The 71,299-nt window shown below is 44.9% G+C and overlaps 2 protein-coding genes across 2 annotated transcripts; one reads left to right on the top strand and one right to left on the bottom strand.

The window, feature by feature from the left end:
* The first annotated feature begins 1,347 nt into the window (after positions 1-1,347).
* Positions 1,348-37,002, top strand: GLP1R (glucagon like peptide 1 receptor). Its single transcript, XM_049765377.1, has 13 exons — positions 1,348-1,457; positions 8,599-8,695; positions 9,397-9,504; positions 16,887-17,005; positions 17,300-17,406; positions 24,928-25,081; positions 25,823-25,982; positions 30,032-30,092; positions 30,728-30,797; positions 30,895-30,983; positions 31,257-31,395; positions 32,274-32,315; positions 36,419-37,002. Exons 1-13 carry the CDS (start codon positions 1,380-1,382, stop codon positions 36,554-36,556), a joined length of 1,362 nt encoding a protein of 453 aa, XP_049621334.1. The 5' UTR covers positions 1,348-1,379; the 3' UTR covers positions 36,557-37,002.
* Positions 37,003-54,865: 17,863 nt separating this feature from the next.
* On the bottom strand, positions 54,866-60,530 carry SAYSD1 (SAYSVFN motif domain containing 1). The gene is made up of 2 exons (XM_049765437.1): positions 60,309-60,530; positions 54,866-55,485 (listed from the first exon to the last, which is right to left on the bottom strand). The coding sequence occupies exons 1-2, from the start codon at positions 60,513-60,515 to the stop codon at positions 55,141-55,143; spliced, it is 552 nt and encodes a 183-aa protein (XP_049621394.1). The 5' UTR covers positions 60,516-60,530; the 3' UTR covers positions 54,866-55,140.
* Between the last annotated feature and the right edge of the window lie 10,769 nt (positions 60,531-71,299).

Here is a 71,299-nt window from a genome sequence, read left to right on the forward strand (position 1 = left end):
AATTAATGATCAAGACCCAGTTTTGTTGGGGTACTCTCTCAAGTCCATCATCTTGCTCTTTTCCTACCCCAATTGTGGAACAGCAGAGCTTGCCAGTCATTGCCCAATATTGTCTATCTCTCGATCTGCATTCTAGAGTAATAAATGTTCCATTATGTAACCATGGCCCTGACTACTTAGAATATAAGTGCTTTTCTCAGTTTCCCTGGGAGCTGAGGCCCTGTGGCTCAGGTTAGACCAAGGAATATGCCATTGGTGTCTTGTTAGGATTACTGTCCTTACTAGAGAAAGCCCCTTATCTTCTCTTTCTCTAGGGGTGTTGCGATGTGGATAATGCAGCACCACCTGGGATCATTAGACTATAAGAGTGGGGAAAACTGGGCTGGAGAGATAGTCGAGCTTGCCTTGCGCACAGGATCAAACTAGGATTGATCTGGAGCATCCTCAAGAACAGTCAGGAGTGATCCCTGAGTGCAAAGCCAGGAGTAACCCTTGAACAGCACTGGGTGTGCCTCCAATAAAACAAAATAAACAAAAAACGAATGGGGAAACCTGGAAGAATCAGAAACTTTTGGTGGAGTGGGGCTGTGCTTCAGCCCTCAGCTGACCCTCCTTCCTTGCTTTATAAAACAGAATCCGAGCTGAAGCCACAGTTCTCCGGGGCTTTCGGGGGGGTGGGGTGGCCCTCCGCACCCCACTCTGTTTGGGGTGGATGTAAAGACAGATTAGATACGAATCCCCCACAACACGGCAAGATTTTTCTCAACCCTCAACACCCTGGAGACACGATATAGCCCCAACATCCTGCTCCAGAGCGAGGGGTGCGGGGGTTGTAGGAATATAGGGAAACAACGAGACTCTCCCTGCCTTTGGTGTTTCATGGACCCCGAAATATGGTCCCCCCACCCTTCCTTCCTCTACTCCCTCCAAAGAGGATTTAAGGAGGGAAGAAGTAGCCTCAGTTGTGGTGGGGTCTTTGTCATCTTAGCTGGGAGATGGGAGAGGGACTAGGCTTTCCATGGGTGTCTGTCTACACTGCGGTGTGACTTTGGGCACGTCCCATGCGCTCCTGGCATCTCTATCTTTTAGGGGCGCCTTATTTTTTGCTCTCCTGTGCCAGAGTCACCTGGAAGGGGGTTTTGGGGTGCGGGCACCGAGGGTGGGGGCGCGTGGCCCGGCTCCTGCGCTGCCCGAGCCGGCGGGCCTGGGTGCGGCGGGGCGGGCAGAAAGCGGGGTACCTCGCCCGGCCCCTCCCGCGGGCGGGGCGGCCCGGCCGGCTCCTCCCCCGGCTCTCGCCCCCCGCCGCCGCCTCCGGGGCTCAGTCGCGGCGCGCGCGGTTCCGCAGGTGGCAGCGATGGCTCGGAGCTGAGCGCCCCGCCATGGCCGGCGCCCCCGGCCCGCTGCGCCTGCTGCTGCTGCTGCTCGGGGCGCTGGGCAGGGCCGGCCCCCGCCCCCAGGTGAGAGTCGCGGGGGCTGCGGGGCGCGGGCGCGGGGTCCGGGCTGGGGCTGCCGCGACTTGAGCGAAACTCCGCGCCCCGCGCGGGCGGGGACTGGAAAGCTTCGGGGTCGGGGTCGGGGAGCAGGGTCGGAGCTCGGGGCGTCCCCGATCACTCCCCCGGCCCCCGACTCCGCGCCGCATCTCCCAGGCCACTTTCCCAACTCCTTCCCTGGCGCTGCCCTCGCCCGGCCCCACCGGCGCTCGCCCCCTTCCGTTCTCTTTGGACCCACTGAGCCCCCCATTCTTTCTCGTCGGTCCGGCCGGCTTCTCCAGAACTCCAAGAAGGTTCCGGTGGCCGGCGAGGAAAGCCCAGCTCCGATCCCTTTTGCCAACCCCACAGCTCAGCTTTAGGCTGCTTGTCCTTCCTCCTGACCTCCCAGATGGAACTTGAGGACCCCCCAAATCCCTCTGCAAGCAGACAGAAGCAGCCAACCCCCTCGACTTGGCCTGATCCCCCATTCGCATCCTCCTGATTGGCACCAGACACCAGGGCAGGATCTGCGAAGGGCCTTAGGGGATGGGCTCCCGGGCCCTCTCTGGCCCTGGTCCTGCTCCCTGCTTTTCTCTGTGAGAGTAGGGTTCAGGTCAATGGGGTTGGGGTTGTGCGAGAGCACCCGCCCCCCGCCAGGATATTTGAGCAGAGGTGCAGACTTGGGTGTGTGTCATCTGCCCTTTTCCACCTCTTCTCACTCCTCCCCCAGACCTCAGGACCATGGCCTCCATGGGCCCTGAGATGGGTCCCAGGACAGGAGCAAGATGAGCTAGTGGGGACCTTCTCCATCCCGGGCTGAACATCCAGATGTGGATGATGTGCCTTTTACACTCTCCCCCTTCCCCAGACTCATGCCCTCCACGTTTCTATGCCAGTCCCTGTCGTCCATGGACTGACTGACCCCAGCCTCTGGAGGTGCCTCTTCTGCTGGTACTACCCCACCTCCCAGCCAGACCTTGGCTTCCTGGTATGCCTGGGAACTTTCAAGTACTAAGACAGAGACCCATTACCTCTTCTCTCTCACCTCACCTCCTCTGGACCCAGCTAGGCTGGGGAGGGGAGGGGTGCATCCTGCACCAGCTTAAGTTTGCCAAAGCAGTTTGGAATAAGGGTAAAGAGGGCAGGGGAGAAGCTGCCTGTCTTCTGCCCAAACTTCCCTTTGCCAGAGACGGAGTCCTGGAACCTGTCCTATCTTTTTACCCCTCAACCCTGAGCCAGAATCAAAACCCAGATCCTTCAGGATCTCTGGGGGTTACCAGAGAGCCTGGGGTGCAAGAAGGAGGATGCAGGCGGTGAGCAGAGGGGGTGGAACGCCAGAGATGGCTGCGGAGGGGCATGAGCGCCCCCGGCTGCCGCAGGGATCCTGCATGCCTGCCTTGGGGTTCTGAGGTCAGACTGCAGGCCTCCGTGACATGGCCTCATGCTGCGCTGAGACCTGAACACCAGTGAATCTTCCTTCCTTCTCGCTCCTGAGGTCACGTACTCACTGATCTATCACTGAGCAGAGACCAAAGCTTGGTAAAGGAGAGTTCCTTGGGTGAGGTGACGCACTGTTTTAGAACACGAGAAAGGGGTGCAGAGCAGGGGCCTGATCCCTTCCTGTGTGGCAAGGGAAGCAGCTCTCACAGTCAGGGGCTCCCCACAGGAAGACCTCTTTTCAAGGTCATCTAGTACCTTGTTGCTGCAGGAACTGGCATTGCCCCATACTTTACCTTATGCCCCACGAGGAAACTGTTTCCTGAGGATATAGATGGGAATTTGACACCCCAAATTAGAATAAGACAAAGCAAATTCAACTAGGGGTTCTGCTGTTTGCTGGTGATCTGACACAGGACCCTTGACCATTCAAACCTCAGTTTTCACATATGTCATGGGGATTGCAAGTTCAACCACAAAGGTTATGGCGAGGCCGGAGACACAGGTCTGAAAGCAGCAGCTCTACTCACTTGGGGGGGGCTGTTGTTCTGTCCTGAGATTTTGGGAGCCAGTCCTTTGAAGGGGTGCAGAAATGCTACTGGATAGCTGAGTGGAGTCCAGGCCGCACAGTGATTGGCAGCGACTTTATTCTGAGCCAGGCTCCTTCTTTCTTGGGCACACACCCCTAACACCCAGAAACCACTTTTAGCCTTGCTCTGGGGTTGGAAGATGGAGGGAACAACCAGGTTCTTCTTCCTTAGGGGTATAACCTGCCCTGATCAGATCGCTGTGTGTGTGTGTGTGTGTGTGTGTGTGTGTGTGTGTGTGTGTGTGTGTGTGGTGTGGTGGTGTGTGTGTTTTGAAGATATCCAGAGACTAGGGACACAGAGACGCAGAGGCAGTCGGGTACAGACAGAAAAGCAGATTAGAAGAGGGAGTGTGGATCTTGGGCATTTTCTCTGAGCCTGAGTGTGACTGACTGTGTCAACAACTCAGCATGCCAGTGTATATCCAGCTGCGTCCATGAGTTTGGGGACAGTGTGAGATCTGTCCTGAGGGGGAGGTGGCAGTGGGGTGAGAGAACATTCTGGTGACTGGATGAAGGGCTGCTTGTCCATCTGTAGTGATAGGTGGGCCCTTATTGGTCACAGATGTGTTTGTTGCTTGGCGACAGTTTGGAGGCACTCTCTGTAGGCATGTACTTGTTTTGGGGGGTGTGATAGTGTATTTAGTGGGGCAGTTCTCCTTTCCTTGTGCATCCGTATGAAAACTTTTCAGAGAAATATGATGCAAGAATCAGGGGTTCAGCAGCCACAACATCCAAAGTATGAGGGCCAACAATGAGGGTTTGCTTGGGCCAAAGGGCAAGAATTTGGGGGTCTTGAGAGGAGCAGGGAAGCTGTGTGTGAAGCTAGACATTCCTCGGAGCTGCCCCTCTGTTCTTTCTCCCTGGTTCCCTCCTTGGAGACCCCGAGAGGACTTGTCTCACTTTTTGTTCCCCATTAGTTCTCAGGGATGGTCTGAGAAAACAGTTGAGGAGTGTTCAGGAGTTTTCAGTGGATTGTACTGGGAAGACAGATCTTTCCCAGGAGCTGGAGCCCTGGCTCCTTTAAAAGGGTTTCTTTAGCTTTCTCCAGCATCCCTGCTATTCCTCCTCTGCTCTGCCACCTGGGCAGGCCTTGCTTTTTAATAAAGGTGCTTATTGCTCTGGCAAGCTTTCATGGTGCTGGAGAATGATGTGCCCATTTTACAGATGAGAAAAACTGGAGCTCGTCCCTCATGAAGGGACAGCACTGGGACTAGTCCAGTGCTCTTTACTGCACACCATCCTCCGCTGTGACCTTTTTCTCTCCTTTATTTTCCAAAACTCTGAGTCTGAGACTCAACCCTCCCTCATTGTAACCCTGCCCTGGAGATTCCCAGGTGCTTCATCCCCCTCAGAGAGAATCCATGAAGGCTGCTAAACCTGATTATAAAAACTGCTAACTTGTCCCCTTTAGAATTCATCCCCCATTTCTGCTGTCTCCTGAGCCAGCTCTGCTACCCATGACTTACCAGGATGTCCACCATTGCAATCTCTCCACTGCCCAGCATTGCTAGTCCTAGTCCTAAAAATGAACTTGTTTAATAGGGAATGAAATGAAGCAGGGTGGAAGGGTAATAAGATCCAGCTCCTTCGTCTGCACCCTGGACACAGCATGCTTGGTCTCTCCATATTTGCTTTTTTGGTGGGGAGAATTTCCCTGTATTGATTGCTTAAAGGCTCAGGGTCCCTTCTGACCTTTTAGGCCAGTGGTTTAATGTGAGACCCCAGGATGATGGTAATGCTCAGCTCCCTTTTGGTTCCAGGATCAGTCTTTGCGATGCACAGACCCTGTACCTTAAGTCCCTGTACCCCTGTACTTCTCCCCACTCAAATTTTCTTTGATACCCACTGTGGTTACTTCTGGAAGAGGTCACAGTGTAAGTGGAATGTCTGTCCTTGGACATGTTTCTTTCCTCCTCCCAGGAGTTTGTGGAACCCAGATGTAAGGCCAAGACTCTCCCAGAAGCCGAGCTGCCTGGTCCCCTCTACTCTTTCCTGTCATCAGAAACTTTCCCACATGCTCGGGACTCTTTCTCTTCAGTTCCCCTTCGTTCTCACACTCTGTGGGAGCAAAGGCTAATGTCACCCCTACTGGGTACATGCATAAGCTCAGAGAGAAGTATAAACTCTGGCAGGGAGGGGGAAAGGGAGAGAGAGGGGGTGGGGGAGACTGAAGAGATAGCATGGAGGTAAAGTGTTTGCCTTTCATGCAGAAGGACGGTGATTCGAATGCCGGCATCCCATATGGTCCCCCAAGCCTGCCAGGAGCGATTTCTGAGCATAGAGCCAGGAGTAACCCCTGAGTGCTGCCAGGTGTGACTCCCCCCCAAAAAAAGAGAGAGAGAGAGAGAGAGAGAAGAAGGAGGAGGAGGAGGAGAGAGAGATCTGAACTGCAGAGAGAGTTCAGAAGAAGTTAAGGGATCACGGAGGGGAAGAGAGAGAGAGAGAGAGAGAGAGAGAGAGAGAGAGAGAGAGAGAGAGAGAGAGAGAGAGAGAGAGAGAGAGAGATTTTCTGCAAAGAGAGTTCAGAAGTTAAGGGACTTGTCTTGTACATAGCCAGCCATGGTTTGATCCCCAGCGCTGCATGTAGTCCTGAAAACACTGCCAATACTGATCCCTGAGCACAGAACCAAGAACAAGCCCCAAAACTGCTGTATGTGACCCAGAGCTCAAACCCTAACCTCTTCCAGCCCCCCAAAGTCACAATGCTTGCCCAGCATTGTATATTTCCTTAATGATGGAACCAGGATCATGCCTGTATCTGAGCCCAGGTCAACTCAGAGGTTTCTGGATGCTTGCATTGTCACATGTATTCATCTATATATTTACATAGCTGAGAAGCCCAGGTCTAGTTTATGCTCTCCCCTGGCTCAGAAAACCCACCCTCTTCCTCTTTAACAGAGCTCAGCATCCTCATCTTCCTTCCTTTGTCCCTTTGCACTCTCCTGTTGAAATGCCTACCCTCCCTTGCTAACCTGTCCTCTCTTCCAACCACGCCACCTCTTCCATCCCAGTGTCCCAACTCCACCTAGTCATTCCCTGAGAAATTTTACCCACTGCCTCTCTGCTGGCCCTGTGGAGCAGACATACCCCCACCTTCCAAATAATGTGGGATTCTCTCAGGCCAGGACTCAGCTTTGTCTTTGAGTGACCCTGTTCCCCTAATATTTCATCTGTCTCCCAGAGCTACATGATATGATGTCTGTAAAGGCCCTTTGAGGGGCAGGCCAAAGGTCCAGATACTTTGGGTTATATGAGGGAGGGAGATGAGCAATATTTGGGAACCCTGAATTGTTGAAGAGGAGAGAGAGAGGCAGTGGATCTCTGTTGTCATGAAGTCTCTCTGTCCACGGGGACACAGCCCCAGTCTGAGAGGACACAGTCTTGTCCTCGGAGAGCTCCAGTCTGAAGATTTGTGTCTAGGTCGCAGTGCTGCTAAAAGCAGGCAGTCCCGCTGTGCCTGCCTTAAAGCTCCTAGAGCTGATTGTGTCCAGAAAGATTGTGTTCTTGGCCTTTCACTCCACCCAGACCTTCTCCCTTAGACATACTTTTACTGAGCTTCTTGTCCCCAAACCCACTTCAGATACACATTCTGTCCCAGCCCCCCAACAGTGACCTTGCCCCCTGCCTGCTTTCCTCCTAGATTGATGGGGATGTCTCCAACTCCCTAAGGGACCCTGTATCAAGGTGCAGGAAGGAAAAGGAAAAGTTAGGGTGGTGGAAATTGATTATCAGAGACCAATCCTGAATAAAATTGTGTCACTCTCATCTGTGCGATAGTGTACGCTGCCTTTCTCATATGTGTTCCTTCTAAAAAAAGTTTTTTTCTTTAGAGGAATATTTAGAGAAATATTCTCAACCTTTGCTCTCAGAGGCTTTTAGTCCTTAGGGCCTGTGATCTCGGCCCACCTGCTCTGGTTCTTGGTAGGATACATGCAAACTTCGTTCCCTTCTGGATTCTGCAGCTGCAGGAAACAAGCACCTGCAACCTGTCTTGAGGATTGAAATCTTCTAGACCTTTCAAAGCAGGATTATCCAGACACTAGCTCTGGCACATACTTCATGCACCATTGGGCAAGGTGCAAACTTCCCAAAAGATGCAATTGCTGCTTTAATTCCAGTTCACGCGTATTTCAGAAAGTGAAATTTTTTGTTTTAAATTATGTATAGGTCCTAAATCTCATACAAAGGACTCCCTGGTCATTTTGGCATTTATAGTCTCTAAACGTGGAATATTTATCATCTGAAGCCTGTTTAGGAAAAAATTTTCATATAATAAACACAGTCCTAAGACATATTTAGAGGAAATGCTCAAAAAAATTCTGAAGGGACAATTTCTTCTGCAGTGGGTCGATGTGAGTCTTGGTGCTTTAAAGTAGTACTTTAACCTGTGAAAAATGAGGTTTGTATCCCCCTAATCACAGAAGTAGACAACCCCATTGTGAGTTTGACCCCAGATACTGGAATGTTTCTGTGTCCCATGTATCCAGAACTCTTTCTCCAGTGATAACAAACTGGACCATGCCTGGGTTCTTGTGTTTGGGGGAGTCCTGGAGACCCTGGTAACATGCTTGACATTGGCAGGAGAAATGCCCATAATTCAGTGAGGAATGCTCTCACCCTCCAGGTCCTTCAGGACCACTGAGCTGAAGAACTGGAGTCCTTGCCTTGGCTCTGAACCTAGGGGTGCTGTATGACCTTGACTGTGCCCCTCTCTCATTCTGGGTTTTTTATATAGAATGGGTGGAAAGACAGTGAGTGGGTCTTAGAACATTGCCTGTTCCCAGGGAAGTCTGATAAGTCTGATAGGAATATCTCTCTCTCTCTCTTTTTCTCTCTCTCTCTTTCTACCTCTCTTCCTCTCTCTCCTTCTCTTTCTCTCTCACACACACATACACATTCAGTAGAATCTGGTACCCTGGGAGAGAGGAAGGTGTAAGGACCCCCTGGAGCTCATTGCATGTCAGATGTGTCCTCCCCCTCATGGATGATCAGTTCCTGGCAGGGTTTGGGGGAGAGCAAGAAACTGAACATTTGTGTTTGAGAGTATGAGTGGCTGGATTTATTGGGCTGTGCCCCTCATTTCTCTTCCTCCCACCCACCCAGGGCACTACTGTGTCCCTCTCGGAGACTGTGCAGAAGTGGCGAGAATACCGTCGCCAGTGCCAACACTTCCTGGCTAACTCTCCGCCTCCGGCTACAGGTGAGTCCAGGTAGGATAGTTCTCTTCAGCACTGTCCTGCTCCCAGAAAATCTGAAGGTGCCCAGGTCCCTGACTGGGCCTCAGTCCCTCAAGGATGCTATTTCCTAGAGGAATGTGCCCCCAGGAGTTCCATGCTCTTTGGGCTCTGTAGTGACCTTGGGGTACTGCTTCACACTTGTGCTCAGCACTTTGGGCCCCTGTAGCACAGATGCCTCCAGCTCAGTACTTAGTTCCAACACCATGTTTATGGGAGTAACTGGGGAAGGTGTGGGGTGTTGAGAGCAGGAGAGTCTGCTCAGCTCTCCTCAAACCCTGGTAAATGTTGAGAGGCTGTTCAGCTTTGGGCACTCCCTCTGCCCTCAGCTGCTATATAGAGCTTCATTGGCCCAACACTGCAGGGCTGCTCAAAGTCCTATGGGCCCTGGATCATCCAATTTTATGAGGAGCAAATGGAAGTACATTGAGGCCAGTGTGTACCACTGGTGGCTCACATTTGGATGTGGTTGCATTAACCCAAATTGAAGTGCATGTCAAATGTGTTAAATAACTCACCAAGAATCCATTAGCTCTGTGCTCAACTTTGTTGACACAGTCTCCCATTAGAATATAGGAGACACTCTGCAGAGATATAGCTTTGGAGGGGAAGACAGTGGGAGGTGCCTTAACCAGGCCAGATTCATATACATTTCCCCTGCATCCAGGCGTGTTCTGCAACCGGACGTTTGATGACTACGCTTGCTGGCCAGATGGACTGCCCAACTCTTTGGTGAATGTCAGCTGCCCCTGGTACCTGCCCTGGGCCAGCAGTGGTGAGATTCCTTCACCCCCCACAGATCACTCTTCCCTGTCCAAGAGCCCCAGTGAAGGGTACAATAGATGGATGCTGTTTTTTTCCCTCTGAAACATAGCCCCACTCCCCAACATATCTCATAAGGTCCTTGGTCTCCTAATGGTGGTCTGCCTGCTTTCCTGGGGTGGGCATCAGGTGGGACCTGAGGTAAGATCTCTGCCAGAAATAAGGGGTGAGTAAAGAACGGGGTGTCTGAGTAAAGAGAGACTGTGAATCCAAGGAGATGGCTGTGGGACAGCACCCCAAGAAGTTGCGTCCCCTATTATTGCCATGTCATCTCCCAGCTTATGGGTAGCAGCCACATAATCAGTCCTGGCTTCTGGCTTAATTAAAGCCAGGATGTTCAGTGCTACTGTACCAGGTTCCTTAAGTGAGCTTGCTGAAATGTGTGTGTGTGTGTGTGTGTGTGTGAGAGAGAGAGAGAGAGAGAGAGAGAGAGAGAGAGAGAGAGAGAGAGAGTGTCCCCATGGCTCTGGACATGATGACAGGTGAGAGGCCACTCATTCCATGGGAGTAGCTCAGCACTGCCTGCCTTCCTACCCTTCCACTATACAGTATGGCTGAATGTTGAGATTTAAGTTCTGTCTGCCCATGTGCAGAGTACTGTGTGAGCCTGTGAGAGTTCCAGACTTCTCTAGGCCTCCACTAATTCATCTTAGGTACTGTGGGTTGGGAGGAAGCTCCTGAGAATGGGTAACTGTTGGCATTTCCCAGCATCTCCCCTATCTCCCTCTGTCCCCAATCTCCACATCTCCCTAAGGTTTGGATCCAGCTATTGGCTGCCTGGGCTGGTGCCTCTAGACCCCAGGGAGCCAAGTCTGGGACAGGCCCCATCACTCAGCACTAAGCTGCCCCCAGCTCTGCCTGCTGCTTGAGGCTCCATCCATCACCTTTAATTCCATTTGAGCAGGAAATAGGTCCTGGTGGTGTGCGTTTATGAGGGAACGTGCTTTTATTGCTTTTTCCACGGAGATAACAGCCACTACTCAGGCCCCCTGCCATCCTCCACCCCTGTGCACAGGGCTAATTTACTCCCCACCTTGACACTTGGAGTCCCCAGTCCTGTCTCCCTAAGTTGGGAGCCTCAGAGGCATCTACTTTGGTTCCAGCAGCATAATGGTTGTGTATGGCCTGGTCGGCTAGTCCCCTTGTCATCAGGCAGCACCAAGGACTTCTATGACCCCCTCTGTAAGAACAGTTATGAAACTTCTTTTTTTTTTGGTTTTTGGGCCACACCCGGCAGTGCTCAGGGGTTACTCCTGGCTGTCTGCTCAGAAATAGCTCCTGGCAGGCACGGGGGACCATATGGGACACCGGGATTAGAACCAACCACCTTTGGTCCTAGATCGGCTGCTTGCAAGGCAAACACCACTGTGCTATTTCTCTGGGCCCATGAAACTTCTTTAGACAACTCATGGGAGAAGCTTGTGGAGAAAATTCATATTTTGGGCTGGGGGTGGGGAGGAATCAGTTGAGTATCTTGAGCCAAGTACAAAATGCAACTGAGACTAAACTCCCCACTCAGGAAAGCCTGGTGGAGTTAAGATGCCAGTAAGAAGGTCAGAGACATAGTGCAGAGGTTAAGTTGTCTCACTCACCCTAGTTCAAATCCTCAGCATTACATATTGTCCCCTGAGTAGCTCCAGGAATCACTCCTGAGCACAGAGCCAGAAATAGACCCTGAGCACCACTGAGTGTGTCCCCTTTCTTACATAACATATGCCAGTAAGGGTGCGGCAGAGGGTAGGGGTTATGGGAGAGAGCTGAAAGATTTGCAGTGAATTCTGTGCATGCATGAGGCTCCAGGATTGTACCTCTAAACTGCACGCCCCCTACAGCATAGCATATACCCAGCACAACAGAGTATGACCCTGATGCCCCTAAGCACTGCAAGGTCTCATTAGCACCAGCACTGCTGGGTTCCAATAGCCCATTGTAGAGACTGCGCACTGATACCTACATGCCAGGCCAAGTACTGCTGGGAATGGCCCCAGGCCCTGCAGCTCTACTGTGTCCTTCAAACCTGTAGAGGTCAATAAGGGGGCAGTGAGATTGCTCAAAGGGCTGGAGCACATACTTGCATTTGCAAGGCCCTGAATTTATTTTCAGCACCATGTACCTCTCTACCCAGCACTTCTGGAGAGGCCAATAATGTAATCACAGTAACAAAGACTACAGTGGAAAGCTTTGCCAATTCTAGACCTCAGTGGGGGAGGAATGGAGCCCTACTACAGGATGTAGTGACATGAGGGACATGTGATATCAATGACATGGTGACAGAGGGGCCACTTGCAGAGATCAAAAATGGTAAAGTCACTGCCTGGTCCACAGATTCCAGGCCAGAAGAGAACAAATGTGGAGAAAGAATTCAGTTCAATTACTGGCACCCAGATAGGTTTAAAGAGTTTATGTGTCTTATCTGTATTTCTGTGCATGTGTATGTGCTAATGAGATTGTGTGTGTGTGTGTGTGTGTGTGTGTGCACATGCACATGTCTGAGTGAGTGTTGGGCTATAAGAGCCTGAGGACAGTCAGAGTCACCTTCTCAGCTTCGGTGACCTCAGGAAGGCTTGAGAGAGAGAGAGAGAGAGAGAGAGAGAGAGAGAGAGAGAGAGAGAGAGAGAGAGAGAGAGAGAGAGAGAGAGAGAGAGAGAGAGAGAGAACCTTAGCATAGGCCTGAAAGCACAGGATCTTGGAGAAGGGGGTTCTTCAAGGAGAGACCCCAGCCAGGGACCATGTTGGAGTTGGCTAGTCCTGAGGTCTCAGAAGATATCCAGGGAGAACCAGCAGGCCTTGAACTTGTACCTCTCTCATTGGAGAGCTTGGAAGGTGCAGGGATCAGAAAAGAAGCTGTTTGAGGAGAAGCCTGGCTCGGACAAGGCTTCTGGGTGAACCAGAGCTCTGGAGAGGCTCCAGAGCTTCTGTCGCTGCCTAAGGGCCCTTCAGCAGCAGAGTTTACCCACAAACAGCTGATGTGCTTATTACAAATCATTCCAGTCTCATTAGCTGCACCCCCTCCTGATACCTACCTGTTTGCTAGCTTAGTTCTAATTATACGAGAGCCATAAAACGCTTTTAAAATGGCCCATCACTCACAATTCTTGGAAACTCTGACAGGTGCCTCCCTTGACTCATGCTGAGCCCCACCCCACTCCCAGGGATAGGGGTTGCCAAGGGAAGCCAGACCACTTGCACCTGGCAGAGCTCTGGTTCAGATGAAGTCCTAAGCTCCCTCCCCAGGAAAGGACCCCCAAAGAGGGGAGGAAGTGACGAGATGCCATGTCTAGTGAAGGACTGATTGCAGGTGAGATTTGCACTTGAATCTGTGGGGTTTGGAGGTTGAGCAGCTTCTCTCAGACTGGCATGGAACCCGCTGCCCCTCAGCCCTTGCCAAGCTGCTGCCTTCCTCCCAGCCCCACCTCTGACCCCCATACCACCACTGGAACTCTGGGGGCAGACCCCTGAGCTTGGATCTCAGCTTCCCTGCCTGTAGGATGAGGCCCAGAGTCCTCCCGCCTGCCACCGTTGCCAGGGCACAGGAGCTAATGGATTCAGGCGCGTCTCTCCAGTGCCCTGAGCACCGCCTCCACGTGGAAGGGTGGCCGGGAGCTTGATTACCGTTGCCGCTGCCATTTCCGGGAGGGGAAGTGTTTAATTGGGGGTTTTATTTCCAGCACCAGGGTCTGACTTAATGAAATATTCCTGGGCCTCCTGGCATGTGGCCGCTGCCTCCTGGTGTTGACAAGACTGGAGCCAAGCCCCTGGCTGAGATTTACCCAATGCTGCTGGGCCAGAGAAAGCCAGGCTGATAAGCAGGGCAGTGTCTGGACCTACCCCACCTCCAGCCATGATATGGGCATCTGAGGGCCAGCCAGGAACCAGCCCTGGCTCTTAATATTTGCAGCTAATGAAGGAGAGTTGGCAGGCACTCTGATATGGTCCCTGAGTTCCCTGGGACACAGTGATTCTCAGTGACTGAGCCCATTTCTCTCTATATCAATGAACATACCACTACCTCACCATCCCAGCCATCACAGGAAGGTACAGGTGTTGGTGGTCCTTAGAGAAATGAGCATCTAGAAAAGGACGGGAGATGAAGTGGAATATATTAGCCCCTGGCCTTTTAGGCTAACAATCCTGACTCCACTGTGCTTGCTGTAGGGTCCTGGAAAATCCTCCTGACCTCCTTGAGCTCCATTTTGCTTCTTTGTAATGGTTGAGTGTGGCCCTCATGGAAGAGGGTGGTGATAGTCAAGGAGTCAAAGAGGGCAGTTCTGGGGGTACAGTGAGGCAGAGAGGGAACCGGCCATAGTGGAACACCTGTGTGCTAGTTCTGTGCCAGCTGTGGCAAGTGGGCATTGCCAACGTCACATTGTTAGGCCTGGATTACTTTGCAACTCGCTCCTAGTCTTTCTTTCCTGGTCTTCTTTCTCTCCCCACTCTCCTCCTCCCACTAAGATGGGTTGCAGCAGGAGGCTCTGAGTCAAGCTTGCTCCTTTGGTGCCAGCCCAGATGCCCTCACTGCTCCCGGATAGCTACTGTTGAAGATTGACTCAGCTTCGTAGCCAAAGACTGCAGCTTAGCTGAACAGTGCCTGGCTTCTGGCAGCTAGAGGAGCCTCTTGGGGCCTGAGCCCTTCTTTGTGCTAATCAGACCAAATAATCTCTCTTCTTTGTCCTTGACCCTGCCTCATTTTATTCATAAGTATGTAAGATAAGGAGCAAAGGACATTGAGATATAGTTCCTCCTGTGGCCAGAAGCCCTGTCAGTTTTGTCTTCGGGGTTTTGATTTTCTAAGTGAAGCCACTGTCTCTTTCTCTCTCCATGAGGGGTCACTCCTTAAAGTGTTTGGGAGACCATGTGGTACTGGGGATCAAATATAGGACCTCACACACATGCTTCTATCACTGAGCCATAACCCCAACCCCTCATTTTCCTTCTTTCTTCAAATTAAAAGTCAACTATTTATAACTAAGTTGAACTTGAAAGTTGATGGTACTTGTATATATGTATTATATATGTTAACTATGTTTTTATTGATTCCAAAATTTCTCTCCTCAGTGATAAAAAAATAACTCTCAGAAACAAATCTAGTCACTTACCTAATTATTAAGGACTTTCTGTTTTTATTGGGAGGGTGAAGAGCTTGCCCCAACCATTCTCATCCCACCAGGCTGGTGTTTCAATTTGAGAGCTCAAGAAGCAATGCTCATAGTTCCAGGATAGACTCTAAATCAGCTGCATGCTTCTTAAGTCCTGTACTATTTCTCCATCCCTAGGTAAATACTTTAACTTCTTGGTTTTGTTCAATTAGTGTCTTCATCTTCAGCAGGGCATTTACTTTCTGAGAAAAATGCATGTTGATCTGTTGATTGGGTTTGAAATGAAGAGGCTGAATAGGGCTACAGGTTCAGTTTCCAGCACAGTATGGCCTGAGCACTACCAGGATGACCTTCAAGCACTTTTCTGGGAGTAGACCTGAGCATTGCTCCAGGACAAAAATAACAAGAATAATAATAATAAATTGAGATATGAGGCTATGAATTAGTCCCTAATGATCTTGTAGTTGTGCCTCCTGAGTCAGGGTGTGACTCATAAAGGGAACTGGAAAGGAAAGAGAGAGCAGGAGTGGCCTGGCTGCTTGGAGGCTGCCAACACTGGAGAGTGCAGGGATTGCCATCCCTGAGCCTACATGTAGGACATGGGACATGCACATGACATGGGGCAAGTTGAAAAAAAGGGGAAGTGTGACCTGGAGGTTCTGTCCTATCCTGGATGCTGCACCCCTTGTAGGACAGCCTAAGGTACTCTCTCTCTCTTTCTCTCTTTTTCTCTCTCTCTCTCTCTTTCTCTCTCTCTCTCTCTCTCTCACACACACACACACACACACACACACAAACACACATGTGTTGAGTCTTCCCACAGACACAGTTTCGTTCTTGTCTCCTGGAATCTTCTGAGTAGCCACTGCCAAGCAGGGCTCTCATGGCTTCCTCATACTCCTTTCTCCCTAATGTTGTTGTGTCCATGGAGAAGCTATTCTTCTAGCTGCTTTCATCCTTTTAGAATCTTAAAACCTTTGAACATGTGCCCTACTCCTAACTCTACTCTTTTATCTCCCTCTGTTGTGCCCCCATTGTTGTCCAGAACACAAACTCCTAAAGAGAGGTAATGAGATATTTCCTCCCAGATATCATAAGTCCCCATCCTGCTGTTGGCCTCATAGCAAATCTAGAGCCACTCACCTCCTCAGTCACAGGGGAAGTGAGCCAGGAGATTTGGGAGGGAGCTCTCTTAGTGCCAAAGGCTCAGCCAGGCTGTAAATGGGCACAGGGAGATGTCCTAGTGCGTGGCTTGCCTGGTGTTTGATGTCAGTGGTTTTATGTCAGTAGTTTACATTTCAGATGTTCTGTTCTGAAGACTTTTGTGATTTTTTCTGATTTCTTGATTCCATGAAGCTGGTGACTATGCTCTCCGCTTCACACAGGAGCTCCTTATAGACTGGAATACGTATGTCTCCTCAGATTGGGCTCCCTGAGAACAGGGCCATGTCCTTTCAGGAGCTCAGAGCTCATTTTATTACCAGGGTCTGCTTGTCCCAGTTTTGGGGTGGAGGAGTGGGCACTGATACCTGAGAACAAGAAGGTGCAGTGAGGAGTTGGGCTCTGTGGGGACCCCTGTTGGCCAGCTTCAGAGATGGTTGGTGTACTGCTTGGGGCCTGGAGGCACCTGGAAGTGGGCTAAAATGGCATCATTTTAGACATCATTAGACAATGATTCAGTATTGCAAGTCTCAGAATGGCAGAGGGTTATCCCTATTTGACCTTAGGCCAAAAGGGCATATGGCAGAAAGGAAGACTGTGTGTGTGAAAGAGAAAAAAAAGACCGAGACAGACAGAGACAGAGAAAGAGATAAGGGAAGAGATGCACTAATAACACTAAGGACTTAATTTTTTTCAACTATTTATTATTGAACAACTATGAATTGCAAAGTTACAAAGATATTTGTGATTGGGTTTCAAGCATACGATGTTCCATCACCAATGCCTTCGCCAGTTTCCATTACCCTCCATCAATGTCCCCACGTTTCCATCACACAGCACATCCTGCTTCTTTGATAGGTACATTTTCCCATCAGGATTGTCCTAATGTTTCCTTTTCCAATTCATCTCCCTCATCTTCACCCCAAGGACAAACTTCCTACTGAAGACCAGTTCTCCTACTCTTCCTTCATATTTATTGAGGGATCAATTCTGGGGGACCAGTGAGGACCCTCAGAGTGGGATAGAATCAAAGACCTGGGTCACAGCCAAAGTTTAATTTCTGTGTCTTTGATCTCAGTGCCTCAGGGCCACGTGTACCGGTTCTGTACGTCTGATGGCCTCTGGCTACAGAAGGACAACTCCAGCCTGCCCTGGAGGAACCTGTCTGAGTGTGATGAATCCAAGCAAGGGGAAAGAGTGAGTCAACCCCGATTGCTCTGGGCCAGCAAATGGGTAACAGGATTCCCACTTCCAATTCCTTGGGGCTGGGAGCCTGGGCAACCAGGAGGTCGCATTGTGGGGCTCTCACTGTCCCCCGCCTCTGGCACACCTTGCTTCCTGGATAATGCATGGTCATCTTGTCAGTCCCAGATGAAACTTCAAAGTTGGAGTCATTCAGCATAGTTCATTCTCTTACATTTTGAGATCCCCAGTGGTGCCTGTCTCATGGGAAAAGAGAGCATGGTCACCATGTTTCCTTTGTACCTGCAGAGCTCTGTGGAGGAGCAGCTCCTGTCCCTCTATATTGTCTATACAGTGGGCTACGCACTCTCCTTCTCTGGGTTGGTGGTCGCCTCAGCCATCCTCCTCGGCTTCAGGTAAGTACTTTATCCTTCAACACTCTGCTGCCCACCCCATGGAAAAGGGACTCCCAAGTGCAGCCAGCAATGCAGTGGATTCTTCCCTTAAATCTCCAGAGAGCGCATATGTAGAATATGGATGTGTAGTTTATCTCGTGGCTACTTGTGAGCGTGTTTGTGCATAATCCTGCAGAAAAGGAAAGGCCACTCACAGAAGCGCATGTGCACACACGCGTGCGCACACACACACACACACATACACACACTCACACACACACTCACACACACACACATCCATCACAGGAAGAAAATGGAAAATACTCTGCCAGCAGCAGATGCAACATAAATAGGTGGGAATTCAGGAGGATTTTCAACAGCATCTCAGGCTTTAGACTTTCTGCTTGCTTTGGAGCTTGTCAGCTCCAATGTCAAAGTTTGTCCTTAGGTCTAATCTAGATGAGTCATTCTTTTCAAGATACCAAACCCTTGGCACTTCCAGCCCCTTGGCAACTTTCAGGGTGGGACAGAGGACCTGGGTTCAGGGATAAAAGGCATTTGGAGGGCAGATGCTCAGAAGGAGGGGGCTCTGTCCTACTAAGCACTATGATGAGCATGAGCAGAGAGTTCCATAAAAGTGTGGAGCTGGCACCACAAAGAGTGATGAGTGCAGTTAGAGAAATAACTACACTGAGAATTATCATAACAATGTGAATGAATGAGGGAAGTAGAAAGCCTGTCTAGAGTACAAGTGGGGTGGGGTGGGGAGAAGGGAGATTTGGGACTTTGGTGATGGGAATGTTGCACTGGTGAAGGGGGTGTTCTTTACACAAGTGAAACCCAAGTACAATCATATTTGTAATCAAGGTGTTTAAAGATATTAATTAAAAAAATGTGGAGCTGGAGAAACAGATTAGCAGAGTACATGCTTTGCATGTTGGAAGCCCAGGTTTAATTCCTGATACCACATGGTCACCTGTGTACTGCTGGGAGCAACTCCCTAGCACAGAGCTGTAAGTACCCGTACCCTGAAGAATGGCCCAAAAGCATAAAACAGAAAGCAGAAAATAAAAAGACAAATACATTCACCAATGAAAGTCTCCCTTCCAGTATGGTCTCAGAGATTAGAAAATTTGTGTTATTTTGATGAGTCATGCCTATACCACATGTTATACTTCCCAGAATTGCCCTCCCTGAGTTCCTAGTGAAAGGGACCCATGGAGGCTGAGTTTAGTTCCCAATATTTCTCTCTATTTGTAGTACATTTGTAAGTATTTATAAATACACAGTGTGAATTTTACATATTTTGATAGTATGCTCTAAGTATTCAGTGTTATTTTTGACCTGATATTGTGCTTATGAATTTATTCATGTTGATACAGGTAAGTCCACTTCATTTTAACTGTCATTCATTCCATCTTTATTGTATGATTTATCATAGAATATCTGTGAGCCTTTGCCTCTTATCCCAAATGATCAAGTTTGCTACAATGAACATTCTGACCTCTGACCGCATTCATGTGTGTGCTTCTGTGTTTATGTGTCCTCAAGGGCACAAACCTCTGGGAGAAATCATGAGATAGAAATACACATTTTTGCAAATTCATTAGGTGAACTGAACTCATTCTCAGCCTGGCTATACCAGTTTTCTCTCTCATGTGCAGTAAATGTGATTTCTGGGCCAGGGAGATGGTTGGGAGCTGAAGGGCTTGTCGGTCACACACAGGACCCTGGATTTGATCCTGGCAAGGCAGATCATGACCTCTCAAGCTCCACTGGAGCTGTCCAAAGAGGAAGAAAATGAGTTCCATTTGCAAATTTCCTTACTAGTTGGTATTTTCAGATTTAATTGTTAATCTAAAGTCTGTAAAATATCTCATTATAATTTTAATTTGCATATCCCTGATTCGTAGGAGATCAAGCATTAAAAATATATTATTCTGTGAATTTCTTATTCATGTTTTGTTCTTGCATGGGCTTGCTTGACTCTTTCTTTGTTTTTATAGGCATTATCTTTTTTTAGTCTATGGCATTCCTTGCTTTCCTTATATTTTTGGTGGCTTTGTGCAAAGATTTTTATATCTTCTTTAGCATTTTTAACATTTTTTTATTGATTGAGGTTCTGTACAATACAATACAATACAATACTGTTAATGATGGTTTTTCATGCACAGAATTCTAACACTGCATCCATCACCAGTGTGCCCAATTCCCTCCTCCAAGTAATCCAGTGCCCCTCTCTTTGAGATCCTCCATGTCAGTTGTGTGGATCAGTTTTCCCATGGCAAAGACATTTTAGTTTTATGAAATGAAATATATAAATATACATTTTTATTAAGGAAAATTTATCAAGATGTGAACTCAGTTGATCGATGTGAGATTAGTTGATAAAAGTCAAATTAAAATAATTTTGGAGGCTGGAGAGATAATAGAGCAGATAGGGCAGTTGCCTTGCATGCATCTGATCTGGATTCAATCCCCAGTATCCCATATGGTCACTCAAACCAGCAAGAGTGATTCCTAAGCACAGAGCAAGGAAAAACCCTTGAGCAATGCTGGGTAGGGCTCAAAAAACGAACAAAAATTCACCATTTTTTTTCACAGAGAGAAAAATTATTTTTATTTTTTTAAATCACTGTAAGATAGTTAAAAAGTTATTGATGGTTGAGGTTATTTGGGGGGCATACCTAGTGACACTTAAGGGTTACTCCTGGCTATGCACTCAGAAATCGCTCCTGGCTTAGGGACCATATGGGACATGGGGGAATAGAACCGTGGTTCATCCTAGGTTAGCATGTGCAAGGCAAATGTCCTACCACTGCTCCAGTCCTAATGGTTGAGTTTTAATCATACAATGTTCCAGCAACCATCTCTTTACTGGTAAACATTTTCCACAGTTTCCTTCCATCGTCTCCCTCAGTCTGTCTATTTTTCTTCTCTCTCTCTTCCCTCCCTCTTTTTTCCTGTTAGGCACCATGGTTTGCAATATTGTTACTGAAAGGGTATCATGCATACCACCTTACCTCCTTTCAAAAGAGAGAACATTTATTTTATTTAATAATGTCCTTATTTAAGCAGTATGTTATAAACATGTTTATAGTTAAGTTTCAGTTATAAAAAAGATTACCCCCCCTTCACCAGTGCAACCTTCCCATCACCAATGCCTCCATCACTCTTCTCCCTCACCCCTGCCTGTATTCAAGACAGGCATTCTACTTCTCTCACTCACTACCATTGTCATAATTGTCAGTGTAGTTATTTCTCTAACTGCACACACCAGTCTTTGTGGTAAGCTTCATATCGTGGGCTGGTTCTTCCATCCCTCATCTCTATGGTCTCTGGGTATTATTACAATAATGTCTCTTATTTTTCTTAAATTACACAGATGAGTGAGACTATTCTGTGTCATCTCTCTCCCTCTCTCTCTGACTTATTTCACTAAGCATAATAGTTTCCATGTCCATCCATGTATAGGAAAATTTCATGACTTCATTTTACCTGAACAGCTGCATAATATTTCATTGTGTATATGTACCTCAGTTTTTTTAGCCACATCTGTGTTGGTCAACTGGATTATTTCCAGATTCTGGCTTTTGTAAGTAGCACTGTAATGAATATAGGTGTGCAGAGGCCTTTTTTATGTTGTGCTTTTGTGCTCCTAGGAGTGGTATGGCTGGATCATATGGGGGCTCAAATTCCAGTTTTTTTGAGGAATCTCTGTATTTTTTTTCCAGAAAGACTGGACTCTCCACCAGCAGTGGATGAGATTTCCTTTTCCCCCACATCCCACCAGCACTGATTGTTCTTGTTCTTTGTGATGTGTGCCAGTCTCAGAAGAGAAAAATTTTTAATGGTCTTAAGAAAATTTTCCTTGAGCAAGAGATAACACAGGGCTTACGGCATTTACCTTGTCTGTGGTCAGCCTCTGTTTGGATCCCTAGTACGACATATGGTTTGAGTACCTGCAGGAGTGATCCCTGGAGCCAAGAGAAAGTCCTAAACACCACTGGATGTAGCTCAACAACAAAATAAAACAAAAAATGAAAACACTTTTAATCCCATGATTCTAAATTTCACTCAACCTGTATGGTTCTTTGATCCACATGGAATTTTTATTTTTGCTGTATGGTGAACATAAAACATGTGAATGTATTTTTTCATCTGTGCTCAGAATTCATCGTTCTATTTGCTGCCTTTATTGCTGTGTTCACAATGTGCTGTCATGCAGCACTAGTTTTGAGCAGGCATTGGTATCTGTCATCTGTATTCATTTCCATTGGCTCATTTATCTACTGCTTTGCTAGCTGCTGTTATAAATATTGGTGGCTTACAGCAAAGACCCTACTAGTTTGTGCCTCTGTAGGAATATTTGGACTTTTCTTGGACTAAGCAATTTTTTCTAAGTTTTAAATGTACCATTTTAAAAATGAACACTGTAGCTTTTTAATTGCATCTATATTGAATATAGCAACCAATAGACATCTTCAAGATAATGAGTCTTATCTAGAAATGTAACTTATATTCCATTAAGCAAGACTTTAATAATGATTTAAAGCAATTTCTATTATGTTCTTCATCAATATCTTGCTCTTCTATAGCCTTATTTATAAATAGTAAGTAGTTGATTAAAAACATTTTTAAACATTTTTTTCAGATACCAGTGATGGAATCTAGGGCCTCATATATCCAAGCATGAATGAGCTACAAACTCAGATTTTCTTATTAAGATATTTTTATTTACTTAAAACATTTTTGTTATTATTGTGGATCCTACCTGGCAGTATTCCACCTGGCTGTGCTCAGGGGCCACCCAACACCTTTTCCAATTTCTAAGGAATAGGGGATCATAGTGCCAAGGATTGGACCCATGTAAGGCTCATGCTCTATCACTTGAAACACTTTCTGTCCCTAAAATTTTCTTTTGATCTTTTTTTGAAGTGGGGTACCTTCCAAGCAATGCTCATGGGGGGTCCAGGAGCTACTCCCAGAAATATTTGGTCAACTTGGCCAAATGGCTCAATACTCAGATCTAGTGATCTGGGCTGTCTACACCCAGCAGGCCCAGGGGCCATCAAAGCTACACCAGGGAATTCAGGCCCTCTGGGGCTATATCTGGCAGTTCTGTTCTGGTGGCTGTGCATTGTTGGGAACTGAACGTAGAGTTCTATCCTTTTGAGCTCTCTCCTTGGCCCTAATAAAATTTACTTTTTAAGTGCTAACTGTGGATGTATACAAACTCACCTTGTTGAATTTTATCAATAGTTCTAATGATTTGTGGATAGATTCTCTTGAGTTTTCTATACAAATTATCACTGTTCAGTTTCTCTATTTTCAATTTTTTAATCTTTTTTTTTCTTATTACACTAGCTAGGCTCTATGAACAAAGTTGGTTAGACAGGATAAGAATTACTTAAGGGGGGGCCGGGAAGGTGGCGCTAGAGATAAGGTGTCTTGCCTTGTAAGTGCTAGCCAAGGAACGGACCGCGGTTCGATCCCCCGGCGTCCCATATGGTCCCCCCAAGCCAGGGGCAATTTCTGAGCACTTAACCAGGAGTAACCCCTGAGCATCAAACGGGTGTGACCCAAAAACCAAAAAAAAAAAAAAAAAAAAAAAAAAGAATTACTTAAGGGGATTGGAGAGATAGCATGAAAGTAAGGCATTTGCCTTGCATGCAGAGGGTCGATGGTTCGAATCCTGGCATCCCATAGGGTCCCCTAAGCCTGCCAGGAGCGATTTCTGAGCATAGCGCCAGGAATAACCCCTGACTGTTGCTGGGTGTGACCCAAAAACCAAAAACCAAAAAAAAAAAAAAAAAAAAGAAAAAAGAATTACTTAAGGCTTGAGACTGGAATAATAGTAAAATGGATAAGGTTCTTGCTGACCTATGTTTGATTCCCAGCACCCCATATGGGGTCCGCCAACTTCCTCCAGGAGTGATTCCTGAGTGTAAAGACATGAGTGGGGCTGAAGAGATAGTATGGAGGCAGGACATTTGTCTTGCATGCAGAAGGATGGTGGTTCAAATCCCAGCATCCCATAGGTCCCCTGAGCCTACTAGGAGTGATTTCTAAGCATAGAGCCAGGAATAATCCCTGAGTGCTGCTGGTGTGACCCAAAAACCAAAAAAACAAAAACAAAAACAAAAAAAACAGCAGAAGTAATCCCTAAGCATCACCAGGTGTTGCCACCAAACAAACAAAAAATCAATAACAAAAATAATTCCTTAGGGATAGAGAATCCTTATTATATTCCTGATTTTAAAGGGAACATTTCTGAATTCTCTCAATTAAGAATGATGTTTGTTTTCATGTTGCTTACTGGAAGGACTTTAAAGTTGTATCCAGTACTTTCTAAATTCCTACCATGTACTCATTGCCAGTATACTTCTGTAAGGTAGCCTGGAGACATGTAATAGGCGATCCTGCTATCTAGCAGCCCGGGGGGGCGGGTTAAGGGAGGGGGATATGGGATGCATGCTGGGAACGGGGATGGAGGGAGGACAGCTTTGGTGGTGGGAATTCCCCTGATTCAGTGTCAATATGTACCTAAAATATTATTGTGAAAGATTTGTAATCCACTTTGGTCAAAACAAAAATTATTATTATTATAATAATTATAAAAAGCAAAGCAGGGCCAGGAATGTGGCTCAAGAGTGGAAAGTTAGGGGTGCTGGAGTGATAGTACAACAGGTAGGACAGTTGTTTTGCATGATGTTGATCCATATTTGGGCCCCATAATTCCATATGGTCTTTCTAGCACTGCCGAAAGTGACTCCTCAGGGCAGAACCAGGAATAACCCCTCAGCACCACAGATGTGGCTCTTCATCTCCTCCCTAGTAGAATGCTAACTTGGTATAGAATGGGCATTAGAATGTTTTATTTACAACAAGTCTTATCATTTGTATCATAAATCAAATTAAAAAAGAAAATAAGATTTTATCTGATACTGATAGGTACTTGCCTTTCACATTTCAGGACCAGATTCTATCCCTAGAACCTAATATGGTCCCCTTGGGCACCAACCAGAATGGCTCCTGAGTACAGCTGAGTGAAACCATTCTTTAAAAAAAAAAAAGACTAAGAGCACATATATTACATGATCATGTATTTTTGGATTCCATATTTCATAGCTTCTATGCTTCACCTCACCTCCCCAGATCACTGGCTGTGTTTCCCTCCACAAGTAGACTCCCCATAAGTGGCACCAAAAAAAAAAATCAAAGCCTTTTTTGGGATAAGTGATTCTCACATATAAATCACTCAGGTTCTACATAACTTTCTACAAAGAGAAGGATAGAGCATTGAGCATTGAGGAGGAGTGGGGAGAGAATTAATGCATAACTGCAGATTTCCTGGAAAAGAAGGACTTGAAGATTTTCAAGCTTCCCAACTTTTATAGGAATGAAGGGTGTTCTCAGAGGAAGAAACACACGAACCCAGTTCCAGAGTTAGAAACAAGTCTGGGTGTTAGCCTGGGAGCAGGTTTTGTGGAGCAGTTCTGTGGTCATATTGAAAGAGCAGGGACCTGCTTTCTCCTCCAGACATCTGCACTGCACACGGAACTATATCCACCTGAACCTGTTTGCATCTTTCATACTCCGGGCTCTGTCAGTCTTCATCAAGGATGCAGCCCTCAAGTGGATGTACAGCACCGCCGCTCAGCAGCACCAGTGGGATGGCCTTCTTTCCTACCAGGTGTGTGTGTATCCCTGAAAGGCCTGTGGAGGGATGGATGGATGGACCTGAGGGAGCTTCCCTGTATCACTCAGCCTGGCACAGAGTATGGCAACAAAACTCTCTTCCTTGAATCCCTAGTTTGATGAAAGAGGGAGAACCCTGGGACCCAGTCTGATGGGAGAGGCTTTCCTCCTGAGGATCCAAGTTTGATAGGACAAGAAATATTCTGGAGACTCCAGTCTGACAGGAGAAGCACTCAGCCCTGAAGATCCCAATCTGAGGGAGGAGAATACCCTTGGGACCATAGTCTGATGATTTAGGAAATCTACCCTGGAATTCCTAATGTGATGGAAGAGACAGTTAATTCCAAAGAACCCCTAATTTAAGGAGGTAGACAATGCCTATCCCCTTTGAGAGATCCCAGTCTTACACAGGAGAGTGGTCCTTGGAGCACAGATTGGGTCTGAATCCCAGCTTGGTCACCTATTAGCTGTAAAGTTTGTGGCAGGTCATTTAACCTTGCTGAGCCTTGGCTCTTTGCCCTATGTGGGGATTATATTTGGTTCTTCCACCTGAGTCAGCAAGGGTCCAGTGGGGGTGAGGGTCACTTTCTTAGCATTCATCCAGATCCAAAGATACTCATTCCCTGCTCCAGTCTTCCCCATTCAGGATCACAGGTAATAATGGGGTGTAAGCTAGAGAGGGGACTTGGAGGCAAGAAACATAACTGTGGTCCTGGGGTCCTCCCTCTGCCCACAGGACTCTTTGGGTTGCCGTCTGGTATTTCTGCTCATGCAGTACTGTGTGGCAGCCAACTACTACTGGCTCCTGGTGGAGGGTATATACCTGTACACACTGCTGGCCTTCTCTGTCTTCTCTGAGCAACGTGTCTTCAAGCTCTACCTGAGCATAGGCTGGGGTAAGCTGCTTCCTGTCATTCCCTTTAACCCCTCCCCACACCCTGAGATGTCGCCTGTGGGGTGAAGACTCAGTTAAAACTTCCACATGAGGGAGGCCAACTGGTACTCAGACTCCACTGCTGGCCCTTTGTTGGCACACTCCATCCCAGCCACAGGATTCACAACAGATGAGGCTGGGAGACACTTCAGTAAGTTATGGTTACCACCCCCTTCCATGGTAAAACCTCTTCCCCTAATATATTGTAGCAATAACTACTGTGATTTTAGTCAAAATGCTCCCCTGACAGCCTTTGTAGCTTGGTCTCACCCTCTAGGTTCCAGCTCGTAAGTAGGGCTTGATGCTACTTTAGGGTGGAGCTCCTCTCCCAGCCTGGACAACCAAAGCTCTGGAGGGTGATGGAGAGGGGATTCCTAGTCTCAGAGTGGCCATATGAGGAATAGACAGACTCAGATGTGCCTAGAGCCTAGCCAGAAGTGTTCTAGCCAAAATACATTTGCCAAGAATTATTGGGTCTTTTTTTTTTTTTTGGAACATTTCTGATTGTTTTTGTCAGAGGCCCTGTCCTCTGACCTTCCCTAGTCTGGAGGAGGGACAGTCCTGTTCACACCACAGACACCTCCACCTCTCCCTGACCTCCATCTTGAACTGCTCTTCATTCATCTGATACTCTCCTTCCTTCCTTGGCCTACCCCAGCCTACATTAGTCACATTGCCTCCTGATTTGGGGATGTCTTCCTCAGTCACAGCCAGACTCCTGTCTAGGTATTCCCTCCTCCTAGGATGGCTCTGGCACCCCCATACCTGCTTTGCATGGCACTTCTGTACTCAGCATATTGCTTTAGAAAGCTGCCTCAGGTCACCCGGACCCCTGGCTCTGGGTGACCTGGGTTCTCTCAGCTTCCTGTCTGTATGCTTACATCACATTCCTTTTTCCTGAAGATCCTTGGTCCCTTTGTCCCACCCCTCCCCTCTAAGGAGTGGCAGCATTAATAGTTTTCGTGGATCATAAGAGAGACTCGCCTGCCTTAGAGAGAGGAAGCTTCAAAGAAGCTTCCCATCTCTGTCATGCCAGCCTCTCTGACCACCTACTGTCTCTTCAGTCTCCAGGAGGAGGAGCTGAGCAGCCTCTAGCCACAGCACAGGGGGCAGGCGGGCTTGGCCTCTGCACACAGCTCCCCACTCTTTCTTTTTCTCCTCCCTCCAACACTGAGCTTAGTACTTCTCTGCTCAGTCCTCTTCCCTCCTTCTCAGCTTCTTCATCCATATCTTGAGGGCCTTTTCAAATAGGCAATAGGCAGATCAGGAGCTGCAGCTGAGCAGGGGTGGGGATAGAGTCAGACTGCCCAAGATCTGGGAATAGCAGTCCTCAGGGTAGAGGGACAGCATGTCCATTCTGGGAAATGGCATCAGCACGTCAGCACTGTTAGTAGCTGTCACCATGGAGACCTGGGTCAGGGACATTCAAAAGGATATGATGTGGACTGTTGCTGGAGGGTGGGATGGGGGCTAGGGGGTTGGCCCTGGAAGTCTCTGTATGGAAAGGGGACACCAATCTTCCCCACTGTCTCACACTCCACCCAACATTTAAGTGGGCACAGGCAAAAGACATGGGGACCTCACTTTTCAAACAGTATTTCTTTTCTTAAGGAATTGGGTACAGAGAGAAACAGGGACAAAGACCTAGATCAGACCAAAAGTGGGGAAAAGGTCGAGAAACTACTTTTGGCTTCATGTGCAAACTAAAGAATTAAAATTAAGGGCAAGAGAGACAGCATAGAGGTTAGGGCACATGCCAACCTAGATCCTTTTACCACTTGGCTTCCAAGCACTGATGGGAGTGGCTCTAAAGCAGAGGTCTCAAACTCGAGGCCCACAGGCCTTTTGCAGCCCTCCGTACAACATTGTGTGGCCCTGCCCTAGAGGAATCTTTTTTTGTTTTGTTTTGTTTTGTTTTAGTTGTTTGGGTCACACCCCCCAAAGTCCAAGGCTTACTGCTGACTTTGCACTCAAGGATTTTTTTTTTTTTTTGCCTCCTGCGGCTCCCAGGAAAATTGAGTTTGAGACCCCTGTTCTAAAGGCTCCTTGGAGTCCACTGGGCTGGGCCTGTGGTCCCTGCCACCACAGGGCCTTAGCACTGAACGGTGGCTTGTCAGTCAACTGTCACTGGCAGTGTCCTCAATGCTCTCCTGAGTGTGGAGAATGAAAATTAAGTTTCTAGGGGCCAGAGAAAAAGCTTGGAAGTTAAAATACAGGCCTGGCATGTAACCAACTTCATTTCAGTCCCTGATGCCATATGGTCCCCTGATTATCACTAGGTGCAAACTTTAGACCCCCCCCCCCAAGCATTAACATGCTCACCCAAGAAATATTTTGTATGGCAGCACCAAATACTCAAACCCTTATATTGAACCTTTAGCCACACTGGCTGAGAATGGCTGGAAGGGACCTCCTGATCCTTACTTGAGAGACCCCAAAATAAACAAACAATAAATAGACTTTTTGACACACCTTAGGGAATCCAAGAAGTAGGTTCACTCATTCACTCTTTTCTCTTGAACATATTTCTATGTGACAGGCTTCTCTGTGTATAGGCCAGGGACTTTGGAGGTCTTCTATCTCTTGTCCAGTCTCCTGATGGCTAAAATCTCATGGATACTGAGAGAGCTGGTGTATGTAGAAATAAGCAGCCAAGGGGAGGGATCTCTGGTACAGAATGACAGTTAACTGTGAGCTTTCTGCTTTGGCCACCCCTGCCTGCATCATTGGCATCATAGCTCCATGCAGTCAGGTGACTCAAAAGCTGCCATTGGGTAGACGACCATGTTTTGAAGACAGTGACCAAAAAGGCTATGAATAAATTTGGTTCTGCCTAGAAATAAATCATTGGATCCTTTCCAAACCACATTGGCACACTTGTAAACCCCACCATTTCCACCACACATCCTTACTATGCATGCCCCTTTCTTTCTATGATAGATATTTATCTCCATCCCTGAGAAACCCTGATTGAGGTGCATATGGAGAGTTAATGGATAAAGCTGCAGAGGGTGGTGGCATGGGTATGGAATGGCCCTCTGATCCCAGCCAGCCCTGTACTCCCTGAGCTACTGCTCATTCTGTCACGGGAGGATGGACAGTCTCATTAAAAGTCAGCAGACAGACACAAATTTCACTGAGGCCCTGAAATTGAATAAGGCTCTATTTACCCCTGAGAAGCTAAAACTAGTTACATAAGTGGTCTAATGCTGCTCACCAAGTGACCCCAAAACACAACAACATTATTATCTTGTCATCTCTATGTCGAGGGATCAGAGTTCAACTTAGCCACATATTTCTGCCTCCACATTTTGAATAGAGGATGTGGCCAAGCTGTAGACCAGGGCTACTGTCATTTCACGACCAGCTGAGGTTAGAGAACCTACTTTCAGGCTTACTCAGGAGATTGTTGGCAGGAGCCCAAGGGCCTGCTGGCTATTGACTAGAAGTCTTCAGTCTGGGGGTGGGGCTTCTCTATGGGTATTCCGAGTGTGTTCATGGCATAGCCACTGGTGCCAAGAAGCTTCTGGTCTACTATTCTGGTGTATGGAATAGTTGGCTGAGTTGGAGGGTGGGCTGAGCTCTCTTTTTTTCTTTTCTCTTTTCTCTCTCCTCTTTCTCTCTCTCTCTCTCTCTCTCTCTCTCTCTCTCTCTCTCTCCTCTCCCCTCTCTCTCTCCTCTCTCTTCTCTCCTCTCTATCTTCTCTCTTCTCTCTCCTCTCTCACAACCGGAGGGGGTGAGCCAGCATTGATACTGGGCTTGGGCGGAGGCAAACTGGAAAGGTTGTAAAAAGGCTGCAGGATGGTGTTAACTTTCCTCTCAAAATAGGGAAATCAGGGTTTGGGGATAAACAGGGATGTCCCATCACTTCTGTCTGTGCCTTTCTCCAGTACTGCTACAAAGTGTGGTTTGTGGCTAGACCAGGAGATGGGCTGGTTGTGGAGGTCTCTGGATGCACACTATGGCTCCAGCCTGCTAACCCCTCTCCCCTCTCTTTCCCTCTCCTCCTAGGTGCTCCTCTGCTGTTTGTTGTCCCTTGGGGCATTGTCAAGTACCTCTATGAGGACGAGGGGTGAGTGTCCTGCTCACCAGGATGGGTCCCTATTTGCCAGTGCCATGGAATTCCTTGACCCATGAGGTCAGCAGATCTTTCCTCTTAGATACATTAGGGACCAGGAACTAAATAGATTTATTTCTGTCTCTCAAGGCTTCTTAAGCTTTTCCATTCTGGATCCCTGTTACTCTAGAAATTTATACAGCCTCAGGTATTCTAAATTAAATACACAGATCAAAAAATTTCTGGTAATAAATCATAATCATTTAAAAAAATAAAATTGCTATTCCAGCCCATATTCAGACACAGGGTCTACAACCTTCTTTCCAGGGTTGTATGAATGATAAATGGTTTGGGCCTATGTGCTACATGGGTTTTGTGTAAAAACAAGTTCAATTGATTCTATTCCTTGGTGGGTGCTGCTAGGTACATACCTAATAGCATTTGAGTGTTTGTAGGCCCATTAAGGGATCATGTGTGTGAGTGTGACTTGAAAGGCTCTGTGGGAATCTGTGGAAATAGCTGCTGGGGCATATATGTGTGTGGCTGTACCACTTTCATTCCTATGGGTATTGTGCACCCCCACCTGACACCATGTGATTTGGAGGGCTCTGAGTCCCTCTGAGTACCTTGTGTGCCTTTCTCCTCCTCAGCTGCTGGACCAGAAACTCAAATATGAATTACTGGCTCATTATCCGGCTGCCCATTCTCTTTGCCATTGGGGTGAGTGACCTTGGAGAATAGGGGTTCTGGGGTAAAGCCAGGGGAAGAACTGGGAGGAGAGTGGGTGCCTAGAAAATATCCTCATCTTTCTCTGCAGGTAAACTTCCTCATCTTTGTGCGGGTCATCTGCATCGTTGTGTCCAAGCTGAAAGCCAACCTTATGTGCAAGACAGATATCAAGTGCAGGTGACATCACAGAGCTGGCCCTGCCTGACCATTCCCTCCACCAAGCCTGGCCTGGGACTCTAAGCCTTGCCCTTACTCCTGTGGCTGGGGAGTCCCATATTTCTGGTGGGGATCTAGACAGTTTTTTCCTACACAAGTCCCTTGGCCCCCTGGTTCAGGTTGTAGGCATGGAAGGTGTTTGTGTCCCATATGCCAGCCTGGGGCAGGAACATTGATAAGGGAGAAGAACCCACAAGTGAGGTCAGCAATGATGTCTCTATTCCCCCACTCCAGACTCGCCAAGTCTACTCTGACACTTATCCCCCTGCTGGGGACTCATGAGGTTATCTTTGCTTTTGTGATGGATGAGCATGCCCGGGGGATGTTACGCTTCATCAAGCTATTCACAGAGCTTTCCTTCACCTCCTTCCAGGTAACTTTTGGTGAGGGCCCTTATTGGGGGTGGGGCAGAGTCGTTGGCCATGTCAGGCCTCTAGGGCAGATTTAGATTCCCAGAGTCTCAATGGTCCTCAAACTACGGCCCGCGGGCCACATATTGTATTTATTCCCATTTTGTTTCTTCACTTCTAAATAAGATTTATACAGTGTGCATAAAAATTTGTTCATAATTTTTGTTTTTACTATAATATGGCCCTCCAACAGTCTGAAGGACAGTGAACTGGCCCCCTGTTTAAAAAGTTTGAGGACCCCTGCAAGGTCAGACACAGGAAGCCTTCCTGGAGGTAGTCTGGAGCACCCTGCCAGGTGCTTGTCTGTAGAGCCTATTAGTCCTCATGTAATTCCAGGCAGAACCCAGAATTACCCCTCCTGTATAAGGGAGGAGACTGACGTTGGATATATTAAAACAATACCTGACAGGTTGTGTAACTGCAAAAGTTGAGAAGAGATCATCTACACTAGTGTTATATAATAATAAGCATCAGGGACCCACAGGGGTGTAGATGCATGGAAAATTGGTCTTGATCTGATTGGAGGATCATGATATGACCAGAAGCAAACAAGTAGGTTCATGTGTGTGCACTTATATACATATACATACGCACACATACATATATACACATCTGGTGTATGTGAGCATCTAGGTGGAGATAGTGCTTGGAAAGCTTCAGTATCTGAGCATAGAGACTTCCTGTTCTTCTAGGGAAAGGACAAGAAAACCAATGCCTTCTTCCCTCTATTCATGTGGTTACCCTATCTGAGAAGGAATTTGTTGGGACTGGGGTCCCCAGGAGCTACCTCGGGCTTTCTCCTTCCCATTTCCTTCCTATTGATGGGACTTCTCTATTCCAGGGGCTGATGGTCGCCATCTTGTACTGCTTTGTCAACAATGAGGTAAGACCTGCAGACAGACAGCATGTCTGGTGGGATACCTTAGGCTGATCTGGACTTGCCTAAATGAGATTCTTTATCTTTCAGCTGTTCTTTTCTTTTCAGCTGTTCCACCATTCTCCCCACTGAGAAAGGTCCTTGCATTCAGTTTTCTGTCTGTCTCTCCCCACCCTACTAGATACACACACAAGCACACATTATGATATTGTAAACTTGGGGAAGACCCAGGCTCATGTGAGGGACATGAGGACTATGTGAAGAACATCTCACTTTTACAAATGTCTCAACACCCAAATGATTCAGTGATATATTGGAACTTTAGTTGTCTCTCATTTACTTGTTGCCAACCTTTTCCTATCCCCAATGTGCTACTCAGCACTCCCATTTCCCACATGTGAGACCACTGAAGCCAGAGTTTGACCTGGAAATAGTGGCAGAGCCAGGAACAGCTGATTCTGTATGAAAGAAGAGCCATTGGAGAAAGTGGTTACAGAGGTGGGAAGTGGGTACAGGAAAGGGAAGGCCTGGAAGTGCTAGTAGTCTCCTTCCCTGGTGCTGGTCCAGTTCTGTCACCACTGCAGTGACTTGGTCTCTGCCCCCAAGTGTAAATTGTGAGAAATGCTTCATCAGTTGCATCTGCCTGAGAAGATGTAGCAATGGCCTCTTCACTTGCATATCTGAACAAGTATGTGGGACTACATGCTGCTTAGACATCCGAGATCCACGTCAGTCTCAGCTTTTTGACTAGAATCTGCAGCCACAGGGTGGGAAACTGCTTTACACATGATCCATTAGTCACATGCTCACTGTTTGGTTCATTTTATTGATTATCTTTACTTATCTTTACTTTACTTATTTTTAATAAGCACATGCCAGTGATATTTTTAGATCACAGTGCCACCCATATCAGTGTTTCAGGAGGATCCATGCAGTGACACAAATCAAGCTCAGGAACTCACACATGCTAGGCATATGCTTTACCCTGTACCCATTTCCCAACCTCTTTGATTATTTTTAAAAAATACATAGGGACCCCCAGTGCCACCAGGGCTACTCAGGTACTTCCAGCACCATAAGGTCTGAATAGCTTCATATTCTTGAGCTCTTGAACTAAAATCATCATTGGAGACCATAGACCTCTGATCACTGGTTGGAGGATCCCTGCAAAAACAAAGGGAAAAAACCATACAGAATCTAGAGATGTGGTTCAAGAAATAGAGCACACACCTTGCATATGTCAAATACATATGGACCCCCAGTACCACCAGGGCTACTCAGGTACTTCCAGCACCATATGGTCTGAATAGCTTCATATTCTTGAGCTCTTGAACTAAAATCATCATTGGAGACCATAGACCTCTGATCACTGGTTGGAGGACCCCTGCAAAAACAAAGAAAAAAAACCATATAGACTCTAGAGATGTGGTTCAAGAACACACACCTTGCATATGTTCTATCTGGGCTTGATTCCAGATACCACATAGTCCTTCAAGCACTTCCAGGGTGATCTGCTTGATTCAAACAGGAATGCAGTACCTTATACCTGAGCATTGAACTGTATAACCTGGTTGGCAAAGAAATGCAGGCAGTGTCCCCTGGAATCCCCTGAGCACCACTTAGGAAACACCAGAAAATAACACATGAAATCCAGAGCTGTGGCTCAAGTAGTTGAGCATGGGCCAGACCCTGAATTCCCCTATTCTTTGTAACTCCCTGAGCATCACTGATGTGACTTTCAAAAGAATAAAAGGGTAAAATGAAGATGACCCATAGAGCAGAGGAAATGCCAGCAGAGTTCTGGTGGTCACAGGCTGCTGGCACACTGGACCAAGACAAGATCATCAAAACGGCTGGAGACACTTGCCTTGCATGAGATCCCTGGCTCCACAGGATTCAAGCACCACTTGGAGTGATCTCCAAGCATAACTGAATCACCTTTGTGGATTGCAGTCAGTGCTGACTGCAATAAGGAATAAGAGGCATGCTGTATACTCCCCATTAGAGGGCCAAAGAGATCCTAAGGGAGACAAAGCAGTAAGAAACACTATAGTACATCACTGGAGTTCTATAATGTAGACCTCATCACTTGTTCCATCTGGGATCCCTGAGACCTTCACCATCTGAGTTGGCATCCATGGATGCTTCCCTTTGTCTTCCATCTTTCTGCTTTTCTTAGGAGCTCCTGACAAAAGCATCTCTTCTCCCTGTTCCTGGTTCTATTATCATAAGTTTTCCTTGCCCCAGATGTCAGCCAGGTGGTGAGCTGACCCCAAGTGGGGTACACTGGAGGACTCTGCTTGGTGACACTCTCCACTTCTGCCCCAACATCCCTACTTAGTACTATAGGGTGTGGTCCTGGAATCTGGAGCCAGCCTGGCAGGTTCTGGACCATCTCAGCTCTGCACATTTCAAAGAAGTTCTTTTAAGGGATGGCATGCAACCTGCTGCTTTCATTAGATGGATGGCATCTCTGCAGGAGAATAGAGCTGTTTGCACTGAGATTTTGGCATTGAGCCGCAGTAGTCAGGGGCTGACAGTTGGCCCTTGGAAGAAGGTGCCCCCTTAGGCCCAACATTCCACTGTGGATTAGTGGGGGGAGAAGAGGGGGAAGGCAAGCATAGCTGAGTTCTACAAAGCCAATTTATGAGCATGATAAATACCTCCCACAGAAATACTTCACACAGCCCTCAGCCCAGATACAACACCTCTAGAGGAGGGGACTAGAACCCAGAGCCATGACAAAATGCCACCACCTTCAAGAATGGGGTTCTGAAGAGTTGCTCATTTTATTGGGGCCCCCAAGCCTTATCCCTCTTGATATGGCTTTTTCTTTTCAAACATTTTTTGTGGGGCCAGAGCAATAGCACAGTGGTAGGGCATTTGCCTTGAACACAGTTGATCCAGGGTGGATCTCAGTTTGATCCTCAGCGTCCCATATGTCCCATATGGTCCCCCAAGCCAGGAGCGATTTCTGAGCACATAGCCAGGAGTTACTGAGTATCACCAGGTGTAACCCAAAATAAAAAAAACATCATTTTTTATTTTATTAAAGAGCCATAATTTACATAGTTATTGGTAGATGAGTTCTAGGCACAGAATACTCCAACACCAATGCCACCACCAATGTCAGCTTCCCTCTACCAATGTTCCCATGCTTCCTCCTGCACACTCAACTCAACCTGGCTACCTGCCATCTTGACAGGCACATTTCAAGGTTCTGTGATTGTAGTTTTTATATGTTCTCAGTGTTGTTGACTGTGCTTTGGATCTGTAGCTACACCACTCACCCACATCAGCAGTATAGCTAAGGCCCCTGACCTATGTTCTATTACTCCCATTTCTCATCTTCTTCCTTCCCCACTTTGATTTCTTCCCTTCTCAGTCCTTCTCCCTATACTCTGGAATTAAGATATTCTAGGTATCTCTTTATAACATTACATTTCCTTGTTCATTCATTCAATATACCACAGATGAAAAAAGATGGCTTTTTCTGATGGGGAGAGCTGAGCCTCCTCCCAATCTCCAGCACAGACAGACCTTGATTGATGCAACTCATGTGGACCATACCCAATGAGTTGGACTAGTTCCCAGATGGGGTTCCTTCAAATCCAAATACAGGTTGAGGTGAAGCAAGGTGGGAAGCCCCTCATTCCAACTGCTGTGGGCCTCCTTCAGCAAATGCCTCCCAAATCCTGTAGGGGTTAGAGAGGGGCCCTGGACTCTGAGGGACTCTATACCTGTCCCTTTCTTCTATGAAGCATGCATCAGAAATCCCATTCTCTGCTCCTCCTGGCTCCGGTTCCCTGCCTCCCTTTCTCTGCTTACCACTTCTCTGATGGATTATAAAAGGTACTTTTAGCTGAGTTGAAGAGTTGAGATGGAAAAGACCAATTAACTCATCAAATCCAACTCTCTCCTGAGGAGTCAACAATAACAGCTTATCATTGGGATATTAGGTACCTGAAGGCCTTGACTCAAAAGGCTCTTAATATCTTAGTACCCTACAGCTGATTATTCCCTTTTCCCCTACTGGGGGCTAATGGGAGAGAGTGGCAGCCAGTTTTCCTGACGGCTTGTTTCTCCTGCCTTCCCCCCACCCCCCAAAGGTCCAGATGGAGTTTCGGAAGAGCTGGGAACGCTGGCGGCTGGAGCATTTGCACATCCAGAGGGACAGCAGCATGAAGCCCCTCAAATGCCCCACCAGCAGTGTGTATGCAGCCACCTGCCAGGCTTCCTGTGGCTAAGACTCCCTTACCCGGCCCACCTGCAACAAGCTTGCTGCTGGCTAGGCAGCCCTCCCAGGTGGGAGAGAAAGGAGAAATGCACATGCAGCCCCATGGTCCCTTCCCAAATCCATCAGACAGGCAAATAGCCCTGCCTCCTGGGACCAGTGGACACATTTACTATGAGGAGAAGCAGCCTGCTAATTTGATCACTCTGGCTGGAGGAGAGGAAAAGCAACGGCCACTGAAATGAGGAGGATTTCTTCCCATCAAGCACCAGGCCCCTGGGGTCTCCCCAGACAGAGTAGCCCATCAGTCCAAGCTCAAAGTCAAGGTCAATGGCCTATTAGTGAAAGCAGGGTATGCAGAAGGCAGGGCTCTCCTATCCCCACAGCCAAGGGCACTGCTGAGGGAATTCTAGCCACTCTGCATTGGTCACACATGGGGTCATCACCCCATCTGTCTCCTCATTAAGGAGCCATTCACGTGTCTGGATCATTTGTTTCTTCATCTTGTCCTCACTTTTTGCCACCTGGTTTCTCCTTGGAGGCTTGGTCTGGCCCCAAACAGTGAGTGGCTTTGAGAATGAACAATGAAAAGGTGCCTGAGGGCTGTTTGACTCCTGCCCACTCTCTCCCTAGCAGTTGAGTTCAAGGGGGCCCACTCCCTTGGTGCCTAGGAAGTGCCAGCCCTGGGCCAGGCCCTATACTCTGAAAAAACCCTCAAGAATCAGCAACTTTAGGAACAAGCACATCCAGCATGAAGGTTACCTGCCATTGTGTGGGACCCAGTGGACAGAAACAACACCTCCCCCTCCCTTGAGGCAAATGTTTTTCATGGGTAACCAGCTTGGATATCTGGTGTTGGAACATGGTCAGGATGTGACCCAGGACTCTTCCCAGGAAACTTCCTACCAATCCCCATTGTTACTGTGGAGACCCACTTCCCTTTGAAATGTTCCCCCTCTGGAAGCTTGGCTATGCTTTATTCATTTTCTCTATTATTGTAAATAGTCTCTGTATAAACATGAACTTCTGGTTTCTCCCTCCCCCAACCCCCACTATGGGAATAAGAACTCAATCATTGTGATCATTGTGATGTTATTTGGGGTAGTAATTGATTAGACTCAGCTGCACTCTGAGCTCATTACTGTCTGTCCTTCTTCTGGGTTCTGCCCATAAAGGAGTGCCTGAGAGGAGAGGTGGGCGCAGATCTATCAGTCCTACAGTGCTGCAGAGAAGAGGACAGAAGAAACAGCTATGTCCAGGAGTCTGGCCACTGTGTGTGTGTGTGTGTGTGTGTGTGTGTGTGTGTGTGTGTGTGTGTGCGTGCGTGCAGTGGAAGTTTCCAAAGCAGAAGAGAACTCCAGGTAATCAAGATCTCCTGGCAAGGCATCAGGGAGCAGAGAATTCCTTTAGGAGTCAATCTCTCTCCACTTTCTTTGTAAGAGCCCCCACACAAGCATTTTCCTGTGCCCCCCAGAAAGACATGTGATGTGCCGGGGAAATAATAATAGGACATAAAACACACCAAGCAGAAAATGCCTTCTGTTTCAGCTTCAGTGAAGTGTTGTGTTGATGTTAATAGGGAAATGGAACCTCAGGCTAGAGGAAAGAATGTTATGGCTGTCTCCTTGGTGGGAAAATCTTGGTAGTGAAACAGGATGAAGGTAACCCTGTACCTCCAAAAGAGAGAAGGCTCCCAAAAGGCACTGTCCACTGACTTTCTGGAGTGGGGAGGTGAGCAGGGATATAATGTAGGGGTTTAGTTCTAGTGGCCAGAGTCCTGGTTTGAGATAACTTGGAAAGTTTGAAATGATTAATCTCACAGCAACACAGAGACAGGTGCATAGATAGTTAAGGAAAGAAAGTGTTTAAAGCTGGATACATGAGTTCAGATAATTGGGTTTAAACTATGAATAATTGGGGTGTATTTTTTTCCCTTCAGCTGGTACCAGCGACTCTTAATTTTAGAAGCTCTCTCGGTCATACACACACACCAAGTTTGTTAACATGTAGGGACATTTTCCTTATCAGATACATACCAGATACTAAACTGAAGCAATGTTTTCTTGACTTAAAGATCCACACTATTAATATTCATTTGAATGACAGTATACGCCTTCCCAGCCATTCCCAACCTCTCCTGAGCTAAGTATAGCTCTCACAGGTCTGGGAATGCAATGTGCCCAACATTCCACTGACTGTTTACATATGCCCGGTGCCACGAGTCTGGCTCTTGCTAGAACTCCTGTCTGCTTAGCCTTGGAAACACACTGCTGTCCAGCAGAATGCGGGCGCCTGCAAGCTGTGAGGACCTTTACCTGAGAGGACTGTCAGGATGGAGGCTTCATTCAGCACCTTGGCCAGCTCCCCCAAGCTTTATAATCCTGTCTTTCAGTCTTTGGGGTAAGGAAATCATGGAACTAGAATAAACTCTTTGTTTCCCACAGTAAACAGCTCCCTTCTCTTTAAAATGTTTTCCACGTCTATGGTGGGCATGATTTCAGTGGTCTCAGTGAGGGTCATGCTGAAGCCCCAAGCATTGGGGTCCTCAGAGATGCAAGTTTACAGTGGTTGAATTCTTCTACACTCAGATAATATAGACTTCCCAGCCCAGCAAGGTTTCTAGGAAGCGACAGGGAAAACTCTGGTCAGTATAGACTCTGCATGAAAAGGTCAATGGGAAGTAATATTCAGAAATTTTTGTTCAAGAAAGTGCAGTAGACATGGGGAAAGTGCTGCCTCCCCAGTGTTTTTTTGTTGGTTTTTGTTTTGTTTGTTTTTGTTTTTGTTTTTGCTGCAGGGAGGAGGACCTGGGTTGCTTCCTTTTCCTCATGTTTTCATCCATCTTTGTCTTTCAAAAATAAGGTGCCTTGGAGTTTAGGAACACGTAGAAACTACAGGGAAGTCATTTTAGGGAACATACTCTGAATGGGTTGGAATTACGTTTTCAAAATACCTCTGGACTGGTTAAAAAAGTGCACCTCTTAGCTACACCAGAAGAACCTTAGTAGGAGACTGCATATCCAGTGCTCAACATGGAGCTAAGACATAAACTGATGGATATTTGAGCCATCCAGTAAAGGACATGGGGCACTTACAAAATAAAGTTAATATAAAAAAGGACACAGGGCAGAGTAAGTTGTTATCCAGGCCCCAGAAGACTCGGACTTCTTGGTGTGGGTTATGTTGTAGGGGCTCACTGGTATATTCCATTTCCTCCTGTCTCTTCTGTAAGGAGAGAGAGCAAGACAGAGGAGGGAAAGAGAAGAAGAGAAAGAATTGTTCTATGCATATCAACATAAAGTTAGGAGTTAATGAGCGTGACACCATCATAGCCACTGTGAAGGTCAGGGATTGCACGCCCAGGGCCAGGTGGGTAGAGGCCTGAGTGGAAGATGCTTCCTCTCCATGCACAGACAGGGCTCCCATTATTGCTAATGCCTGCAACGTGCTCCGGGAAGGCAAAATAGAGTCAAATATAGTCCCAAGGTTTGTTTTCCTTCCTCTGAATTGATTCTAATCTACAGTGCTGACCCTGCATCTGGCTCCTAGGAGGCAAACTCTAGAAATGCCCTCAAATGAAATCTGGTTTGCTCTGCTCAGACAGCTCTGAGGACGACCTGCAAAATAGTCGACTGAAGCCAAATTAATAACAGCTCAAACTTTGTTTTCTTTTTCTTGGCTACTGTGAATTTTCCTAAGAAAGTGGTCCAATGGGAGCAACTCTCCCATCCCATTCCCGCTGCCCAGAGTTCTCTGCTAGATTCCACCAGCTCACCCACCCCACAGAAAAGGTTGCCACGAATCAGCATTAAACAATTTCAGAAACACTTAATGTCAAAGTGTGTAATTACTCTTCTGTCTATGGATGTAGTTTGGCAGGAAGTATTGCTGCTTTCAGTTTGCTCTATGGTGTTTCTTCATCTACATTTGAGTCTGTCAGAAGATAGAGTTTTCTCTTTCCTGTAGTTATTGTCACCAAATAGCTTTAGGATCTCACACCACCGTGTTTTATTCTCCCAGCCCACTTGCTGCACCTTCCCTCCCTGTGACGTGCATCTGTTCATGCCTCCTCCAGTTGCTGAAGAAGAGGTGGCTCTATGTTATGAATTCCATTCTCTCAGCTGTGACCAATTTGGGGGTATAGCTGAGAGTGAGGCACTACCAGGTATAAACAATGCACCATGTTTGACACTCTGGTGCAGTAATAAACAGGGGAGCCATCAGGTTGCACCTCAACCTACATTCGAGTTATATACCCTTTTCCAATGGGGTCTGTTCAGTAGTCAGTAATTCTCAACCTAGAGTCTAGTGTGACTTGCATAGTGGGAAGGTAATTTAGGAGAAGTAAAATGTACAGATATGAGAACATTTAGTTGTGGTAAGAGGAGTTCCCAGAAGAGTTTGGGACATGAAACTAAGTTCTTAGCTTCTTTGCAATAGCAGGTACTAGGGATGAGGGCAGGGTGGTGCAGAAAGGGGCAAGATTTGCTCCCAGAAAGGCAGATCTGCATCTTGCTAAGTGGATCATACTTTAGTTCTGAATTTGCACTTTTTCTAGTCTCCATCCAATTAAAATAAACATGACATCCTCAATATCTCATTAGATTTGGATGGAATTCAACACTGATCTTTAAGTACAGTTAAAGGGGCAGAGAGATAAGATTTACAGGAGATAAAACCTCAAATACAGCCGAACCTCTTTAATTACTGGTACCATATGGTCATCCAAGCTTTGCCAGGAGTTACCTCCAAATCATAGAACTACCAGTAGCCTCAGAGTATCCCTGGGTGTGGGACCCAAACCCAAAATAACAAAAAATACAGTAAGGCAGGTAAGCCAAGTTCTCTGGAGGGGTAAAGCTGAGTTTTCATTTTCAGTACTCTTGGGGAATGTTTGCACTTCATGAATATTTAAACAAGGCAATTTTCATGTTATTTCCTAATGTATAAATTCCTGTAAAAAAAGGGGGGTACCTATATCATAAGTAGGAAATGTGTATGGCATATAATTCCTTGTACAGATGTAAATGGGTTTCAGGCTTTTTCCTAATTTGCCTTGTAAATCAAATAAAAGCCTGTCATTACTGTGTCTCTCTTGCTTTTCCTTTGGGAGAAGAGGTTTTCTGCAATGTCAACCTAGGTGACTCATAGAGCAGTGGGAAAACACAAAAGATGCTGTTTCTAACCCAAGTTAAAATAAAAAAAAATAACCTTGCTCATATCGTGATTTTCATCTTCAAAGCACTTACTGAGTACTAATTTACCTACCACAGCCTTTATACAGGAACTGCAATGTCATTTAATTAGAGAAGTTGGGTGGTCGAGTGGTTTAAACAATGCTTGATGGCCAAATGGATGTGTATTCTAATTCCACTCATTCATTTGATCTCCCCTTTCTAAATAAACTCAATCCATTAAATCCATTTTTTTAGAAAATGCTATAAAAGCATGAGCCTTGTTTGCACAGCAGCCATAGAATTCAAATGGAGATGCAGTTCAGAGATTCATCTTCAGAAAAATGAACTTTTCTCCGATTTAAATAATCTTTCACTCTCTGAATTTGTAAGTTGCTATCAAGTAAGAGCAGAGAAAAGACAAGATCTCCCTAATTTTTGCCCCATGTCAGTTGTTTCCTGTTTGAAGATCAACACTTAATCCGGGTTTCTCTCCTCTCAGTTTCTCTCTCTCCTCTCTCTCTCTGACACACACATCTCTCTTCTAAACAAGCTATAGTAACTGTCTCTTTCAAATGTAATGAGAATTTTTACTCAGAAAAAACTGCAAAGCTAGCCAAGTTCTGATAGCAAACCTTCTACTTCATCCAAAGTCTTACTTCCCACTTAAATTTACTGATAAACCCATCTTTAAGTATCTTTACTAAGTTCAGCCACTTAGCAGGAATGAGCAGGAGCTTGGAGAGTTTTCTCCCTCCAGAAAAGCATCAGCCCAAACCAATAATCGCTATCAGCATTTTGCAGGAGAGTGTGAGTGCCACAGAAGCCATCTTTAAAAAGAGGGAGCTTCTTTGGACTTAACTCAGCCCCAAGAAAGGTCAGAGGAGCTAGCCAGCACTGCAGAGGTTCAACCATAGAGAAACCAATGAGAATCTCATCTCAAAACTCACCCATGATCATATGCAGTAGAAAGCCTTATCCAGGGATCTCTCTGTTCTGTGTAGATCTCATGAAGCACCTCATTAATATGCCATGGACATCAGAATTCCCCAAAGCTGGGTACCTCCTTGTACATTCATATTACAGTATTCCTGAAGGATATTGTATAGAAACACTTTCAGTTGTCTCTCCTCCTCCTCCTTCTCTTTGTACAAAGTAGTGTAGATCAGCACTCTTTAATCTTTGTATACCTGCAGACCACCAGAAATCTATGGGCCAGTGGTTGAAGAAAGCTGTAACAAATAATATAGGGACCCAGGGATTAGAGAAGATAGGAAACAGAGATGCAAGTTTGGGACAAAGCATAAGTATAATCTGCCCCCACAGATAGATAGGTAGGGAAAAATGATAGAGCCTATACAAATGAGAGGGAGAAAGAAAAGGAAGGAAGGAAGGAAGGAAGGAAGGAAGGAAGGAAGGAAGGAAGGAAGGAAGGGAGGGAGGGATGGAGAGAGAGAAAGAAAGATAGATGGAAAGAGAAAGACAGAGTGAAAGATGGAAAGAGAACGAGAAGGGGCCGGAGAGATAGCATGGAGGTAAGGCGTTTGCCTTGCATGCAGAAGATCAGTGGTTCGAATCCCATATGGTCCCCCGAGCCTGTCAGGAGCGATTTCTGAGCATAGTGCCAGGAGTAACCCCCTGAGCGCTGCTGGGTGTGACCCCCCCAAAAAAAAAAAACAAAGAGAGAGAGAGAGAGAGAATGAAAGGAAGGAAGGGAGGGAGGGAGGGAGGGAGGGAGGGAGGAAGGAAGGAAGGAAGGAAGGAAGGAAGGAAGGAAGGAAGGAAGGAAGGAAGGAAGGAAGGAAGGAAGGAAGGGAGGGAGGGATGGAGAGAGAGAAAGAAAGAAAGATAGATGGAAAGAGAAAGACAGAGTGAAAGATGGAAAGAGAACGAGAAGGGGCCGGAGAGATAGCATGGAGGTAAGGCGTTTGCCTTGCATACAGAAGATCAGTGGTTCGAATCCCATATGGTCCCCCGAGCCTGTCAGGAGCGATTTCTGAGCATAGTGCCAGGAGTAACCCCCTGAGCGCTGCTGGGTGTGACCCCCCCCAAAAAAAAACACAAAGAGAGAGAGAGAGAGAATGAAAGGAAGGAAGGGAGGGAGGGAGGGAGGAAGGAAGGAAGGAAGGAAGGAAGGAAGGAAGGAAGGAAGGAAGGAAGGAAGGAAGGAAGGAAGGAAGGAAGGAAGGAAGGAAGGAAGGAAGACTGCTTAAATGTGTTTGTGGGGATACTGTAGTCAAAGGAAGATTAAATTACAGGGGTGAAGGTAATAATGATAGTAACAGTGGACAGGAGGGTGCTAGGACAGGAACCCTATCTCTAGTTTGTGTCTTACCTCCTCCCATAACTGAGTTCATTCCCTGTGAGTTCTCTAATCACAAACTGTGGTATGTCATTTACTTTGATACAAAAATTTACTTTAACTTACACAATGACTTTAGAGCAAGAAAAAGAGTGATAGTGAGGCCTACAGTAAATCTAGTCCATTTGTCTTTTCCCCCCACTGATTCATGGCATGAGTGTTAGGATGAATGGCCATGGCTCCTCCTCCTGTAGAACCAATAGAGCTCAGAATTCATCTGTGTACAACCTCCAAGAATAAAAGCACTTCTTGAGTATTATAAATACAGAGCTGTCCCAGGCTGAGCAATCCAAACTTCACTTTGGAACTGCAGTTGGCTAGTAACACCAGAAGGGAATCAGCATGAATTTATTTAAACATTTCAGTGCTGTAGAGGGAAATAGCAAGGGCTTGTCATGATAAAGAATATTTAAATAAGACATTTCAGTTCCTGAATCATAAAACAGAATTACAAATTGCTATTCAAGACTCAGGAACATGATTGCAAATTTCATAACTACAACCAAAAAATGACACTTACTCTACCTTTTAGGTCTAATCTTGGACAATTTAGAACTATTACTGTCTAAAATACAGGTTTCTACCATTCTGTATTTGACCTCCTAGAGAGCTCCAAATTCCAAGGTATTTTATTTATGGTTTTATTGAACTCCACTGGCACCTGCCAACAAGACTGTATTTGAGATCTTTCATGTTTCAAATCCTAGGGTGAAAAAGAAAGAGTAGAGAACACAAATACAGGAGATATTTCAAATTAAAGACATCCCACTTTGGTTATGTTAAACCAGCATATCACCAAAAACATCCTTTGAAGAATGGAGTTTAAAATATAGATACAAAGACACTTTATATAGACTCCAGGTAAAGTAATCTTGTTATATTAATAATTGTAATGTGGTATAACATTCATAGCAATCAAGTACAAAGATCTATAATAACACACTGACACAAGGCAGTTAACTAAAACACTTTTTGGGAGGGAATCAGTAGGGATACTGAATCCTGTGAATCCATGACTAATGTGGTCACAAGAGCAGAAAAGCTGCCAAATGCAGTCTCACAATTGGGTGCAGTAGTAGTTCTCTACCTGCCTGGCAATGAACTCTTCCCCTTCTCAGATATAGCCTCCCTGCAAACAGGAGGGATTTATTGTCCATCTGACTCCTTCACTGGGCTAGTCTTGGTTTCCTTCCTCACACTAAAAACACAACAGTTCTTAAGATATCTACAATCATAGTAGAGACCCATGAGAATCTGTCAAGCCACCCACAAGCCAGTAATGGCCCAAAACTAAAGTCATCACCATAAAAGCATGCGAGCTTCAAGTACCTACTGACAACATCAGGTCCCAACATAAAAGACCTTCGAGAGCTAGGGATGCATGATACCTGGGTTCCAGGTATTTTTTGGTATTTTTGGCACTACCAAAAAATGAAAAAAAAAAAGCCTTCTTCAACTGCCTTTAGCACAGTTAGATGAGTATGGCTCAGTATGGCCTTCAAGGCCCCTGAGAATTGCTTGGAAGGCTTCCCACCTGAAGATGGGAAAAGAAGCTGAAAAGGAAGACATAGGAAAAGCCAAAAGACAAAGAAAACTATGATCACTGTCAGTTATTATCAGGGATATAAAAATGAAAACAATAAGGAAAATCTCATACTTGTGAGAAAGGTTATATCAAAATATCCAGAAATAATAAATGAGGACAAGAAGGAACCCTCATTCACAACTGGTGAGAATCCAAATAGATGCCTCTAGAGAAGACAGGATGGAGAACTCCCAGTAAAAATAAATCTGGGGGCTGAGAGACAGTTCAACAGGACTGGAGGGAATTTTTTGCATATAGAAAGCCTGGGTTGGATCTCTGGTACAGCTTAGTCCCCTGAGGCACCAGGGGAAGAAGATCCAAAGCACAGAGCTGGGAGTAGCCTCCTCGCACAGCCAGATATAACCACCATTCCAATAAAAGAACACATAATCGGGGCCGGGTAGGTGGCGCTAGAGGTAAGGTGTCTGCCTTGCAAGCGCTAGCCAAGGAAGGACCGTGGTTCGATCCCCCGGCGTCCCATATGGTCCCCCCAAGCCAGGGGCGATTTCTGAGCACATAGCCAGGAGTAACCCCTGAGCGTCAAACGGGTGTGGCCCAAAAACAAAAAAAAAAAAAAAAGAACACATAATCATCCAGCTATTTCACTCCTAGGCACCTGTCCCAAAAATAAAAAACGATTCTTCAAAAAGATCTATGCACACCTATGTTCATTGTAGCACTGTTGACAATACCAGGATTGGGAAACAACCCAAGTGCCTGATGACAGATGAGTGCATAAAGTAGACATGTCATTTATACACAATGGAATACTACTCAGCTCTAAGAAAAGATAAAATCTTGCCATTTGCAATAATATAGATGGAACTAGAAGAGGTCATGCCAAGTGAAATAAATCAGAAGCAGAAAGACAAATACCAGATGATCTCCCTCATTAGTTAGATGTAGCGATACAAAGCAAGGTAATAGAAAGGTACAAAAGAAAACAGAACCTTGGACTCTGACCCCAAAATTTCAATTACCAGAGTTGACAGAGGAGGAGGTAATTAGTGAGGAAGTGAACTGCGGCAAGAGATATTGTAACTTTAGTGGTGGGCACACCGTGGTAATATATTTTGAAGTAGGTGAAACAATAATCTTAAAATGTATGCAACTTTGGGCCAAAATGTGGATAACAGTGGTAGAGTTCTTGATTTGTATGTTGCTAACCCAGGTTTTGTCCCTGGCACCACATATGATCCTTTAAACTCAAGCAGGAGTGATCCCTGATTTCAGAGCTAGGAGTAAGTCGTGAGCATGGCTGGGTGTGGCCCAAAACTGAAAGTATGAAGCCTTGCAAGGAATTACCTCAATAAATAACTTAGGGGCCGGGTAGGTGGCGCTGGAGGTAAGGTGTCTGCCTTGCAAGCGCTAGCCAAGGAAGGACCGCGGTTCGATCCCCCGGCGTCCCATATGGTCCCCCCAAGCCAGGGGCGATTTCTGAGCACATAGCCAGGAGTAACCCCTGAGCGTCAAACGGGTGTGGCCCAAAAACCAAAAAAAAAAAAAAAAAAAAAAAAAAAAAAAAAAAAAAAAATAAATAACTTAAATAAATGTTATATATTATAGATATCATAATGTATAATATAAATATATAAAAATATATCCTGGTTTATACTATGCATATTGATCACTAACACTACTTAAATATTCAGTCATAGATTACTGAACAAATAAAATATGCTTCATCTATCCACCAAAATATTGTACAGGCCTCAAAAATCAATAAAGTAGAAGGGGATAATACATATCTAGTTTATAATTAAGTTTATAGGGGTATCAGTGAGATAGTATAGGAGGTGAGACACTTACTTTGCCTTGCATGTGGCTGACCCCTAACTCCAGCTCTATCTATAACGTCCGGTGTACTTCCAGGCATTACTCCTGAGCACAGAAGCAGAAACAGACCCTGAGAATCACCTGGTATATCCCTCCCAAATCAACTGTAGGTGAGACTAAGATTTTTAAAATATGAAGGAATTTAACTAGAGAATGCCAAATGTATAGTACTTAACTAATAAAATGAGGAAAGCAAAAGGGACACCTTTTCCTGAGGCAGTTTTCTGCAGCCTAAATGAAAATAGGCTCCTGTTTCCTTTCTAGGAATATCCAATGCCCCTTCAAACTCAATATGATGTTAGAGCTGTCAGGAAGTCTACCTTGACCCCAGAAGTGGCTTCAAAATCTTTTTCTATGCTTTGACCCTGTGTCAACTTCACAGTCTCATAGCACTTAGTACCATGCTGTCCTTGAACTGATTAGCAATCAGTTGCCTGGCCTGCTCAGAATCTAGCAGCAGGCCTGGTAAAAAAAAAAAAAAAGGTTCTTCATGAATGGATGGATGATGGATGGTGGATGACGGGTAAGTGGATGGCTGTGTGATGGATGGATGGGTGAATGATGAATGGACGCATATATGAGTGCAAAGAGTGGCATCAGAAAATAAATGTGGGAATGAATAGCTCAGAGATTCCATTCTCCTGAGAGTTTAGGTGATGTTTTTCCCCCCTAGCTAGGGATCACAGTGGACTGTCAGCATTCATGCAAGCAGCAGCAGAGGGATTAAAATCAGCTTCACAAATGCCCAGGCCAGTATATCACTGGAAATAATTGAATATCACTCTCTTATAAATATATATATATACATATATATGCAAGTAAAACTACTTAGAAAACAAAAGACAGAAGAGTGTATAATATAGTACACTAATGCTGGTGGGCTCCACAAAGAACAAATGTGATCATGGAAGAATTTCTCATTGTATTAAATTCTGAAAAGTATGCATAAAATTTATTATTTTCTTTATTTCCAAATATTCTACTTCTTATAATGACTTGTGTAAAGTAAACTTCAAGACCAAAGACTACGATACCTTTGGTTACTCTAGTCTTTGTAGTAAGTTCCTTCTGGCTTTAAAGCATGATGTCTTCTTTTATTTAGTTGTTATCTTAAAATAACATTCTGAAAAAAGACAAACTTGTTGCTCTTGTATAAAATGTATAGTTTCCTTGCTTGCAGGAGGTTCTCTTTCCTTTTTAACATTTATGGTTTATGTGAATGCTTCTACTCAACATTTCTGATTGTTACTGGATATGACATCAGCCAGAAAGATTGTTAAAGTGCACACATCTCAGACCCCGAGAGCAGTGGGTATAGGTGGGGCCCTGACATCTTCATTTCGATGTTACTGTAGGAGGGGCTGGCGAGACGGTATAGGGATTTAGGTGCTTGCCTTGCAGTATGTGCTCAACCCCAGTTTGAGCCCAATACACATATGGTTCCCTGAACACTAGTAGGAGTGACCTATGAGCACAGAGCCAGGACTAGCCCCTGATAACCACCAGGTATAATGCAAGCCCCTTCCACTGGCCCTTAAAAGGCCCATAAATTGTTACCACAGATTCAGGCACAAGTGGAACAAAACCACTCTTTCACATGTATCCCTAACATGTTAAAGAAACAGTATTTTTTCAATAAAATGACAACTGAAGGAGCCGGAGAGATAGCACCGTGGTAGAATGTTTGTCTTGCATGCAGAAGGACAGTAGTTTGAATCCCAGCATCCTATATGGTCCCTTGAGCCTGCCAGGGGCGATTTCTGAGTGTAGACCCAGGAGTAGCCCCTGAACGCTGCCGGGTATGACCCAAAAACCAGAAAATAATAAAAAAAAATGACAACTGAAATATAATCTCTCCTATGATGACCCCTCCCTGCAAACATGCATGCACGCTCGCTCACACACACACACACACACACACACACACACACACAATGAAGTTGTTCTTTATTCTCTCATCTTGTCTTCTGTCAACTTTTTGGGATGAAATCCAAGGTTGTACCTAGTCCAATGCACCAAGTTGTGAGATCAAAGTGCACATGACAGAAACAAAGCACATAGCAGTTGTTTTACTTTCTTTGGCTTAGGGATCATGTCTGCCAGTCATGAGTTCCCAGTCTTCTCTTCTCTGGCCCACATCAAGCTCAGAGGTGGATGAACATGGTGCCAGCCCCCTCAACTGAACTGTTGTCTGCTAAGTCTAGAGAGAGCTTAGTTTATTTTTAGATGTGTGAGAGTTGTGAGAGTTCCCAGAATTTTCCCAGGACCTCTGACAAACCCTGAGTTCAGCGAACCACCAAGAGATAAGAAAGCCTTGAAACAGTTTTCTGCAAGCCTGGATCAGATAAACATCCCAGTGGATGTTTAGATCAATCCTCCAAAGTGAATGGGAAGGGACCTACCACCGGAAGTGACTCCAGGCTACCCTCTGGTGGCAGGTGCTGTCCAGCCTCCAGTTTCCTGATTATTCATTCATGAAAACCACTGATGTGGTCCCAACACAATGTGTTTCCACTCATGAGCTAGGAAATAGAGGCCAAAAGTGCTATGGGTGGCAAAAACGATACAGAGTTAGAATCCTAAACCATCCCTGATAAAAATCTATCCCTGATAAAATCTAGAACTTTTGAGAAAGGTCACTGCTCCCACACACAGGAAAATCCAGACCAGAAATCCTCGTAACAGTTTGGGCCAGCTTGAGGACTGTCCCAAACACACTGAGAAGACAGAATCTGAAGTACAGAGAAGGCTGAGAGAAACTAAAGACAGTTTACTGGTGGGTGCTCTGCAGCCACTGAGAGAACAATCAGGGGAACAATCAGGGGTAGGGGGGTGGCCATGACACAGTCCTTTCAATAAAGAACTTCTGAGAAGTGCCTGAATCTTACAGCTGAATTTTTCTGCTTTAGAGGTCAGTGAAAAATAAAATCTTTAGCCAGAGATGAATGTGGCCTGGTTTAAAGTAGGGGAGATGCATTTGATGGCATTTTTGGGTCCCTTCCAACCCTCCAAGTAGAGACTCATTTAACAGTCCTGTGAATAGGCAAGATGGGATAATATGAATAAAAGCAAAAACCAATTTACTTCTAAGACCCAGACAAAATTGACCTCGCCTGCCCATGAACACTGCTGTCACAGGACTGAAGTGCAGTTCTGGGATTTCAAGTTCACTGATGACAGAGGCCTTTAATGGAAGCTGCTTGCCGGGCTAATGGTCAGGTCCTGAATGGAAATTCTGAGATCAATAGGCCTTTCTAAATTCAGAAAATCAAGGCTGCACCTAAAGCTTAATGGGCTGATAAGAACAGCAAATACATACTAGCCATTCCTCTCTTCCCTGGCAGGCATTTAATTGGTTCACTTTTCCTAGAAGTTAATGTTGTCATTTCATGCAACTTTTGGGAACACGTGAGCAAGGAGAGGTAACAAATGGTTCACAGAAAATCCATGAAAGAGCTTCAGAAAACTAAGCATGACCTCATTCTAAACAGCTTCATTTTCAAAGACTGGTAGACTAGTGTTGCCACGCTCTAGTACCGGAAGGTCTCTCAGCACCTGTGGGAGTTACCCCCAAGCACAGAACCAGTATTCCATACCCTCTCCTTCCCACCACAAAAGCAACAAAAGTAGTTAATGAAATACACTCCTGAGATTCTCCTCTGTTGAAAAGAAGTCCCTATGCCTCTCGAATTTCCTAACTGAATCAAATATCCCTGAGTCAGGTATAGGCATTTTATTTTAGGAAAAAACTTGAATTTTATCTTTGTATTTTAATATGAAAATTATTTCTTCTTACATGTTTATTGCCCTGAGCATGACAATAAATCTCTAATCAGATTAATTCTTCCTTGTATTTGGCTTTTATAAAATAGGAAAGCTCAAATAACACAACAGGGAAATGAAAAGACCTTATGAAAATAAACAAGAGCCAGAGATGAAGTATAATAGGAATTAATGTGCATATTTTACATCCGTCCCTCTGACACCATCCCTGACACTAGTTCGATCCCTAGCACTACATGGCCACTCAAGCACCATTAGAATCACTCCTGAGTACACAATCAGGAACAGTCTCTGAGCACCACTTATTGTGGCCCAAGCCACTCCTCAAAAAAAAAACAGGAATCAAATTAGCAACATATCTTAAAAACAGATCAAATGCTCGTGGTTAGTAGATAAATATTTGTCTGCTTTTCTTTTTCCCTCCATGTCCAGCTCTGCAGAAGACTTTCCTGTGAGTTAAAGGATCTTCTACTTAACTCCATGGCTCTTAGGCACAGTCAAACTCCACTTCAGCAAAAGTCCTACATGGAACAAAAGTATATCAGAATTGTCCATTTGAGCAGAAACACACATTGTTAATTAGCCATCAATGGTGACTGATGAGGATGCCCTTTCCCTGCATGTCTCCTGCAATAAAAACGAATGTTATTGGCATTGCTTGTTTTGTCTCTCAGCATTCTCAGTCATATGTGTATTCTCAAAACTAAAAATGTCTGTTCTTCTCATAACCATCTCAAATATCTAGCACCTTGATTCTTCTAGCCTTCTAAGCAGATAAGGAGGCATCACATGGCAATTCTTGACCAACCAGAGTTTACCACTAAGGTCTGAGTGCAAGTGGGCCCAATGATGCCTCAGATTTCTTAGGCCTTCCAATGATGCTGAGGGAGGGAGGAAAGGGGATCCAGGGCTATATGGAGTGACACTTTGAGACCCTGAGGTGCTGGGTCTCAAACCTGAGTTGGCTAAATACAAGGCATGCACTTTAACTGGGTTGGTACCTAGCAGCCAAACTGTAGCTTGCTGTCCCATATGAGTGTGAAAGTAGTTTTAAAAAAAGTCTCTAATACCTGTTTTAAAATAAATTCATAATTTACTAGCAGTAAACTTTTGGTTTGCACACCTATTTTATATACCTCTATACCCAACATGACATAAAAATATATTAAAAAAGAGGTCACAATTAGAAAAAGTTGAAGAAGCCCTGTTCTAGCAGAGTTTTGTTATGTTGCTCAGTTTAAACTGAGCTAAGATTTTGTTATAAGTACATCAGGCTAAAACAAGGAAAACAAGGGGCCTCTGGTTCTTAACATATAAATTACATTAATATTATAAATTATCATAATATTAGTTACTTAATATAAAATAAATTCTGAAGTAGAAACCATAATGAAGGGATCATTAATATCTTAAAATCTTAAGTTTGGGGGCCGGAGCGACAGTACAGTGGTAAGGTGTTTGCCTTGCACGGGGCCAATACAGGATAAACTCCATTTCGAATACCAGCATCCCAATGGTCCCCCAAGCCTGCAGGAGTGACTTCTGAGTGCAGAGCCAGGAGTAACCCTTGAGCGCCGCCGGGTAGGACCCAAAAAAACAAACAAAAATCTTAAATTTGGAAAAGGTATTATTTTAAGTGAGCATTCTTGGGAACAGAGAGGTCCAGGGGTTAAGGCACTTGCTTGCATGAGCTAGCCCTGGCTCCGTCCTTGGCACTACCTGGTCCCATGAGCACCTCCATGGGTCCCATGAGCACCTCCCATGAGCCATCCTCAAGCACAGAACCAGGAGATGTGGTCTGAAAACCAAAAAACAAAGAAGCATCCTGTTACTTATCAATATGAACCAGAAAAGAAAGTACTAAATGACTTTGCTAATTTTAAACAATCCCCTTGAACTTAAACTCTGCCCTGGAAGAGAATAAAATATTATATAAACAGGCTGATCAACAGGCTGTTGACATCATTTCTCACCTATAGCCAAGGAATTGCTGTTTGCTCTGCAGTCTGCAAAAGAACTCAAGGAACCGATAAATCTACTTTTCCCCCACACCCACCATCCTGCACCCCTGTTAAGACTCCAGGGTACTTCCTTATTGCATATCTCATTAGTACCCACTTAGTAAATGTCCCCATGCTGACTTTGTACAATCCCTCCATGCCCAGCACTGAGGACTTTGACTTCTTATGCTTCACTCATAAGGAGCAGAATAAAGTAGTGTGGTGGGAGGGACATGTTATAGTGAGAGAGTGGAGGGGGGAAACATTGGGTGGCCTAGTTAATCCAATGATAATTTTAAATCTTGTCAACCAAAAAGGTATTAGTCAATATAGGAAATGGGATGGCTAGAGGTGGGAGATAGTAAACGTTAAAAGGAAGTTTCCCTTCACCTATGGGTAGGAGGGAAGAAGCTATAAGGGAAAGTGAAATGGAAACTGCTGAAATTGGTGATTGGAAATGCACACTGGTGGAGGTTTTTGTACATTGAATGATTGTAACTCAATCATGAACAACTTTATCTGTTAAAACAAACAAACAAACAACCAGGCGCCAAAGCAGTAGTGCAACGGTACAGCTTTTGCCTTGCATGCGGCTGACTCAGGACAGACCTTGGTTAGATCTCCGGCATCCCATATGGTCCCCATGCCAAGATAGGTTTCTGAGTGCATAGCCAGAAGTAACCCGAGTGTCACCCTGGTGTGGCCCAAAAACCAAAAAACCAAAAAACAACCAGTACAATCTTGTAACCATGGTGTTTAAATACAAACTTAAAATATTGAGAAAAAAAAAAAAAAAGGAAGCTCCTTAGCCAGAAAACTAATCTCTTTGGCACTTCACCTATCCTTAAAATGATGGCAAGACCACAAAGGTCCTCACCCACAAGGATTGAGGAGCTGCTGGAATAGTTTTAGAGAGGCCCAGCAACAGATTACAGAGCAGAAGGAGGCCCCAATAAAGGTTCCAAGGTTCCAGTTTTAGATTTCAACCAGGAACAAATAAATTGGACAGAGAATGCCAAAGAGATAAGACCAGGTCATCATACAGAAAGTCAGATGGTACAAGGATAGGAATAAGTTGACATAATTTGAACTGGGCATTAGGGAAGCTGAGTGACATCATAAACTGGTAATGAGAGATCTGGAGGTTGAGGAGAGACCTAGACCAATCAATGGATTAACTTTTTAAGCATCTGAATTTTATACACAAATTTTTCACAAAATATACATGGACCCACTAACTTATAGATAAATTCACTTTGTGGTAACAGGCAATAGGAATTGTTGCAGAAAAGTGAATTACTGTTGTTGGGCCACACCTTGCAGTACTCAGGGCTCAATCCTGAGTCTATGCTCAGGAACATTCCTGGCAGGCTCAGAGGACCATATATTGTGCTAGGGATCCAACCTGGGTCAACAGTGGGCAAGATAAGAACCTTATACACTTTACTATCTCTCTTTCCCCAAAAAGAGAATGTTTCAAAGATACTTTATATTTCAACATCAATGTCTCCATAAAGCAAGACAGAAAAAAGAAAACCAAAAAATACAACTGACAAATTCAACAAAACAAAAAACTTACATGTTAAAAGGCAAACACATTTACTTTTAATGATAGTCTCCTTTTTGAAGATGTCATTTTACAAATTGCCTGAGACCCATAGGGATTTTTTCCACAAAGCCAAGTTCAAAAATAAAAAGGCAGCAGCAGATTGGATGGACAGGGGAAGCAAGTGGGAGAGGTACGAGGTCCCAAAGATAAGCTTAGTCTTGAGTTTTGTCCTGGACTCAAACCCATGAATTTATGCCCACGGGTAGCAGGGCCCATCTTTGGCAGCTGCAGGCCCCAAAAGTTCAAGCTTATCTCCTCTCCCGGGGTCTGAACAATAAATCGCGTTCAAAGTGCTCTGCAGTCAGTGTGCCCTGGATGGCTTCACAGCCTGGGTTGAACACCGAGTAGGCACTTCTCTCTCCTGCCTTCCTCTCCTCAGGACTCCGCATGCATGCGTACATCCAGTAGAACAAGGATAGGACGAAATAGGCCAAGCCAAATTCCAGTTCCACGAAGAAGCCCAGGAGGACCAGCCAGAGCAGCACCTTCAAGATGGTAATTTTGGTCAAGAGCGACTGGTCCTTTGGCTTTGGTGGTGGCATAGGCAGAGAGGGCTGTGATGAGCTGTTTCCCAGTTGAGCCTGGACTGCTTCCTAGGACACAAAACAAACAAATGGAAGAATAAAGGGTAATGGGGAGGAGAGGATCCAAACAAACCTGGAGGGGCATTTCTCTCACCGCTCAGGCACACTTCCGGCTCATTGATTTCTATTTTCTTGCCCTGTTCTCTACAATAATCATTCTTCCTGCCCCCCGAAGAATTAAAGGGCTCTGCTCAAACTGAATCTGAACTGCTCAGCATTTAGTGAGATGTGACCCCATAAAAACCTTACAGCATTCAGATGGATTCCATTCACAGCAGACATTTCCTCGGATTAGTCAGCTGCTAACAAGGACTCATTTAGGCCCCCACAGAAACTCCCCAGTAATTGATTATACAATAGTTGAGCATATGCTTCATTTCAAGGTCAATAGGAGTTTGCTGATTGGATTAGGTGAACTAAAATGCCGTGAGTGACATGATTCTAAAATGGAGACTATATCAGAAGCAGAAAAAAAAATCCTTTGCACCTATTTTTAAAAATCATTTAAAAATCTATCTTTTGCCCATCCTACAGAGTCACCTCAGACCAGGCAGGACTTCCTCCTAACTGAATATCCAAGATATGTGATGTACAGTGGCCAATTGAATTTCCTGAAATACCTATAAAACTCCTGTTTACAAACCTTCCACAGATTGTCATGGCCTACAGGTTAAAATCCACACCTTTGGGTTAAAATCTAAGGCCTTTGTTTATTGAACAGTTAGAAATCCCAGAACATAGTCGGTGTGACAGTGCAGTGAGTAGGACATTTGCCTTGCACACATCTGATCCAGGTTCAATCCCCAGCATCCCATATGGTTCCAGAACCCACCAGGAGTAATTTGTGAGCACAGAGCCAAGAGCAACCCCTAAGTATCAATGGGAGTGCCCCCCCCCAAAAAAAAGAAAGGTGAAGGCACAGGACTTTTGGACTACAGAAACAGAAGCAGAACAACTATCAGTAGTTCATGCAGGAAGCCCAGGCCAGCATTGAGTGGAGATAAAGAAGTCAATGAAAAGAGCCAGATTGATGCGCAGTGGGCAGGGCATTTACCTTGCATATGACTAACATGGATTATGGTCCCCTAAACCTACCAGGAGTAATTTCTGAACAAAGAGCCAGGAGTAACCTCTAAGGGTAACCAGGTGTGGCCCCAAATAAAACAAAAAACGACAAATAAAGTCAATGCAAGACAACAACCTGAGGAGCACAGAATTTTCTATCAGTGTGCATGAATCAGAATCCAAGTAAACTGGGTTCACTTGATTATTTAAGGAGTTAAATAACAAAGTAAAACTCAAGGCCAACATTAACTGATTTGTAACTGGGGAGGCAGAGATTAGGTCGCTCAAGCATCTAGGAAGACTTCCCTCCAAAGCCCTTCTGATTTCACGAGGCACTTTATGAGGGTACTCAGGGAGAGGTTAGAGAGTGAAAGGAAATGGAAGGCGGTAATAAGAGAAATGAAAGAATAAAGAAAGAAGAGAGAGGATACTGAAACCTTACTAACTCTTTCAGCACTTGTGCCAACACTGGCTTCCTGGCACAGCTGCATACAGAAGGCTGTGGTCACACACACATGCATAATCTGGTGAAGGATGTGTTCCCCCAAATCATGCTGTTTCCCAACTCAGGGCCTTCACACAGTGGTGTCCATCTGAGAAAGGAATTTCCACCTCATGCTTAGCACCTGGTGGCTTCCTCTCTCAGAAACCCATTCTCACTGGGGCCTGAGATTTGGCTTTACAGATTTTCATCATTCTTGTCTTCTATTACCACGGTCACTCCTGGTAATACTCCACCCATCAGGCAAGAAGATCAATCTACCAGGACCAAACAGTCGTATGAACATTGAGTAAAAATAAAAAATGATCAGACTCAAAAAGAAAAAAAGAAAGAAGCTTAATATTCAGATCTGGCAATGCAGTGCTGTTCAAATCTAGAAGCCAGGGGGCCAACAGAGCCACTTCAGTGGTGCTTGGGGAACACTTATTGCTGGGGGCTAGTCAAAGCCGGGATCCAGTGTATGTCTGGCAGTGCATTCCAGCCCTTGGGTTCCTCAAATGCAAGTTTTGAAAGCAGGGCTTATTATTCTGTCTTCAACATAGTTTCCAGTGATTTAACACATTAAAACCTAATGGGCATGATGCAACAAGATTTTGTTGAGTGAACAAATAAGTGACATTGAAAGATTGCCACCATATTTGAGATATCAGGCTTTACAGAGCCAGGTGATGCAGAGAAGAACATCAGAGCAGGGGCTAACTCAGGCCAATTTGGAGCTAGAAGCTAGAAGATGAGCATGAAAAAAAAGCCAGAGCAGGGCTTCTTTCACTCTTTCCACCTGCAGCCTCTTTATACCAAAGTAATGCTTACATAACTCAAACACATAAAATAGATATCCAACACAAACATTCACTGACAGAAAATTTCACGTTTGTGTTAAGTTTTTGCAACTCTATATTCAGCTATATGGCCTTTTATGGGGCTGCAATTCATAATTTAGTAAGTTAAAGGCTAGAAGGTATGATAGGAGCTGGTGTGAGATGTGGTTGGGGTGAGAGACTAAGACTTCCTACATCTTTAAACAACTTTACAAGTATTTTCATCCTAATGTGGTGTGTCATAGAAAGACATATTCTATCTGGGGGACTCCATTTTCCCAAGCAAATCTTGGGAGTGGAAGGAGGAGGATATGAACATTTCATCAATAACTATAAAAAGCATTTAAAACAAACAGATTGTTGGAGAAATTCATGACACTGCGTCCACAAAAGTATTAGAGATGGATTATAAATGACAGTGGGAAATGTAATGAGAATTTGCACACCAGAGCAAATCCAGGAAGAAAAATAAACAGAATCAATATAAGTGGCTAAAGACAGAGTCCCTTATGAAAAACAGAATGATGAATATGATGAGCTGAACATTCAGCACATCTCCCATTCTTGTGTTAGCTTTTAAGTTTTAATACATTTCTCCAAGTTCAGCTTCTCTGAGGCAACTCAATAAGCTCACACTCCTTTGGAAATAAGAAATCAATCAAACTGAGTGATTCAGACATTGTTTTGTATTGCAGGGAAGGAAAAAGACTGGGGAAGTGAATTCTAAATGCAAATGTGTTGGGTGACTTCTATTCAACAGTGAAGTTATCCAGAAATAAACTACAAGCAAGGAAATGGTGTGAACCCTGCTGTATGCCCTTTCTGCAAATCAGTTGCAACTCTTGGTATTACAATCATTTCTAATCCATATGGACTAAAAATACATTCTTCTTGACATAGAAAAACACTTAAAATGAGATGCTATGTAATAGCAATAAAAGTCAGAGAATTTATTTTTAAGAGTGAGGTACAGGAACTGGAGAGAGAGAGAGGAGAGAGGAGAGAGAGGGGAGAGAGAGAAGAGAGAGAGAGAGAGAGAGAGAGAGAGAGAGAGAGTATAAAACAGGTAGGGTACTTGGATTGCACGTAGCAGAGAGTATAAAACAGGTAGGGTACTTGGATTGCACGTAGCAGAGAGTATAAAACAGGTAGGGTACTTGGATTGCACGTAGCCAAACCTGGTTCAATCCCTGGCACCATTTATGGTACTCCAAGCTGGCCAGAACTAATCCCAGAGCACTGTGGAGTGTGCTCCCAACCCCACAAAAAGGAGTTAGGTATGCTTCTTCAGTATATTTCAATTTCAAAAGGTTTGGATTCTTGTTCTACTTATCAGGACAAAAAGCTTTTTCACAAGCTGTCTAAAAAAGTGGGTGTTTTGTCCTGTAGTCTCATATCTACAATTGAATTTCACATGCAAGCTACTTCCATGGTCACAATAGAGATGTGAACTAAATGCAACTGCAAAGTAAGTTACCAACGAATTGAGAATTAAAGGCTTCGTGTTTGTCTACATTTTTTGTCCCCTCCTTAAATATTTCACTACAGAACTTGAACTAAATTCTCTACTTCAAAAATGATGTACAAGAGGCCGGAGAGATAGCACAGTAGTAGGGCATCTGCCTTGCACTCAACCGACCCAGGACCAAAGGTGGTTTGAATCCCAGCCTCCCATATGGTCCCCTGTGCCTGCCAGGAGCGATTTCTGAGCGCAGAGCCAGGAGTAGTCCTAGTGCCGCCGCCGGGTTTGACCCAAAATCAAAAAAAAAAAAAAAAAAGATGTACAAAGTTGCTCGTGACTGAGTTTCAATCATTCAATGTCCAACCAGTGATTAAAAAAAAAAGAAAGAAAGAAAGAAAATAAGAGTCCATCGCTGGCAGTTACAGTTAACTATGCCTCCAAGTTTTGTATTCAGAAGTCACTTCTAAAGCACAGGCTATTTGAGTCATTGGCTTCATGTGGCCTGGGAGCGACATCCAATGAAGCCCTAATTACTATCACTTTTAGTAGTATCTAATCAGACCTCTTCTCCTCCTTTACAAAGCGCTCTGTCTCTGCGAGGTTGGGAGGTTTCCCAAAGTCACAGGACATCACAGTGACAACTCAAGTCGCTGAAAGAAAGTGGAGGGATGCACTTTCTTCCAGAATCCCAGAATCCCAGAATTCCAGAATCCTCCCTAGAATCAAGCACAGCACTGGGGTGACAGATGGAAGAGGTCAAAGAGCCACGTATAAGCTCCGCCCCAATCGGCCAGGCTGGGACCAAGGGCGGAGAGCTAGGAGGGGGCGTGGCGGTGGGCGGAGAGCTGGTGGAGGGCGTGGCCTCTCCAAGGGGCGTGGCTTATCCTCGGAGCGTGGCTCCCGGACCTCCACAGAGCAACCCGGCCGGGGCTCGGACCTGAGGTAAGCGAAGCCAGTGTCGGCTGAGGCCTCTCCTTCCTCTCACCTGAGCAGGGTCGGCTCGGGGCCCGGTACTCCTGGGCCTCACTTTCCACGCCAGGAAGCGTCGGAGCCAGCCCGCGACGGGCCGAGGGGTCGCAGCTGGTTCCGCCTTCTCTCTGGAGGTTTGAGCGCTCAGGCCCGAAACGCTGGCTTCCGTCTCTTGCCAGGTCCGTTTCCGGGCCTTCCGGTACTCGGCTAACCGCCGTTCCATGACTGGCGCGCGCGCACGCCCGCCGGGCTCCGGCCCTTTGTCGCCTGACGCCGGTCCGGAGTGCGCCTGCGCGGCGGCAGCGACCGTGGCGCGTGCGCGGTGTGTCGCGTCTCGCGGGCGGGACCAGCAATAGTCCAGGTCTGACGCGTGGACACCGTGGCAGCTGCTTGAGCATCAGAGCGCCAATGTGGGCCTTGTTAGTCTCTCTCGGCTCCGGTCCCTCCGAGGGAACATCAGTTGTTTTCCATACTGATCCCTTCAGGACTCAGCACCCTGTTAAGTCGTTCTTACTTGAGCCTCTCAACACCGCAGGGAGGATCTCTCCAGGCTCATGCCACTGGCAGCTGTGCAGACCTCCTGCTCTGCCCTACCACAGTGGAAATTACTTAATATGTCTAAATATATATAGTCTAATACATATACATTATGTACTGTATGCAATATGGTCTACTCTATATGATCTTTTTTATAACAGATTTTTGGAATCACTGAAATAAAACAGCAAGCTTCCTTAAGAAAAATATCACTGCTAATACGCTTGTTATTATGCTGCTATTATTATGCTATTATTATTGTTATAATGCTATTATTATTCTTTATAGCAAATATCAAGTACTGATATTTGGGTTTTGGTTTTTTTTTTTTTTTTTTTTTTTTTTTTTTTTTGGTTTTTGGGTCACACCCGGCGGTGCTCAGGGGTTACTCCTGGCTGTCTGCTCAGAAATAGCTCCTGGCAGGCACGGGGGACCATATGGGACACCGGGATTCGAACCAACCACCTTTGGTCCTGGATCGGCTGCTTGCAAGGCAAACGCCTGTGCTATCTCTCCGGGCCCAAGTACTGATATTTGTTTTAACTATTTTTTTAATTTTTTTTTATCTTTATTTAAATACCGTGATTACAAACATGATTATAGTTGTATGATTACAGTCATGTAAAGAGCACCCCCCTTCACCGGTGCAACATTCCCACCACCAATTTCCTAGATCTCCCTCCTCCCCACCCCCCCACACCTGTACTCGAGACAGGCTTTCTACTTCCCTCATTCATTCACATTGTTATGATAGTTTTCAGTGTAGTCATCTCTGCAACTGCACTCATCACTCTATGTGATGAGCTGCATGTCCTGAGCTGCACCTACCAGCCCTCATCTCTCTTGTCTCTGAGATACTGTTAAAAATGTCCTTCATTTTTCTTAAATCCCATAGATGAGTGAAATCATTCTGCGTCTTTCTCTCTCCCTCTGACTTACTTCACTCAGCATTATAGATTCCATGTACATCCATGTATAGGAAAATTTCATGACTTCATCTCTCCTGATGGCTGCATAGTATTCCATTGTGTATATGTACCACAGTTTCTTCAGCCACTCATCTGTTGAAGGGCATCTTGGTTGTTTCCAGAGTCTGGCTATTGTAAATAGCACTGCAATGAATATAGGAGTAAGGAAGGGATTTTTGTATTGTATTTTTGTGTTCCTTGGGTATATTCCTAGGAGTGGTATAGCTGGATCATATGGAAGCTCAATTTCCAGTTTGTGAAGGAATCTCCATATCGCTTTCCATAAAGGTTGTACTAGACGGCATTCCCACCAGCAGTGAAAAAGAGTTCCTTTCTCTCCACATCCCCGCCAACACTGCTTGTTTTCCTTTTTTGTGATGTGTGCCAATCTCAGTGGCGTTAGGTGGTACCTCATAGTAGTTTTGATTTGCATCTCCCTGACGATTAGTGATGTTGAACATCTTTTCATGTGCCTTTTGGCCATTTGCCTTTCTTCTTTTTCAAAGTGTCTGTTCATTTCTTCTCCCCATTTTTTGATGGGGTTAGTTGTTTTTTTCTTGTATAGTTCTGTCAGTACCTTGTAAATTTTGGATATTAGCCCTTTATCTGATGAGTATTGGGTGAATAATTTCTCCCACTCAGTGGGTGGCCTTTGTATTCTGGGCACTATTTCCTTTGAGATGCAGAAGCTTCTCAGCTTAATATAGTCCCATCTGCATGTTATCTATGTTTCCACTTGCTTGGAAAGTGCTGTCTCCTTAAAGATGCCTTTAGTCTCAATGTCCTGGAGTGTTTCACCTACATGTTGTTCTATATACCTTATAGTTTCAGTTCTGATATCAAGGTCTTTAATACATTTGGATTTTACCTTTGTACATGGTGTTAGCTGGGGGTCTGAGTTCGCTTTTTTGCAAGTGGCTAACCAGTTGTGCTAACACCACCAAGTACTGATATTTGTAACAATATGAAGCATTGTAGCTAACCATTGCCTATATTAGCCTGATCAACTTAAACCAAATGGTTTACAAATCTTGACCATAATCATTGACACAGTAAAGATCTAAATGTGCTATTTTCTTTTTTTTTTTTTAATAGATCTTTAAGCACCATGGGGGTATTGGTGGTGGGAATGTTGCACTGGTGAAGGAGGGTATTCTGTTTATGACTGAAACCCAACTACAAACATGCTTGTAAACTATATAATCTTAATATGTCTAATAGCTAGACATATTAAAATGTTATATGTTAAGACATATGTACACATTACACATAATAGACATTAGACAAATATATAGGGATGCAACATAAAAATACAGATCTTAAGCATCTGATTCAACATGGTGTGTGCGAGCATTTAAAAAGCATTCTCTCCCATAGGATATCACAACTGAAAATATGCAAGCAGTACTCGATTCTTCCAGAGTGTGCAACCTTGGGGAACACATGTATGAGCACAAAGAAAATGTATAAAAAAGAAAAGAAAAATGACCATGAGGAACTGCTCATGTAAAAGGGAAATGGGCAGTGTTTTGTAATTTTTTTTAAAGAATTCAATGAGCTTGCAATATGTGCATACGTATTATTATTACCCAGATAAAGTTTTAGAATCCTAAAGGTCTTTCTCCCTTTTCGCCTTTTCCCAGTAAATTACTACCGAGAAGACCACAGTTCAGGTTAGAGACTCTTGGGTTCCCCCCACCTGCTGGCCAGGGATGTGCCCTGTGGCATCAGGGCTTCCCATGTGCCAGGCTTATCTTCCACCACCTGAGAAACATTCCCTAATAGACTTTTTTTTTTTGGACCACACCCGGTGACTCTCAGGAGTTACTCCTGGCTATGCATGCGCTCAGAAATTACTCCTGGCTTGGAGGACCATATGGGATACCAAGGGATCGAACCGAAGCCCATCCTAGGTTAGCCACATAAAAGGCAATCACCCTATCACTTGCACCACTGTTCCAGCCTCCCTAGTAGACTTTTCTTTTTTTTTTTCTGGTTTGGTTTTTGGGTCACACCTGGCAGCACTCAGGGGTTACTCCTGGCTCCATGCTCAGAAATCACCTCTGGCAGGCACAGGGGACCATATGAGATGCCAGGATTCGAACCACCGTCCTGCATGAAAGGCAAATGCCTTACCTCCATGCTATCTCTCTGGCCCCCCTAATAGGCTTTTAAAGCAACTTTAATATGTATTAGATTTGGCTGAATTTGAGTCAAGGAACTAGACAAACTAATTGGCAGTCTTAAGTTATTTACAAACTTTGCCAGCGATTTACTGAGTGCCTGCTATATGTCAAATGTTGTATTAGGCATGAGGAGATGATAGGTTTAACCAAATGATCCCAGGCTTTCTTGGCACTTATATTCAAAATTATTTTGACAAATAGGTATATAAATACATAATCATATTTAATGTAATATCTGACCAGTACTTAATAGGAATGTTGGTGCTATTGAGAGCCAGAGACAAAATGATTCCTCTGAGAAGTCCTTTGAGTAGAAAACTAAATAAAATAATAAAATGAGTAGAAAATGAGTAATATCAGGAGAATAGTTTTTCAACCTAGAGAAAACAAGTTCAAAAGAACTACAACCTCAGTGTGATTTTCACGGAACATAGGAAGTCAGTGTAACTAGAATATAGGTAGAGATGGGTGTGAGAAAGTTACAAATGAATTTATTTATTAATTATTCTAAATTTATTTTGAAGATCTAATCCAGTATGACCTGCAGATGGATTGGAAATGGAGTGTAAGAAAAAAATAATCAGGAATATTTCTGTCATTTCCCTGAGCAACCGAGAGAGAGAGAGAGAGAGAGAGAGAGAGAGAGAGAGAGAGAGAGAGAGAGAGAGAGAGAGAGAGAGAGAGAGAGAGAGAGAGAGAGAGATGACTAGGGAGATTGTGTAGCAGGCAGAGCATTTGCCTTTCATGTAGACACCCAGGTTCAATACCTGGCACCCCATAATCCCTCAGCACTGCTGAAGTGATCCCTAAGCACAGAGCACAGATGTTAGAAGTAACCTGAACATCACCAGATGTGCGCCCAAAAACCAAATAAAACAAAATAAAGGAAAACTTAACGAGAGATATAGGAAACTCCTAAAGCTTTATTTTGAGTATGTGAAGAGTTTGAGCTGTCTATTTAATGTTTTATGTAGGCAGTTGAACAGTGAAAATGAATTTAGACATAAATTAGGACTGGAAATACATTTTTTTTAGAGAGTTTAAGCTGAGCAAGGCAGAAACTTTTTTTTACTTTTTTTTTCTCTTTTGTTTAAGTTTTTTTTTTTATTTAAACACCTTGATTACATACATGATTGTGTTTGGGTTTCAGTCATGTAAAGAACACCACCCATCACCAGTGCAACATTCCCATCACCAATGTCCCAAGTCTCCCTCCTCCCCACCTGACCCCCGCCTGTACTCTAAACAGGCTCTCCATTTCCCTCATACATTCTCATTATTAGGAAAGTTCAAAATGTAGTTATTTCTCTAACTAAACTCATCACTCTGTGGTGAGCTTCCTGAGGTGAGCTGGAACTTCCAGCTCTTTTCTCTTTTGTGTCTGAAAATTATTATTGCAAGAATGTCTTTCATTTTTCTTAAAACCCATAGATGAGTGAGACCATTCTGCGCTTTTCTCTCTCTCTCTGACTTATTTCACTCAGCATAATAGATTCCATGTACATCCATGTATAGGAAAATTTCATGACTTCATCTCTCCTGACAGCTGCATAATATTCCATTGTGTAAATGTACCACAGTTTCTTTAGCCATTCGTATGTTGAAGGGCATCTTGGTTTTTTCCAGAGTCTTGCTATGGTCAATAGTGCTGCAATGAATATAGGTGTAAGGAAGGGGTTTTTGTATTGTATTTTTGTGTTCCTAGGGTATATTCCTAGGAGTGGTATAGCTGGATCATATGGGAGCTCGATTTCCAGTTTTTGGAGGAATCTCCATATCGCGTTCCATAAAGGTTGAACTAGACGGCATTCCCACCAGCAGTGGATAAGAGTTCCTTTCTCTCCACATCCCCGCCAACACTGTTTATTCTCATTCTTTGTGATGTGTGCCAATCTCTGTGGTGTGAGGTGGTATCTCATCGTTGTTTTGATTTGATCTCCCTGATGATTAGTGATGTGGAGCACTTTTTCATGTGTCTTTTGGCCATTTGTATTTCTTCTTTGTCAAAGTGTCTGTTCATTTCTTCTCCCCATTTTTTGATGGGATTAGATGTTTTTTCTTATAAAGTTCTGTCAGTGCCTTGTATATTTTGGAGATTAGCCCCTTATCTGATGGGTATTGGGTAAATAGTTTCTCCCACTCAGTGGGTGGCTCTTGTGTCCTGGGCACTATTTCCTTTGAGGTGCAGAAGCTTCTCAGCTTAATATATTCCCATCTGTTAATCTCTGCTTTCACTTGCTTGGAGGGTGCAGTTTCCTCCTTGAAGATGCCTGTAATTTCCTGGAGTGTCTTGCCTATGTGCTGTTCTATATATCTTATGGGTTTGAGGCTGATATCGAGGTCTTTAATCCATTTAGATTTTATCTTCTTACATGATGTTAGCTGGGGATCTAAGTTCAATTTTTTGCAAGCAGCTATCCAATTGTGCCAACACCACTTGTTGAAGAGGCTTTCCCTACTCCATTTAGGGTTTCCTGCTCCTTTATAAAAAAAATTAGGTGATTTTATGTCTGGGGAACATTTTCTGATTATTCAAGCCTATTCCACTGATCTGAGGGCCTGTCCTTATTCGAATACCATGCTGTTTTGATAACTATTGCTTTGTAGTACATTTTAAAATTGGGGAAAGTAATTCCTCCCATCTTCTTTTTCCCAATGATTGCTTTAGCTATTCGAGGGTGTTTATTGTTCCAAATGAATTTCAAAAGTGCCTGATCCACTTCTTTGAAGAATGTCATGGGTATCTTTAGAGGGATCACATTATGTTGAGAGATTTACGGATGTTAAACCAGCCTTGCATTCCTGGGATGAAACCTACTTGATCGTAGTGGATGATCTTCTTAATGAGGCATTGAATCCTATTTTCCAGGATGTTGTTAAGGATCTTTGCATCTGCATTCATCAGCGATATTGGTCTGTAATTTTCTTTTTTTGTAGCATCTCTGTCTGGTTTAGGTATCAAGGTGATGTTGGCTTCATAAAAGCTATTTGGAAGTGTTTCCATTTGTTCAATTTCATGAAAGAGTCTTGCCAGGATTGGTAGTAGTTCCTCTTGGAAAGTTTGAAAGAATTCATTAGTGAATCCATCTGGGCCTGGGCTTTTGTTTTTCGGCAGACATTTGATTACCATTTTAATTTCATCAATGGTGATGGGGGTGTTTACATATGCTACATCCTCTTCCTTCAACCCTGGAATATTATAAGAGTCCAAGAATTTATCCATTTCTTCCAGGTTCTCATTTTTAGTGGCGTAGAGTTTCTCAAAGTAATTTCTGATTACCCTTTGAATCTCTGTCATATCAGTAGTGATCTCTCCTTTTTCATTCCGTTTTTTTTGTTTTTTTTTTTTTGGTTTTTGGGCCACACCCATTTGACGCTCAGGGGTTACTCCTGGTGTGCTCAGAAATTGCCCCTGGCTTGGGGGGACCATATGGGACGCCGGGGGATTGAAACGCAGTCCTTCCTTGGCTAGCGCTTGCAAGGCAGACACCTTACCTCCAGCGCCACCTACCCGGCCCCTCCTTTTTCATTCCTAATACGAGTTATCAAGTTTCTCTCTCTCTCTTTCTTTGTTAGGTTTGCCAGTGGTCTATCAATCTTGTTTATTTTTTCAAAGAACCAACTTCTGCTTTCTTTGATCTTTCGGATTGTTTTTTGGGTTTCCACTTCATTGATATCTGCTCTCAGCTTTGTTATTTCCTTCTGTCTTCCTATTTTTGGGTCCTTTTGTTGAGCACTTTCTAGTTCTATTAGCTGTGTCATTAAGCTACTCAGGTAAGCTCCTTCTTCCTTCCTGATATGTGCTTGCAAAGCTATAAATTTTCCTCTCAGTACTGCTTTTGCTGTGTCCCATATGTTCTGATAGTTTGTGTCTTTATTGTCCTTTGTTTCCAGGAACCTTTTGATTTCCTCCTTGATTTCATCTCGGACCCACTGGTTATTGAGTATGAGGCTGTTTAACTTCCAGGTGTTAAGGTTTTTCTTCTGAGTCCCTTTGGAATTCACAAATAATTTCAGAGCCTTGTGGTCAGTGAAGGTAGTCTGCAAAATTTCTATTGTCTTGATATTATGGAGGTATGTTTTATGTGCTAGCATGTAGTCTATCCTGGAGAATGTCCCATGTACATTGGAGAAGAATGTGTGTCCAGGTTTCTGGGGATGGAGTGTCCTATATATATCCACTAGGCCTCTTTCTTTCATTTCTCTCCTCAGGTCTAGTATATTCTTGTTGGGTTTCAGTCTAGTTGACCTATCCAGTGTTGACAAAGCTGTGTTAAGGTCCCCCACAATTATTGTGTTGTTGTTGATATTATTTTTCAGAATTGTCAACAGTTGTATTAAATATTTTGCTGGCTCCTCATTCGGTGCATATATGTTTAGTAGAGTTATTTCTTCCTGCTCTACATGCCCCTTGATTAATATAAAATGTCCATCTTTGTCCCTTATAACCTTCCTGAGTATAAAGTTTGCATTATCTGATATTAGTATGGCCACTCCAGCTTTTTTATGGGTGTTGTTTGCTTGGATAATTTTTCTCCAGCCATTTATTTTGAGTCTATGTTTGTTCTGACTATTCAGGTGCGTTTCTTGTAGGCAGCAGAAGGTTGGATTGAGTTTTTTGATCCATTTAGCCACTCTGTGTCTCTTGACTGGTGCATTTAGTCCATTGACGTTGAGAGAAAGAATTTCCTGGGATTTATTGCCATCTTTATATCGAAAATTGGTGTGTCTTTTGGTTAGTCTTGTTTTAAATTAGGTCTTTCAGTTTTTCTCTTAAGACTGGTTTTGTGTCTGTAAAGTTTTTTTTGTCTGTGAAACCATGTATTCTTCCGTCAATCCGGAAAGTGAGTTTTGCTGGGTATAGTATTCTGGATGAAGCATTCATTTCATTCAGTCTTGTCACAATATCCCACCACTGCTTTCTGGCATTGAGTGTTTCTGGTGACAGGTCTGCTGTAAATCTCAAGGATGCTTGATTGAACATTATTTCCCCTTTTGATCTTGCTGTTTTCAGAATTTTGTCTCTATCTGTGCGATTTGTCATTGTAACCAGGATGTGTCTTGGGGTGGTTTTTCTGGGGTCTCTTTTGGTTGGTACTCTTGGAGCATGCAGGATTTGACCACATATATTCTTTAGCTCTGGAAGTTTCTCTTTAATGATGTTCTGACCATTGATTCTTCCTGGAGATTTTCTTCCTGGGTCTCTGGGACTCCAATGATTCTTAAGTTGTTTCTGTTGATCTTATCATAGACTTCTATTTTCATCTGTTCCCATTCTTTGACTAATTTTTCCATTGTCTGCTCATTTGCTTTAAGTTTTTTGTCTAATCTCTCCTGCTTTATGGAATTGTCATGTATCTCATCTTCCACAGCACCAAATCTATTCTCAGCTTCTGATACCCTGTCCCAGAGTTTATCCATTTTGTCATTCACTTCGTTTACTGACTTTTTCAGGCCTGTTAGTTGACATGTTATTTCAGTTTGGAGTTTTGTGATTTCTGTCTTCATATTTTCTTGGTTCTTATTAGTTTTCTGTTCAACTCTATCCATGGTTTCTTTGAGTTCTTTGAGCATCTTCCATATTGCTAGTCTAAAGTCCTTATCTGAGAGGTTGATTAGTTGGTTGGTCATTATCTGGTCATTAGAATTGTCCTCTTCATTCTCTATGTCTGATGCTGGCCTGCGTTGTTTCCCCATTGTCACACTTGTATTTTGGGTTTTTCTACGTGTTGTGGTGGTATTCATTGGCTATATGGTGCAGGCAGCACACTCCTCTTGCTCCGCCCTTTCTGGATGGGCTGACTTGCCTCTAAGGGAGGGGAGTCCTCCGTGGATGAAGCCTCACACTGGATCAAATCTTAGGCCCGAGCATGCAACAGAGAAGACAGTCCGGAGAGAAATGCTTGCTTCTGTGATCTAGCACAGTTCTTAGTGTGATTTTTTCTTCTTGTTGCCATGGTGTTCTTTTCTTAGAAAGAGCGCACGGCCGCGTAGCAAAGCGAAGCTAAAGTGCTCTGCTGGAGCCTCTTTTGCCCCACTCCCAAGAGTTTCACGCAAGAGGACAGTAGACAGACATTTACAGGTAGCACTCACAGTTTTTCACAGTTGGGCCCCACTGGGCAGGCGTAGATTCGTGGATTTTCCCCGCCTGATGTCCCAAACAGGGGACCCGGCTTCTGCAAAAGCCTGCCAGTTTTTATATTCTGGAGGCCCGCCCTGAAAATGGCGTCTGGGAGAGCAAGATTTCTGGAGCCTCTTTTGCCCCCCTCCCAAGAGTTTCACACAAGAGGACAGTAGACAGACATTTACAGGTAGCACTCACAGGTTTTCACAGTTGGTCCCCACTGGGCAGGCGTAGATTCATGGATTTTCCCTGCCTGATGTTCCAAACGGGACCCGGCTTCTGCCTGGAAATACATATTAGGAGTTATCAGCATATTTGATATTTAACACTGTAACTAGTGGAAATAATCAGATAGTAAAGAATAGATATTTGCAGACTGAACCATAAAGAATTAAAGATTTGTAAGGCAAAAAAGAATGGGGTCACTTAAACCTCATTGAGAAACCACAGAGAGACCTGAATGAGCAGCTCAGTGGAAGAATAACTTGTCTTTCGTGGGTGAGGCCCTGGATGCCACTGAGAAAAAGGATCCATGGAGAAAACTTATTTCCCATCTTGGCATCAGAATAGGTCTGCTTCTGTTCAGAGACTGGAGATTCTTTTAATGATTGTGTTTCTTACTGTTGGTTACCGTGACTTGACAGTGGCCATTTTGCAATAGCCTCTCTGCCATTTTCCAGTTCTGCACCTACAAACTGCCTACGTGCTGTTTTGCTACAAAGCCCCTGAGCCAGCAGGAAAAAAGCAACCACAAAAGTAATAAATAACTTCTTAGCCCAGGGGAGAGGAACACAGCCTGGTACCACGCCCAGGAATGAAGCTATACTCTCCTCTGGCCCGCATTCTTGAGTTAACAAGGAATTCATTATTGTTCTGTGCAACATTGTTTTTACAAAGTTATTTCTTAAGAACTTGCCCCACCATAAATCTGTTAAGAGCTCGGGAATGTGGTCAGCAGACCCTACCCAGGGTCACAGGGTGTTTCCATGGAAGCTGCTAATCTAGCATGACTTGCAAGTTGTTCTGCCCCCTGCCCCACTGCCCACTTTCCATATTTGGGGAATGATGTTATTTTCTTTGTTCCACCCAACCTGAGCTGTGTTTATACCTTATTTGGAATAATGAAGTGGCCTGCGCACCAAGAGAATGATTGACGTTACCTTTTGCCTGCCCCTCTTTCCCCTGTCTATGT

Source organism: Suncus etruscus, chromosome 18 (genome assembly GCF_024139225.1).
Source record: "Suncus etruscus isolate mSunEtr1 chromosome 18, mSunEtr1.pri.cur, whole genome shotgun sequence".
Taxonomy (NCBI): Eukaryota; Metazoa; Chordata; class Mammalia; order Eulipotyphla; family Soricidae; genus Suncus; species Suncus etruscus.

What these genes read in the sequence shown, in the direction of transcription:
- GLP1R (XM_049765377.1), top strand. Translation starts at nt 1,380, where the DNA reads ATGGCCGGCGCCCCCGGCCCGCTGCGCCTGCTGCTGCTGCTGCTCGGG. An exon ending in TACCTCTATGAGGACGAGGG is followed by an intron (nt 30,093 to 30,727) that starts GTGAGTGTCCTG and finishes TCTCCTCCTCAG; the next exon opens with CTGCTGGACCAGAAACTCAA. An exon ending in ACTGCTTTGTCAACAATGAG is followed by an intron (nt 32,316 to 36,418) that starts GTAAGACCTGCA and finishes CACCCCCCAAAG; the next exon opens with GTCCAGATGGAGTTTCGGAA.
- SAYSD1 (XM_049765437.1), bottom strand. Translation starts at nt 60,515, where the DNA reads ATGGAACGGCGGTTAGCCGAGTACCGGAAGGCCCGGAAACGGACCTGG. An exon ending in CCCGAGCCGACCCTGCTCAG is followed by an intron (nt 55,486 to 60,308) that starts GTGAGAGGAAGG and finishes TTTGTGTCCTAG; the next exon opens with GAAGCAGTCCAGGCTCAACT.